Here is a 65046-nt window from a genome sequence, read left to right on the forward strand (position 1 = left end):
TGGGGGGCGGTTTTAGGTTATTATCATACATCTGTATTTGATATAATTTATTTTAAGTTTTACTAATAGCTGTTTCATACTTCATAAAATTCGAAAGCCATAAGCTAGCCTTACATTTCATTCATATAAGACAAAATAAATGTACTTGAAAAGATTGTTTCAGTCGATGACATCCACACTTGTGTTTCTCTGAGATGTGTAGTGTGCTATCGCTCGGTGTTTCATTATTGTTTAGTTTAATAGTTTCATTGTCATGTTCTGATTAGTTTCTAGGTCAAGGTTCTCATTGTCTCCATCTTTTCCTGAGTTATCTGATTCCCAGTCTCGGTGTATTCTCAGTTAACTCAGTTCTGTGTTCCATGTTATAGTTGATGTTAGATGTGAAGTGTGCTATTGCTCTCTGTTTATCAAAATCTCTTAATTTCATCATCATTCTGCATCATGCATCTCTCCTTATTGGATTTACTACACACTACCTGTGACACCCACATGAGCACCATGGCTCAATGCATGACAACATGTGTGATAATAACTAGGCCATGACTTCAGCAAAACCCATTTTAAATGTCTGGTTTAGGATGTTAAATAAATGCAGCTTAAATAAAAAATGTACAGAATACAAAATGCATGCACATACGATACGCACACACAGCGCAATCCTGTCCAAACTCCTGTCCTATTTTTCATTAAAAAAAAAAAATCAGCCAGCTCAACATTTCTCATCTATTTTCACTACAGAATTTAAGCATTTCCATATCCAAGATAAGCCTCTCCAAATATAAATACATCATGTAGATGTTTTAATCTATTCAAGACGTGAAATCCCTTAGAGAATGCTGTTAAGACCTGTAGGAGACCAAAGGCTGTTTTCCATTTGTTTTCAACACGTAGTTCAACACAAGTAATGCCCTGACCTGAAGTGTGTGTGAGCGTGCATGCGTGTTTGAGGTCTTATCACCTGCACACTCCTCTGACTGTGGGCACAAACATGTCTCTCAGGGTTTCTGACATCCACAACACTTTGTTCTGTGAATCAGCACCGACAGTCCTGATAAATCAGTCTCTCCTGAAACAACCTGAGTTCAGTGATAACACGTGGCTCAATCTCCCTGGACACCACCTCACGACCCCCTTATCTCCTGCATTACATGGGGAATGTCTCTTAGGGGGTCAGAACTGCTACAGGTCAAATGTTGTGAGATAGTGTGTGTGTGTGTCTCCGTAGGTCTAATTGACCCTTCTCAGACCTGTGTTTATCTACCTTTACTATCTGCCCTTAAGAGTTTGAGAGCACAGACCTACAACAAGGTCACTTCCTTTCCAAGCAGCCACTGTTGAGACTGTTTCAGACAGTGTTTGTGTGAAATATGTGCGACCGTCTCCACCCCTTTAGTTGACGTTATGTTTATATATTCAATACTAATAGTTTATTATCGTCCAGACATCTTCATTATAGATGCAACACTAATCCTGTGCGATCTATTTCATGACCTAAAAATAAATATAGCATCTTAAAGTTGCAGTTGGTGGTCAGTCTGTGTAAATGTATGTTTTTGACCAACTTTTTTCCACTTTTGATGTTATTTATAGTGAGAAATTTGTATTTTAATAATTAAATATCCACATAGTCATCACCAAAGCTCTATGTAGATCAATAAACCATTATGGTTTTTTAGCAGTCTTTCCGAAATTTCTTGTAGTACAGTACCTTTATGCACAAGCACTGCCTGCATAGCCATAGCCTGAAAGACCAGTGAAGCAACAAGTCAGCAGCCTTAGCTTTGGACACAGCCATAGGCCTACACTATATCAGTAAAATAAACCCAATTAAAATTAGATAGTGTGATTGTGTGTTTTTTAAATAAAGAGTAGTTAGCTTAGCTGCATGCTAATGACAAACTCATGGCAGAATAAACTGGCGAGCCTCTTGTGCACTTCAACAACAGTTGCTACTTGTGTTGAGTTAAGATGCTGCCTTTGTAATGGTGAAATACACATCATTTCAATACCACCCCAGACAGCAAACTGACATTGAATCAACGTGGAAACAACGTCTCTCATGACATTGAAACAACGTTGATTTGCTCATCGAATTAACGTTGAACCAACGTCAGACTCGGCATTCTTCAAAGCTAAATGAAATTGAAAATTGGTTTGCTTTCATAACGTTGAAACAACGCGTTGATTTCAAGTTGATTTTCCGTTAGTTTTGAAAGAATGATGCATCTGACGTTGGTTTCAACGTTAATTCGATGAGCAAAACAATGTCAGATCAACGTTGTTTCGATGTCATATTTCCACGTTGATTCAATGTCAGTTTGCTAACTATTGTTTTGACCTTTTGAAAGCTGCTTGATTTGACTTCTGTGTGAGCTTCAACAATTAATTGCTATAATACTGATCATAGATAGAAAATACTTTTTTTTTTTACAAAGTCACATGCCAGTGTGACTTTACCTTTAGGCCTCTGTGTGTAAGCCGAAGACAACAAGACAGCTCTCTAGATATTAAAAGAGCACTTTTTACACTTTCTACACCTTCTGTTTTTCTTTTTCGTCCTTTTATATTTCTCCAGGGTTTTGGCTGGGGAGCAGCCAGTATTAAATCATCACACTGACTGCAGTTGCAGACGTAAGCCGTAGTCCCTCACGCATTCAAACACTGCCATCCTAATACACACACGCTCATCCATCAGTACGGCAATTCAGCCGCAGGTGTTCTGTCCACACAGTCCCACACATCTTTTGTGTCATAGACTTGGCTGCGGCCTCAGGAACCTCTCAGATGTCAAGCAGGCCAGGGTATTGTACATGCATGGGAATCCTCACATAATGTACCTATACAGGCTTGCTAATATTTACACAGATGTGGTACAACAAATAAGCCTGGTGGCAGCATAGTTTGTGTTCACTAAATAACTCTTTTAACTGGTAGTTTAATAAAAGTTACATTTTTATATTTGCATTTTTAAAAAGAATGAAGGTTGTGCATGGTGTACGTTTTTACCACATTTGTTTAACAAAATGTACCACACTTCTCCCAGTGGTTAGCAATTGAGCCGCTACCCTAGATAGGATTTCTCTTTCTCATGACATGCAAGCAAGCTTTCCCCTCTGGACTTTGAAAGGGTTTGAAGGGTCTGTGTTTGTATAAGCCGAAGGGACACAAGTGGCCTGAAAGCCGGCGCATTTCGCCGTTTGATCATCTTGTTCCGCGTCCTTTCACACACTGGAACCAGTGCAGACTGACCTTTATTTTGGTTCACTGCATGCAGCCAAAAGAAAAAAGGAACTGGTTGGAACAGTCAAAAAACTGCAAACAATTAAAAATTAAATTTGAGAAAAAAACAAAAAACTCTGTGTTTTTTTTTGTTTTGTTTTTTTGTGTGCAATTTTAGGCATTACAGGGCTTTTTCAAGACATTTACATAAGAAAAAACAAAAACAAAGGGAAGAACACATAAATCAAATCTGCAAGCAAAACATGAAACCTCCATCTGAATCCCTTACTTGTTATCCTTGACTTGGAAGTCTATTACAGAATACATCCCAAACGTCAAAGAAGTCTTTAAGGGGTATACTTGTAAAGTCTACAGACACATATACAAATAAATAAATACATTTAGAAAAATAATAATAATAAAAAAATAATAATAAAAATAACAAAATTAATAATAACATCCAACCCAAAATTACCTCTACCCATTCCAAGCTAAATTTTGAATTCCCAAGGATAGCATATGTTCCACCTCTACACCAAGGTATTTTAGAAAAGGGCCCCAGATCTTGTAGAATTTAAAGGGTTTGTCTTTTAATGCAGTAGAAAAGGCTTCATTAGGAATAAAGCCCTTAACAACATTTATCCACTGAGCCACTGATGGGGTTATATCCAGTGAATATCCAGTGTTAAATGAACTCTCCTGGGAGTTTATTTGGCTCCAGACTCAAGAGTGTTAAAATATGAGTGTTAAATTAACACTCAAGAGTGTTACAGTTAATGAGCTAATTAAGTGATTAATTGAATGATGATTGACCATCATTGAAGACACCTGACGTTAACAACAGAATCACTGAAGGAGAAAATCTCATTTTTGAAGTCACCATTATGGTGATCATTGTTTGCTTTAGTTGGCCTCTTGACCCTTAAACTCTTAAAATTAGAAGTAGTTTGGCGGTTGTAACTGAGTTTATGTCTTTTTAATGACATTTAGACATTTAGGACATTTAGATGAGTTTCTTTTTACGGTCATTGTTGACAGAGAAGATCACCAGAGGGTTAATTGTTATTTTATGTGTTTTTCAGTAAAGGGAAAGATGTTGGTTGTTACTGTGTTTAATATTCAGTTGGACATTTAGATGAGTTTCTGTTTTTGAATATTGTGGCTATTGTTGTACTGAAGAGTAGTGATGTTAATTGTGGTTTTCACTTTGATGCAACTTAATGTGTTTATTAACCCCAAATCACAATTTCTCGAATGTGCACATGTGATGAACGTGTCCATCCTGAACTTTATTAGAAATTGTAGGTTGGCTCAATGTTACTCAATTAAATTAAAACATCATTCCCTTGCCTTGTTTTATGTTACATCAAACTGAATTAGATTACAACAACAAAATTAGAATTTGTAGGTAGAATCAGGTAGAAAAACCTCCTTAAAGCAACAACTGCACGTTTACTTTGTTTACAGTGTGTCAGCCTACATTTACATCAAAAAGGACACCTACATTGGCTCCAGGCTATATTAGTGGAGAGCTTAGCAAGATGTCAGTTTAGACAAGTAATCTTTTATACACATTCATTGCTGTAGGCATAAACTGTGACTAGCATTTCTGTTTGTTTACAGTGTAGTCAATTATCACCTGCCACCAATGGTTTACTTAAAGTGGATTTGTGTTATTGAGAAACCGAGAGTGTCCCATATTGCCCTTTGCAGAAATTGGCAACCTTAGCTTAAACAAAGTGCATCAGAATAATTTTGTGACCATTTCAAAGTTGCAAAAAAGAAACAAGTGGAGTCTTTGATGCTAATGCTAACCATGACCTAGTCAATAGACCTCCAACATCTGTAAACACTATTTGATGTTCTGAGCAAAGAGAAACAAAGGGTTATTCCGATGTTTTTGAGACCTTGGTGATGTGTAATTCCTGGTCTTTGTCAGTCAAGGTGGCGCATTCCCCCCTCTCATGAAGCATAAAGACATGTTTAAAGGCCTGCCATAACACAATTCATGTTTCTAGAGTCCCACGGCCCACTAAATGTTAAACAAACCGAGGAATGTGTACACTTGATGGACAAACTGAAGCAAATTTGATGGATGAATGAAAAAGCATGAGGAAAAAGCAAGCAAAGCTACTCTTTTCAGTGGCGTACATCATCACAACGGTCCTCACATGCTTTATCGCTAATGACATGAAAATGCTGATACAATCAGACATCTGCGGCTTACAGAGTCTAAGTGAAATTAAATCATGATTCACTTAGATATAAATCAAATCCAGCTTTGAAAGGGAGGCTTTCATCAGTGATAGAAACACATGGCTGTAGAATGCAGACTGCATTGACAGCTGAACATCTCACTGCCTGTTTTTATAAAGCTGATGTAACCCATCATGTTGCTCTTGCTCCACAATAGTGGCCCCCCAAGTGGCGAGGGCTGTTCAACCAGCCCAGGCCTTTCAGGGATGCAGGTCCCATAGCGGGCGTGAAATTCCCCATTACTGCGCCTCTTTCTCTGGCCGTAGTCAAGCCTGTCTGCTGCATGACTTCCAGCTCGCTCCTGCCGACAAGAGTCAACATTGTGCTCTGTGTGGGACTGTCTTTATGGAGTCTCTCAACTCAGACTCACGTCCAGAGACAGAGATTAAGATTGCCCACATGCAGAGCAAAGGCTGAAGGGAAATCAACATCACATGATTAGCTGACACCAGGCCTGTAGGAACTATCCTACTTGATTCACTGAAAGACAAAGCTTGATAAATGGCTCTAGGATTGATGTTTACTGCTGATACAACTGTTTCAAGTCTTTTTTGTTGTTTTACAGGCCGGTTTCCATCAGTTTTCTTTTTTATTTCTCAAATTTTTACACATTTAATTACTATTATTTGAGCCTACACATAAATGCAACATGTTTTTGTGGGTCTACAGTCCAAGACAAAGAGCGTTGAGCAACCAGCACAAGACTGAGATGTTCACACAAGGCAAATGTCTTATATGGTGTGTCAAATGTAACCTGACTAATTTTGTGGACTGAAATGCAAAATACAAGGATAAGGCCCCCCTGAGAGTCTGTATACAGAGAGTTTCTTCTCAGCGTAATTGGCCATAGGGGTGATGAGAAGCTGGATTAGTTCTAGCGTGGTGCCACCAGAAGAAATGAACATTTCTCTTCCATGACCCGAATGATGAGCTGTGGGAGCAGGGCTACAAGAGGGAACCCATAGAGGCGCAGACAAGGCAATCTCTGGGCCATAGGGAATTATCACGCTTCCGGCTTTCATGGGCGGGATTTGTCAACTTTGTGCATGTCCACTTCTGACGCAGTTCAACAATGCCTGAGACGAATGCTATTTATGTCACTGCTCTGTTCCACTTTGTAAATCTAACCAACAACGCCAACCCTACGTAAGTTTTCATGGATTCCCGACTGAATTGAGTATAAGGAAGAAGTGGATTAAAACTTTAAAATAAAACAAGGTAGCACGTTTGTTTACAGCCGGCACTTTAGTGAAGCAGACTAATTTACCAGGGATGCTGTATAAATAAACTTAGTGTAGTCCTTCATCAGTTTGCCAGCGAGATCGGTGATTCAACGGAAGTGGCAGTGCACAAAGATCACAGAATCCGGAAGTACTACGTATCAGCGTGATAATCCCCTATTGCATCCATCTCCTTCGAGAAGAATGTCTGGCAGTGGGAATTCTCTTTCATCACATAGAGATCCACATCTGCCTGAGTGAAGGTAAGCCATATCGCATCGACCCCCCGGGGGGGGGAAGCCTCCATTCCCTCGGGAGAAGACTGCCATGTGAAAGCATGTCCGCTCCTATGTTCAATGATCCCGACACAAAAACCACACGTGAACCGTGTCCATAAGAGATTCCTGTTCGCCAGTGTGTGTAGAGAGGGCGAGACCTGGTACCTCCTTGGTGGTTTACAAATGCAACTACCGTCCTGTTGTCCGAGCAGACCAGGACATGATGGCCCCTGAGTTCAATCTCCTTGAAGGCCAAAATTACCACCATCATTTCCAGACGGTTGATGTGTCATTTCATCATTGGAGTCTATTCTGCCATTGCAAAGGACACCCCAGCCCATCTCGGAGGTGTCTGTCATGACCACTTTCCTCTTGGAGACAGAACCCAGCATCATCCCATTCTGGTGGAAACAGGAAGATGTCCAAGGGACCTCACCCTGAGAGTGAGTCGGCCCGTGCACCATCCACGAGGTGTGACACGGACTTTTAACCAGAGCTGGCTGCATGTGGAGCAGGCCCAGCGGAACTACCGAGGAGGCCGCTGCAATGAGGCTCAGTAGCTTTTAAAGGCTCTTGAGGGGAAGAAGGGACCCTTCCCTGAATGCTCCTGATTTTCAAGGTGCGCTCTTTAGAGAGCCAAGCCTGCATTGAGTCGAAAACCATCCTCAGGAACGAGATGCATTGGTTGGGGAGCAACTACCTCTTGCCAAAATTGTACCTGAATCCCTAGTTCTATAGATGGCTGAGAAGCAGGGATCTGTGGGCTCATATCTCCTCTCTCAACTGGGCTAAAGGTAGCCAACCGTCGAGGTAGTTGAGGATGTGGATTTCCATCGGTCTCAGAGGGAAAAGAGACGCAAACTTTGTAAAGGTATGCGGTGCTGGAACTCCTTGAATTTAGCCGGGCCAGTTCCAGACTCGTCCATGTCATGGAGATGTTTGGCCTGATATACTTGAGATACCGCTATATTATGTAACACAATGGTGGCTTGACCTTCAGCAGCGAACGCTCTGGAGGCAAGCGCTGATGTTGTCCTGCAAGGCTCGGATGTGTGACTGGCCTTGGCCTTCGAACCGATCATCGTAAGCTGGCAGAAGTGTGCAACGAAAGCTTCCTCCACTGGGGGGAGCTTTGCGTATCCTTTTCCATCGGCAAAGTCAACTTTACAGAGAGAGGCAGAAGAACAAGACTACACATTTTCAGTGTGGTGCGCCCCAGGTCTTGCTGAACTTGCCTGATGTACTTTTGGGAAGAAAATGGCTGGTTGCCGCCAAGTCTCTTCTGGGGCCAACAAGTCTAAGCCAAGCTCTTCTACGGCTTTTAGAAAGGCTGTGCTTCATCAGTCTCTTTAGGCGGCAGAGGGGCGGAGGCATCGCCGGAGCTGGCTTCTGTCTCGCTGCTCATTGCTCATAAAGCTCATTTCCTCTTAAATTGGCTCTTTTAGCAGTCGGAAATCACTGAAACAGCTTGTATGCTGAAGTGTCTTCCTTCTGCTGCAAGGCTTATTACAACGCGGAGAAGAGACCAAAAAACATTGAGCATTGATGATCTTCGCACTGAAGGAGAATGATCTGAAATAGTGGCATTTCTGCGTGACTTTATAGACAGTCAACAGTCTGGCGGACTGAAACGCCATATTTCTGTGCAACTGCACAGATATTAACCAATCAGGCTTGAGAATTTTTAGAAAATACGAGTTTATACACACGCTTATAAATGTTTTTTTTTTAAGCAATTCAAAATTCTTGAATATTTTGTCTAAGCCGTTATGTTTAGATCTAATATTCAGTCATGTTGGAGTATTGGAAGAGTTTCTGCTGGTGTTTTTGTGGTTACCAATGTGTTGAAGATCGGCACTTGTGTTTATGCTGAGGGAGGCAATGACTTTGGGCCAGATTTACTAAACAGGTCATAATTACAGTATATATTGGTTCTCCTCCTGAACATTGTACATAACATACATGTATACAAACTAACATAATTTCTTAGTAAATTTCAGTTGATTACAAAAGAAATGACTAGTAACACATTGAAATAAACATGACCTTTTTAATTGGAAAGACTGAAATAATATTTTCTTGTAAAACTTACTCTAATAATCTATGTCCTATTCACAATTTCGGGGTGAAAAACCCAGTTACATGCACCCTATATGTCTAGAAATGCATGGAAATGAACAAAAAGTAATTTTTATAGTGACTACTGATTTAGAAATCCCAACAATATTTTTGAATTTACTTCTTCTTTTTTTTCACCAAGTACTGATATATGAAATTTAACTGCACTATTAATTTAATTAATCACATAAATTAGTTAGGCTATTAGTGGAGGGGACATGTCCCACGGTTAAAATGCTGCTAGAAATGCACTGCTAAACATGCATTAACAAAATCACAAAAATTCTTCCATGTGAGTAGGAAAGGAGCATATGAATCCTCATAAATCATTATTTTTATTTTTGAATTGAACACGAATATTGTTTTTCCTGAAATACAGCTATTTCCAGCTGGGCCCCTCCACGCAGCTCCACGCAGAGGCCCCTTGTCTGCTCCGCCTCATGGGATCTTGGGATGGCGGAGCTGCATTAGTGAGTCTGAGTCGAAGGATTGTTTCCCATAGCTGAGAGTTTTTAGCGCTATGTGTCCGGCTGCTGTGATTGGGCCCGCGGCATGATGGATGAGGTTCTGAAAGCTCTCGCCCTGCTGCGTGTCGGGACCAGTTAGCCGCACATGCACACGTGCTCTCCTCCGCAGCTGGGCCTGGTTGTATCGCTCACCGATGCCCATTATTCACAGACTTACTGTAAGGGCCTCTGTCAGCACTGCCAGCCTGCTCTCGCTATCCACAGGCTCAATTACAAACATTTGCATCCTACCAGCTACGCCAACTTTTCCACACACACGCGCATGTGTTTGCTGGGATTATGTTGCGTGGAAAGCATACCACATCACTTGTCTTGTTGTCTGGACCAGGGTCATTCCAGAACAAGCAAATGGAAAGGTATCAATTATTGACACAAGGTGCAATCTGGCTGCCTCGCTTCACTGGCCGCCACGCTCTCGCAGGTCATGCCTCTGGTTAGTGTCGATGGTGAAAGCTGCTCTTTTTTTTTTGCTTGAAGAAGTGAAAAACCTCCTCTCACTCATTCTTTCCTCTATTTTGCACTCTCCCTCGCTCTCTCACTCAGGAACAGTCCGAGAAATGCGACTCCGTCCAGTGAAACGAGGTGTTGTTAGCATGCAGTTGCTAGGGAACCAGCTTTCGAGAGAGAATGTTTTGGAGCTCAACCACATGTCTCGGAGGATTACCGAGGATTATCCTCAAACTGTAAACTTTCCTTCCAGGGTTAATCTGGTCTTTTATATATTTTCACACTGAGTGGACCTACAGCGCAGTCTAAGGAAGCTCTGAGATCTGGAAAGTTCAACGCAGCAAGTAACGTGCAGCTTGTGGCAATACTAAGCAAACACCCTGCTTTAACCCTGGGCTTGTAAGGCCCAGATGTGCCTGAGTGACTATGTAATATTGAAGACTGACTAAATATAGTGTGATGAACTGTGCTTTAACTGTGATGTGCTCTCAAATTAGTCGCCTACAAAAATTCCAGAATCGCCAATAAGATTTTCTAGGACATTTTGGTAAAAACAATAATGATGATGATAATACTATAAACCACTGATAAAAAGTTTTGATTAATTAAGATTTTTGAAAAAGTCTCTTCTGCTCTCCAAGAATGCATTTATCTCATTAAAAAGGCAGTAAAACAGCAATATATTTTAAATGTATTTGAATGGGGTTTAATATGTTATGTATTCCGGTGATTTTCAGCATCATTACTGAAATTTACATTGCATCATTACTAGTCTTCAGTCTAATGTCTATCAGTGTTGTGCAAGTTACTTCCAAACTGTAATACATTAGGTATTACTTGTTACTGTTATTAAAAGTAATTCATTACCTTACAATATTACTGTCTCATAATTGTAATCAGTGTTGGGAGTAACGCATTACAAAAGTAATACATTACAGTAACATATTACTTTTTGCTGTAACGCAGTAGTGTAAGGCATTACTTATCAATTTTCAGTAATATTTTACTCGTTACATGTTCAGTGAGGCTTGTATTACAGTTGTATTACAGTGTATTGTCTGCTTTTACTTCTTAAAGGCAACAGACTATGTGAAAGTTTTAAAGCAGTCTTTTAGTGCCAGTTCAGAGCGGTCGCGTCTGTAACATTGTTTTTTCCTTATAAATGCGAACACGAAAACTAAAATAAAATGAACATTTTAAGTTCTATGGAGACTGGAGTGCCAACCCTACCTCATCCGATTTGCGCAGTGTAATTAACAGAATTACAAAAAATATATTTTGCCTCCTATTTTTTGTCACACATGAATGTGTGTCTTTTTCCTAATATTAAAAATAAAACATAGACTGATATTTGTCTACCCAGCTAGGAATTTTTTGTTCTAAAAATGTTCTGAGAACATTATCATGCATTGTTCTATAAATGTTTTCAGCGGGTAGTTTTTTTTTTGTTCTCAGAATGTTTTTTTAAAAGTTAGGATAACATTCTTTAAAAACATTATTAAAATGTTTCGTAGTAACTTTCTTATAACATCATTTGCTAACGTTATTATAATGTTTTCAGCGGGTAGTTTTATTTTTGTCCCGAGAATGTTTTTTAAACGTTAGGATAACATTTTTTAAAAAACGTTAGGATAACATTCTTTAAAAACATTATTAAAATGTTACATAGTACTATTCTTATAGCATTATTCTTTAACGTTATTATAATGTTTTCAGCGGGTAGTTTTATTTTTGTTCCCAGAATGTTTTTTAAACGTTAGGATAACCCTTTTTAAAAACTTTAGGATAACATTATTAAAATGTTTCGTAGTAATTTTCTCATAACATTATTCTCTAATGTTCTTATAATGTTTTCAGCGGGTAGTTTTATTTTTGTTCCCAGAATGTTTGTTTAAACGTTAGGATAACCCTTTTTAAAAACTTTAGGATAACATTATTTAAAAACATTATTAAAATGTTTCGTAGTAACTTTCTCATAACATCATTCTCTAATGTTATTATAATGTTTTCAGCGGGTCGTTTTATTTTTGTTTCCAGAATGTTTTTTTAAACGTTAGAATAACATTATTTAAAAACATTATTAAAATGTTTCATAGTAATTTTCTTATAGCATTATTCTCTAACGTTCTTATAATGTGTTCAGCAGGTCGTTTTATTGTTGTTCCTAGAATGTTCTTTTAAAAGTTAGGATAACATTCTTTAAAAACGTTATTAAAATGTTTAATAATAATGTTGTTAGGACATTATTTCCTAACGTTCTTATACAGGTTGCTGTTATACATTTTATTTTTGTATAATGTTCTTTTGAAAGTTAAACATTCTATAAAAACATTATACATGTTTTGTGAAGATATTCCTTAAATGTTTAGACATAACATTTTTAGAACATTATCCAACATTTTAGTCCCCAGAATGTTCTCCTATAGCTAGGATAACGTTCTCCAACAGATATTCTAAAACTGTTTGGTAATATCCTTGTTAAAATGTTTAGTGATAATATTTTTTAGAACATTGTCTATCTATCACAAGTCATAAAACGTGTCCAGAATGTTCTAAGATACAATAATATAGCCTACTTTAAAAACACATTCTAAACATGTTTTTAGTTTTAACATTGTTGGAACATTATGCCATAACATTGCTATAAAGTTGTTGTTTTTTTCCAGTTTGTTAAATGTTCCCAGACAGTTTTATTTAGAGTCGAAATGTATGCTTTAATAACATGCAAATGTTGTGTAGTAACATTTTTAACTTTTATTAGATTTAACAGAAAGTGTGCACATCATGAAACAGGATTCATTTAATTAATTAAAAAAAAAAAAATATATATATATATATATATATATATATATACTAAAACTGCTCAAGAACTATGAACCTTTTTAAACATTACCATGATAAAAAAATAATAAACTGCTCAAGAAACAAATATAAATAAACAACAATCTTAACATTTTGCATTTGCAAATTTAGTCAGCATATTCTAACATGCCGCTCTCCTCTGCTGCTGCATGTTCCTGACTTTCAGCTGCTGCTGATGCATTCTCCTGTCTATCAGTGGATGGTACTCCACTATCCACCTGTATAGACAATAATATGAAATAAAATCAGAATAATTTATGATTTCTTAAAAAAGTAGATGCTGTTGTCTTTCATGCAGGTAAAAAAAAAAAAGTACAAATAAATAGGGAAATAAATACAAATTAATGCATTACAATTAAGTAAATATACAAATAAAAAACAAAGTAAAACAAAATATAGGTATAAATAAATACAGAAAAAAAAATTTTTTTAAACAAATTATTTATTTATATTCTTATATTTTCCTATTATTAAATGGATTTATATACAGTATATTTTTTGTTTAATCTTGTTTCTTTAACATAAACAACAGGATTCTGTTGATACTAAAAACAGGTAATGGCATTCAAGTAAATGTCAATTATATGCAATGTTGAGTATGAGTATTTTCTTTGGTTTTGTTAAATGAACAAACGTTATTTGAAAATTTGCATTACCATCTCAAACCACCCACTAAAATCAAATTTATATCATGTAAATTTGCAGCTACATGTCAGCTAAACTGTAATGCAGTGGGTCAGTTACTTTTTTCATGAGTTCACCGTACATGGCTTTCTAGCTTAGCCAGAAAATGTTGTTATGCCTATCTTAAAGCTAATACATTTTCATCTTTGATCTAATGAAGTTAGTGTTGTCATGATAGAGCAATTTCAAATTTCTATATAATGCTTATAAAAAATAAATTGACACAACTGACCTAAATTTATGTGGAAAAAAAGCATAATTTGCTGAAAAAAAAAATACATCCTTGTCTTTTGAACAAACGATTAACACTGACCTGAGACACTCTGTGAGGAGCATATCGTAATGTATCAGCTACACAGTTTTCTAGAGTTTTTTGCAGAGTTGTGGGGTGGATCTTGTGGCAGGCCTCTAAATATAAAGAAAGGCAAAGAGGGGAAAAAACAAGAATGAGAAAAGTATTTAAGTACTTTAATGTAGCTGAAGCAGTAATTTACAAAGTAGTTGTAGCCTTGTAGTTTCTGTAGTGTAGAGAGTAAATGTGCACATGGTTGCTACAGTAGATTGCAAAAATTAAGTCAAACACATCAAAAAATGCATAATTGGGTGGATTTAAAGTCTTCACATCTAGCAACCACAAGAATGAACGCTTGTGGCGGATTAAGGAAAAACATTTGCCTCTTTTCTTTTTTCATCAATAATAAAGGGAGATTTTGTAATGTTGTATTTTATTAACCTACAGTTTAGCCTTCTCTTTTTTTGTCAATGATGTTGTGCATATAGTCAGTTATTTAATAACATTGGTGTCGTCTCGTCTGTCATCATTATTCACAACAAAAAGGTCGTCACTAAACATTTTTCATTATCATTTTACTTAGCAAAATTCACACTAATATGAATGGTGAAACACAAACACACTAATCCCTCTCCAATTATATATAGTAGGATTGAGAGTGAAAAGGTCTTGGGTTACAAAATAACTTAATAAAAATAAAAACAACTTACGGATTATGGTGGGATACATTGCCAGGTCCTGAAAATTTCTTTTACCCTTCCGACCCTTCAAACTATAATTGGCCCAAAGAGCATTTGTCCCAATTTTCCTCATTATGCGTCGTACAGACTCACCAGGAGTTTTACCTCCCAGCAGTGACAGGTAATCAATCTGTATAGACAATCAATGCAGACAAATAGTTATCTGATAGGACAAGGCTTGTATTTCCCAGTGATTTCCTTACATTAGGTTTGACACTTAAAAGTAATAAAGTTGTGAAATGCATCTTTAATTTATTCAAACATTTTATCCAAACAAATACAATGAGACAGATAACTGTGATCATGAGTGAGTGTAGATATACACTGTATTCACTACTGGCTGTTTCTCTATCACACACACACACACACACACACACACACACACACACACACACACACACACACACACACACACACACACACACAGAGAAATGTCCTATTTTATCATACCACTTTCTTTCTGTGAGCTGTGTCCTTTAGCTTGTCAGAAGCTTCTTCAAGTTGTGCTGGAGTCTGTAGTGACCCGGTCAGCACTTCTATTTCAGGGTCATCAGAACTTATGTTTTTTGTTAAAATGGACTGAATGGTCTCTAGAGAGAGTTCAATCTTGTCCAGTCTCATAAAGATGGCCCTCACATATGCTGGTGTGCAGGAATCATCTGAAATATAAAAATACATCTGAGCAATTGTCCAAGGGTCCTTATTGACCACAAGAACTTACAAATAGGTTCAGGTATGAGTGTCTTCTATTTTAACTACACTATGAACTAACATGAATGATCATAGTACAATTGTATTGCTAAAATATAAATAAATGCTGTAAAATAATATTACAAAATGCATATAGTCCATGCAAGCTAATACATCCGTGTTAACAAATATGACTTGCAAAGTGTTAAATATGAAATTTACGTACATGTTTGTAGGTTTTGCTGTACTGCAGTGACTTATAGTACTACCAATATGAAAAAAATAATTTGGAAACAAATAATAATGTAAATCGTGATCTTCCTAAAAAAAATTGTGATATGGCAGAATGTCAGGCTGCTACATCAGGAAACCCTGAAAATTGAATCAAGAGCTGAGCCGAGTGGTTACCAGTGATTAACATTACATTTTGCTGACATCTTACATCTACCCATGAAAAATGACATAGGTACACTACCTACTTCATCATTGTTGATTCTTCATTAAATGGTAATGGAAACAAAAATCTGTCCCAGAATTTACTAGGCTTTGACAAGTCCCAGCTTACTGGAAGTACCACAGTACCATTGATAGGTGACAATGGCAATTAGTTTGTGTAAAGTTTTTGATGGTATTGGCAATGATCAAGAATCCAACTTACTCTGAGTGTTTGGAGTTGTATTCAGAGTACTGGTGATAGAGGGACCTACATTTGTGCAAATAACAAGTTAAAATTGTGTACAATTAGATGATGTCACCAAAAGCAAGTTGTTTAGTGATAACAGGCATACCTTGGTCATTGCTCTGTAACACAGTCCTGGTTGAGGTCGCATCCAAATTTGTGAGCAAAGCTGCCAAAATATGAAAAGAAGAAAAGCTGGTTACATCAGGGTAGTGTTGCTTTCGTCAACGAAAATTATGACTAAATATTGTCATCAACGAACCTTTATCACATGACGAAAACGAGACGCAACATAAATGCTGGTCGTGTGACGATGACTATAACGGAATGTATAATGCAATATCGTTGACGAATAAAAACTAGACTAAATGTGGTTTACAAAAATAAAAACTATGCTAAAATGTTTTTTCATTTTCGTTGACCAAAACAAGACGAGACAAAATGTTATTTAAAGTAACTTCGTCTCGTTTAGTCTACTTGGATTATTATTTTGCAGCATTTCTGTTTCCTGTGTCACTTCAGGCCAGGGGCTGCATCAGATCGCACTGTGCAAACTAGTGTTAATTTCGTTAACGAAAACTAAACGAAAATATTTTCGTCAACGCACATTTTTCACCGAACGAAAACTAGACGAGACGAGACTAAAATCCCCACTAATAAACAATAACTGGGACTAAATCAGAAATAATTTTCGTAGACTAATAAAGACGAGACGAAAATGCAGTTCGGTAAATAAAGACTGGGCTAAAATCTATTGACATTTTAGTTCACGAACAAAGACGAGACGAAAATTACATATTATTATATGATATGGTTTTGTCAAATCCTGTCTCCTCCTCCGCCTCCTCCTCGTCAGCTCTTCCGCCACACACACCCACGTTCAAACCTGGAGCGGGTCAGAGTAGCCGACACAACACATGGAGCAGACAGGAGCTGGATTCACGGTGAGGCGGCGGCGACAGGTTAAAAGTAAAACATGCTTTGCACGGGGCTCGGGAGAAAGAAGAGACGTGATATATGGACACATTTTGTTACAATGATAAACTAACTAATGATGGCTAACTTTCATAGCATTTAGTATCCAGGCTGGCTATGTTGCGTTAGCTTCTTAGCACGTAGCGACCGTAGCCACTTGTTGATAGAATTGTATGTGAAGTTAAATTTATGCTAACTTAGATATGTTATACTGGCCGGGCAACTATAGTTTCAGTTACATTTGATTAAAGCAGACAGACGCTTTAAAAAGATTAGTTAAAAAGATTTCATACGTTCTAGCAATCTATGCCTTGTTTCACCTTAAATACTGTACCTTTATATACCATGTGAACTAGCTGGCAGGAAAGCACTTTTGTTGTATCAGTTGGAGTTTTTTTTTTCCACAACATTGACCTCAAATCTATTTATTTTATTATTCTATGTGAACTAGCTTTAAACAGCCAGCACTTGTGTTAAGTTCATAATACACTTTATTTTATTTATTTTTTTCCTTTGTCAGGTGTATTTTATTTGTTTTAATGCAAGCATTTGTGTTTGTGTCTTTGAACCTTAAAAATGTTCAAAATAAATATGCAAATATTGTCAGAACATCTTCCATGTCTGCATGTGTTCCTTAAAATTGTGTTTTTTTATCAAAAAGATGAGAGAAAATGTTGAAATGTGAAATAATTTTAGGAAATGTTAAATATTATCTGCTGACAAAAAAGTAAAAGGTTAAAATGATGTCCTGGCTAAAACTAGACTAAAATGTTGACAGTTTTTTTTTTTTGACTAAAACTAAACGAATAAAATTATGTTTTCTTGGACTAAAATAAAGACTAAAATGCTCGACTTATAGTCGACTAAAACTAGACTAAATAAAAATGGGATGATGTCGACTAAATGTGATAAAAACTAACAAGCGATGCTGAAACTGGACTAAAACTGAAACTAAATTTAAAAATGGCTGGTGTTTTCCTTGATAAAGGGATACAATGGGAAATTTATGTGCAAAATCATTTAATTCAGTAAAAAAACAAATCAGACAATGTTTTTATCTATTTCTGCTATATATTAGCAATAACACTTGTATCCGTGCGATAAGTCTGTATATCAGCATGGCTGTGATTCGGCTGTAGGCCGTAGGTAATCACAGCTTGCTGATATACAGCCATATCGCACGGCTACAAGTGTGATATTCATTTATAACAGTTCGACGGCATAAGTTAGTTAATAAGAAACAATGATGGAGTTTCTTTCCTATTGTGTGCAGAACTACTTCCTTCCGCCATGGATTCAAATCTAAAGTTGGGAACATTGCAATAGACTTACAGTTTATCAGTCAATGTGATGAATTCTATATTTTCTGTTTTGCACTCAGTCTGAGAGCCTTTTCAGCCGCAACACCGGTTACATCACTTACCCACCGCCCCCACTGTCGTTTTGATTTCTTAAATACAATTAAAAAATGATCGCGTCTAAACAAGTAACAGCACAAATCAGCAGCAGGAGTGATTTCACCACACTGCGCCACAAAGACGACGGCGGAAGATTGTGAAAGCGCCTATCTAAGCTTGTTTGTCGTTATACTGTTTTGTTGTGTTTTCCAGTTAAGAATAATAATGAACCCACCACCATTGAAGGAACTGCCGCCCCCAAAATTTGACGCTAAGCCTACAAAAGTAAAATGCATAAGGCAATTATATGGTGCGAGTGTCACTCTCAACTTCCATAGGAATTAAACGAAAACATTGCTCTCCTCTGCACCATTATTAATGCCTGTGAGGCGTACATGGATCCGCTACGTCTTTTCTATATTTCTTACACTATACAACACAATTCTAAGTTAATTTGAATGAATTTCAAACAACTAAATTTGTGAGAAAATTCCTAAATGTACAGCCAGGCAGGGGTAAAAACAATGTTGATAAAGTGTTAAAATGGAGACTTACTTGGGCTGTCCTCGTTGTGTCTGGCTGAAAAGAAATCCATTGATGGGGTGACTAAAAACACAAGGTCATTGCAAGTTAGAAAGTCAGTGCAGTTCACTGAAACTATATATATATACACGAATTTCTGAGGAAAACAAGACCCAAAAATTATGAATAAAATACACAGACATCAAACACATTGTAGTTACTCAGTACCATTTACTTACAGGAAGGCATGTTTGGCATCTGTGGAGTCTGGGGAGTCATTGTGGCAGATCTGTCAGTCTTTTTCTTCACTCTCTTGGCAGAAGGCTCATCTATATCTGTATCTAATGGATATATATATATATATATATATATATATAGAGTACACAAAGTATTGTGCAAAAGTCTTAGGCATGTTAATATATACACAGTATATATGCACAGTATAAATTATATATATATATTTAGGGATGTAACGATTTACTCAACTCACGATGCAATACGATTAACAATAACGATATGATTTTCTGACGATTTTTTAACAAATGAGATTTAAAGGAACACTCCTAATTTTTGGGACTTTAGCCCTTTCACCTTACCCCCCAGAGTTAGATAAGTCCATACATACCTTTTTCATCTCCGTGCGTGCTATAAGTCTGTTTGACGCACCCACCGCTAGCCTAGCTCAGCACAAAGACTGGATGTGAATGGTTGCAGCTTTCATACTAATCCAAATGAGTGGCAAAATAACGCAAACGTTTTCCTATTTACATGTTGTGGTTTGTATAGTCACAGAATGTACAAATAACACAGTCAAATGAGACACAGACATCTTTTAACCGTATAAAACCTGGGAACTATTCTCTGAAGGCGAAGCACTGCTACTTTGGCGGAGTGATAACCGCATCACCGGAGACACGCTGTGGTGAGGAGCGGAGAGTTCGCTCGGTGTTTGGGTAATAGAGTCAGCAATTTATAAATAGTAAAAGCGTAGTTTACAGTCATGGGTTTTCGCTCTATTGTAAATAGCTGCAACAGTAAACAGGGGAGGTAATACCATGTTTCACAGAATTCCAACTAAAAACGCTGACTTACTCTGGATATTGATCCAAACACACCTAAATAGATTATCAAGGGACATTGTGTTGTCCCGACTATTTTGAAAAAATGGAATTTGCCACACGGACCATAATGTGCTGAAGGATACGGCCATCCCATCTATAGCACAGACAGGACAAGTGGATCACCTGCGGCTGAGGTAAGTGTTATGTTTTTAGATGACTACTGTAACAGTGCCATTAGCCAGATCTAATGTAACGTTAGTGACACTATTATATGATTAGGGTATGAATATGTTTTTATCTTGATGCGGCGCGGAGGCGCTTGGAAAAAAACGAGCGCGTTGAACTTGCACCCTGCGCGCGGCGCGCCTAGTAGGCTAGCCTAAATTTGAAATAACCATGGAAATAACGAACTTGAGCGTGCAAAAGGGTACGATAGGCTCGTCACGGTGCGTGTCAGGTGATGGTTATCACTCTGCCCAAGTAGCAGTGCTTCGCCTTCAGAAAATATAGTATTTATACGGTTAAAAGATGTCTGTGTCTCATATGGCCTTGATATTTGCACACTCTGTGACTATACAAACCACAACATGTAAATAGGAAAATGTTTAGGTTTTTTTTGTCACTCATTTGGATTAGTATGAAAGCTGCAACCATTCACATCCAGTCTTTGTGCTGAGCTAGGCTAGCGGTGGGTGCGTCAAACAGACTTATAGCACGCACGGAGATGAAAAAGGTATGTATGGACTTATCTAACTCTGGGGGATATGGTGAATAGGCTAAAGTCCCAAAAATTCGGAGTGTTCCTTTAAGAAAAATTATAAATGAAAAAGTGTCCCTTTTATTATTTTTCAGACAAAATGCTGCACATTTCTTTTTAATTTTTAAATATATTTTGTCAAATTATTACTGTAAGTCTGGAAAAACTGGTTGACCAGTGACTGATAGATCTGACCACTGGTCTATGAGATAAAGGACCTTGCTGCCAAATAACATTTGAACTCTCACACACACACTTCTTCCCCGCATCCCCAACTCTTGCAGAGATCACCCAAACTATGGGCCCTATTTTAACGATCTGAAATGCAAGTGTCAAAGCGCAAAGCGCAAGTAAACAATGTGTGGAGTAAGTAATGTTGTGGGCGGAGTGATTATTATTAGTCTATGAAAGTCAAAATGCAGCAACATCTCCGATTTGAATGATTCAACGTCAACATATATGCTTGCTGTCACCGTGTCTACTGTTTGATGGTGCGTGCACTATCAAATATGCACAAATATGCAATATGCACACCATCAATCAATATGGTGCACACTGGCGAGAGGAGCAAGTGTTTGAGCTCACAAAAGTTCCATAGGAATTAACTGAAAACACTTGTTAGCTTCATGCCAGTGTGTGCTCGCTTGAATCGTGACACATTTTTATTGATTTTCAACCAGTTGCTAGTGAATTGTTAGCCTGACTTCGTCATACTCATATTCAAGAAAGAATATGAGTCTGAAACTGCTCTATTAGGCTTTGATTATGAGGCGTGTTGTAAACGAACCAGGAAAAAAAAAGACTCTGCACTCAATTGGATAGTCGGTAGACCTACCAACCAATCAGAGCAACGCATAAGTCAACTCCTTTGCATAGCGCAGTTTTCAAATACAGAACGTAGCCTAACTTTATTTATTTTAGAAGTTAAATAACGATTGTTGCTTCTTTTACTTACTTCTCCATGAGTGCGACCAAAGGAGAAACCACAACGACCACAGGCTTTTCATTACGTCCCATCTTCTTAACAACCGTCAGAGCCAGCTGATAAGTTACACTTTTCCCGAATCATGTAGGAAGGATGCCAGTTCTCTGTTTGTCTATTAAAATGAATGCGCTGTCGATTTATTTTACAACAGACGCGACAGCGGAATCTGTACATCTCAATTCTCCAGCTGCAGTCACCTCTGACAAGCACTCTGTGATAACGTGATGATTACGTCCCTGCAGATCATCTGTCCATCATCGTATAAAGCCCGCCCAGGCAATTTGATTGGCCCGATGATTTCTGAACCGATCATAATTACTCCTCAATGGATCGAGTCCAGACCAAACTTCCCGTCCAAAAAATGTTGTGGGCGGAGTTCGGGCTGGCATCCAGGCTAGTGAATTGCTACATCCCTAATACATATATATATATATATATATATATATATATACACACAGCGTAACATTAAATATTCTTTTGAGAAATGCAAAGAAATAAAACTACAAAAAAACAAACAGCCACCAAACTGTCTTTTACCTGAGTCGAGGTACCGAGCAGGAGTGACAATCTTCCTGCCTGTTTCTTCTTCCTGGTCACTGTCCAAATTTGAGGTCATTGTTGCTTGGTTGACCTTGTCTCTGGCCTTGTTGTAGCTCTCTACAAAATATCAGAACGGATCAGAGCAGAGATATTCAATATGTGTGTGTGTGTGTGTCAGTCTCTATAAAGCTCTGGAAAAAATGAAGAGACCACTTCAAGTTCAGAATTCAATGTTAAGTGGTCTTAAGACCATTCGCTAAGACTCACCCTCCCTAGTTACTATTGCTACGCCTGTCAAGCTTTCACGCCTGGCACGTCTATTACAGTGTGTACGCACCGGTGTCAGACATTCCCATTGAGATAAATAGTCATTTTTGGCGAACATGTAAAATATCTGAGAGAGCAAGACAAAAGGGACTGCTGTATTCCATTTGAGGGATATATTCACGACATAAAATGCAACCGATTAGAGAATAATTTTTATAAAAATTGAAGCTTAAGCCTAATAGTCCCAGCGCAAGCAGCAGCGCATCATATGCTGACCATTCAAATGGGAAAGACACAAATTGAGGAACAGAAATGTTTGTGCACACCAGGGTAAGTGAAATGTGAAAATAATCTGATAATTAGAAATCAAACAGCTTATCCATAAATATTGTGGAATAACGCTAACACCGGGAGAGCCGCGATCAGATTACTTATTCAGGGGTAGGCCATCGATTAACAAAATGCTAAAAAATATTTTAAAGTGAGCTTCCGTCTTGTCTTTAATCGTCTTATTTTAGATAATATGTTAAAATAAATGTATTATGAACAAAGAACCTTCATTATTTCCATGCAATAGGTGTTTAGTTGTGAACGGGGTCTCACACACTGCTTGATCACACACATCATTTCTCCCCTTGGCTTTTAGATTTTCAGGATGGGAAAAAAAATGCTTCCCCGTCCAAACTTTTAGGATACCGGGTATCAGATTTGCACAATTACACACAATGCTTCGGCTTGTTTCCCTCGCTCGAAAGCTTGCCAGACCTTCCGCGCCTAGTTACGGTTGCTAAGACACGATTGGCCAGTGGCGATTTTCGGGCGTGGCTTAGCGAAGGGTCAATTGATTTTCATAGCTGTAAATCATCCCTTTAACTGTGTGACAATGATGTAATAATTTGAAATGTCTTTATTTATTAGATGACTGTGGGCTTAGTTCTCAAGTGTGAAACAATACAATACCTGTGTATGTTAAAACTGAGACTTTACATTTGGCCCAACGTGTTTTGTCTGGTATCTCTCTCCTTTTGACTTTGGCAGTAACATTCTTCTGTGGCCAGTAGCAAAACACGGTCTACAAAAAAATATAAAATAAAAATGCATATCTTTGTATAATAAACAATAGATCAGAGATATTAGACCAAGTCCACTTTACAAGAGTTCAAAGGGAGTTTTACACAAGTGTCAAGTCAAATACAAAATAAAAATGGCAAATGCCAACTTAAATCAGTTTTGTCAATCAGCAGGTGCTGCAGTATTTAATCATCAGTATAATGCTGCTGCAAAGAGGCTAACTGACAACCTACCAGCATTTTTGAAGAATGTTTAGTTATACTTGCTATTCCCCGGAATGGCAGCATTTGATAGTTCATCTGTGCCAGTTGAAATATTTCCCTAGCTTACACCGTGTCCGAACTACACGCGACGCCGCAACACGCGATAAAAGGTATCTTTTCCATGTTAATCAGAGTTTTTGTCCTAACCAGACGCGACGGCGACACGCGAAGTTTCTAATTTAGAAACGGTTCCTATTTCTGCGACGTCGCGGCTGACAGAATAAAGAAATTACACTGGTTATGAGTACACATTATTTATTTTTAGTTAAAAATAGGTCACTGTGCCACAAGCGATAACGGATAATTTACCTCAGATTTTGAAAGCATGTAATATAGCGTTCAAAATGAATTCTATGCAAACATACAACTGTACTTCATAACAAAATTAGTCAATGAGTAAATGTTTTGATTTTTAATAATGTTATTTCATGATTTGATTATGTCCTTACCCATTTCCAATGCAAGTGCGGGCCAACAGTGCGCTTTCACAGAGAGCCTCTGCTCACACGCTGTTCTAAATGTGTGGCATTTCATAGTCGCGTCCCGTCTAGTGTGGACAGACACACTTGCTGTCGCTGGAATTTTAGCGCATCGCGTGTAGTTAGGACACGGTGTTAGAATAACTTTCTTGAAGAGAGTACAAGCTAAGCTTACATTGTTATATATTACATGAAATTATCTATTAGGAAATACCTTCTCAGATGTCTCTAACCAGTTAGTTGGAACAGCATCCACTGTGTTGGATTTCACAAATTTCACGACAGCAAACAGTTTGACCGTGTTCTGGGGGAAAAAATGAAAATGTTGTCAAATTGTGATCTTCCCCCCGAGCAAAAGTATATTCATATTATTATTATTTTGTTATTATATACACTTAAAACTACAAGTACGTACCAATTGGATGTATTGTGTTGATGTTGGATGTATTGAATGTGTTGTATTTCCACTCAATGGAAATATATTAAAATAAAATCTGGGGTGGTTTGCAACACAAAAAAAATGGCAACTGGCAGTTGTAGGCCACACAGACAAAAGTGTCCTCTGTGGGCAATATTAATTAGAAAACTATTGCTCGAAAATATGTATATATAAATAGTATAATGTTTGCTACATAATACATGACCAAGTATGTTACTGCATATTAAATGATTAGTTCACTTCAGAATTAAAACTTCCTGATAATTTACTCACCCCCGTGGTCCAAAATGTCCATGTCCAGTCAAAAAGAAATTAAAGGGTTAGTTCACCCAAAAATGAAAATTAAGTCATTAATTACTCACCCCCATGCTGTACCAACCCCGTAAGACCTTCGTTCATCTTCAGAACACAAATGAAGATATTTTTGATTAAATTTGAGAGCTGTATAACTACCACATTGGCTCCTAAGGGAATGACACTTGACGGCCCAGAAAGTCAATGAAGAAAATGTTTAAATATCCCAAGTGACTACCGTGGCTCAACTATAAGTTTATCAAGCGACGAGAATACTTTGTGTGCAAAAAAACAAACAAAAATAACGACTTTATTCGACTATTCCTTTTCTTCCTTGTTGGCCTGAAACGAGACTTCCTTAGATTTCCACGACGCATGCGCGAGAATTGCGATCTGCTTCAACTACTTCAGTTCAGTTCTCGCGCATGCATCGTGGAAATCTAAGGAAGTCTCGTTTCAGGCCAACAAGGAAGAAAAGGAATAGTCGAATAAAGTCGTTATTTTTGTTTGTTTTTTCGCACAAAAAGTATTCTCGTCGCTTGATAAACTTATAGTTGAGCCACTGTTGTCACTTGGGATATTTAAACATTTTCTCCATTGACTTTCTGGGCCGTCAAGTGTCATTCCCTTAGGAGTCTATGTGGTAGTGATTCGGCTCTCAAATTTAATAAAAAATATCTTTATTTGTGTTCTGAAGATGAACGAAGGTCTTACAGGGTTGGTACAGCATGGGGGTGAGTAATTAATGACTTCATTTTCATTTTTGGGTGAACTAACCCTTTAAGGATTTTGAGGAACACATTCCAGGATTTGTCTCTATATAATGGAATTGCAAACAGCGGGTTGAAGGTTACATTACATGATCGCAAAAGGGTCTCATCTAGTGTAACGATCGGCCATTTTGTAAATATTTGTATTTATTTATTTACTTTTTAACCACAAATGCTTGTCTCGCTCTAGCTCTGCAATGCGCCACGCATTACGATATCACGTTGGAAAGGTCACGGGTGACGTGAAGTTTGCCTGTGTACTCTGGTTCAAAAAGGTACGGTAAGGTGAAATACTCTCTCATCTTCTCCTCCAACTTCAAAATCGTCTGACATTGCCCTTTACAAAAAAAAAATGTGTTTGTTTTGTAAACACGGAGTCGGTACTTGCGTCTCTGTCATGCGTAACCTTTCCAACGTAATGACGTAATGCATGACGAGCATTTTAGGTTAAAAATAAAGGTATACGTTCAGATTTTTTTTTTTTTTGTGAAAATGACAGTTGTTTCGCTGGATGAGACTCTTATTCCTTGGCTAGGATTGTGTATAGCCCTTTGAAGCTGCTTTAAAACTGCGATTTGGACCTTCAACCAGTTCGACCCCGGTGTAATCCACTATGGAGAAAAATTTTGGAATGTTTTCCTGAAAAAAAAATAATTGTTTTTTAACTGAAGAAAGCAAGACATAAACATTTTGGGTGAGTAAATAATCAGGACATTTTTATTCTAAAGTGATTTAATCCTTTAAGTCTGTGAACTCATCAGAATGAATGGAGCAAGGTAAGTACAATCCTCAAACCACTGCCTGCCTCAGTCATAAATGCCTGCCTGCCCAAATGCCTCTCAGATAAAGTTTTCATTCGAGTGTGACTGTCTCTGGCTGTGTAGACTCCAATCAACCTTGAGTCACAGGGCTGCATGAAGAATGGCTCAAGTCGATCATAGATACGACAGAGCAACATCTTTTCCCCATGCTCTGTCTCACCTGACACTGCAACAACTTCACAGCACTCTAGATCACTAAGAGTGAAGACATTGTTGGGTTTTTTTATTTGTACAGTCTTTGTTGGTTCACAAGGTATCTTCCTCAGTTTGTCTGCTTCCCTAAGCCGCCTCACAATCTGTGAGAGAGGATTTCGCCCAGAACGAACCAATCTTTTCAGCTGATGCAAGTAATTCTCAAAAGAGAAAGCACTGCACTCATCTAGACTGCCATAAAGGTTTGCATCCGATGCCAGGTGTACCAAACTGTGGACATTGTAGACAAGAAACTCATCCCCATACAAATGTCTTCCCTGTGAAATGAAGTACACCAACAACTCCTCTGCATAGTGATTGTACTGTTTTGACAGTCTTGGGCAAACAAGGATGGATAAGGCCACACTAAAAACCAGGAAGTGCTCATAGAGCTGTTCTGCAATTATACCTTTAAGCACAATTTTCCCTGTATAGAGGGCAAACTGTCTCAACTCTGTGGCCTTCCATCTATCAATCTCTTCCAAGCCTCTTGGTTTCCTTGCAAACACATTTGGGATGCAGGGTTTAAGCTTCAAAAGCTGTGAACTGACCTGATTAACATGGCCAGAAGACAATCTGATTCCCAGTGGTCCCCTCAGCCACATGAGTATCATTTTGCGCATAACCCCAAGGCAACACTGGTGCATATAATCTGCAGGGAACTGTTCAATCATGTTTATTGGGAGCTGGCAAAATGGCGACGAAACTGAAGAAAGGTGGTGCTCCTCCTGAGACTGATCTCGAAATGCTTGATCAGTTCTCAAAGTTAGATTGTTTATTTCAGGATAGATCACCCGATGGCCATCCCACACTCCTTTTTGTGTACATTTGTCACACCCATAATAGCCTGAACACAGTTTTATGGACTTCACAAGAGCCTTGGCTGGGGCATCACATGTAACACAACGCAGCCTCATCCTAATCAAACCACTGTCTGTCTCGAGTCCATTTTCTATAATGCTGCGAAGGTCACCAACAACATCATCAAGAAAGTCAAGATTTTTGGGTTTTGACAAACCAAAACACAATGCCAACGGAAATACTGAGGGAGGAGATAAATTCAATTTGCACAACACTGGCCACAATGTATTTTTGCTACTTTTGAAAAGCGGCAAGCCATCAATATTGAGCGAAAAGTCAATGAAATCTAATTCAGAAATATCCTGTAAGGGATACATTTTCAAATGATTCAGGAGCTGGTCTTTGCAGCCAAGGTAGATATACTGCATTCCTGATTTAATCTCAAACTCAACGTTTTCATTGGTGGCAAGCAGAGTTCTTGCTGTCCTTGGCAGGTCTGGGTGTCCATTTTCAATCAAAATTTTTAACAAAGAATCCACTGCATTGTGTTTTACATGAAATTCATTTGTCCACTGTGCAATGCAATGTCTAAGTGGTAGGATAGTTTCCCTATAGCTGCTCTGGGACCGGACATCATCCAAATCTCCCTCATCTGCACTATTCTGTTTGACAGAACTCTCCTCTTGTGTAAGTTCTTGGGAAAGCAGTGAAGAGCACTGAGGAGAGACAATTGTTGGCAAAAACTCTGATGCAGCTGTTTGGGCACTTGCATATTTTTGTTCTAATCTTTTTGCCCTTTTCCAAATGGATGAGTACTTTCTATCTGACATCGCTACTAAATGTATACTGATGAAAGTTAAAGAGGAAAACAGAAAAATGTTGATTAAAAAAACCATACCGAGCACAATATTGCATCCATGATGCTTTCACTGTAAAGAAAGAAGAACACAGAGAAATTGAAGCATGAGTAAACATTTGTGAAGTGAATCAGATTAAGTTGATCATAATAGGCTGAACTATAACACAACACCCCTGGAAAAGTGTCACAAGAAGAAGACCAAACATAATTTCCCCAGCCTGGTCTCATCATTAATACGTGACATTAACAGGTACAAAATGTACAAAAACCTACAGTATGGACGTATTTGCAATATTTAAATGTAAACATTATTATGTTTTTAAAACCATATAAATATAAAATATTTAATCTTTTGTGTCATAAAGTTTGCCATTATATATATACATATATATATACACACACACACACACACACACGCATCCATTTTAGATTCTGTAACCCGGCCCAAAACATAACAATTTTATAGATAATATAAAAAATAATATATAAAACGACAAAAATATATAAAAATTGACCAAAAAAAAGGAGTAGAAAAAATACAATTGTTATAACAATATTGAATTAATAAGGTATTTTGGCATCCTAATCCCACTTCTACATCTAACCTACCCATAACCATTTCAAAATATAGCTAGCCAATGTAACGTTACTTTTATAGAGTTAAATACATAACAGGCAGACACGTGTAATCAAAATTTCGAAATTCAAATGAAGATGCTGTTGCAGTTCTGTGTTATTATATTATTAATCTAAAGAGCAGATTTAACTTTTTTTGTTATATGACATGTGTTGTAATAACTGATCTATATAGAGATCAGGTCTTAACGCTTCTTTAGGCGCCATTTTGTGTATTTCAAAATTATGCAAATTTATGTTTGAATTTAAGCGCGATTTGACGTTAACGGTTAATTTACAGTGGTTTGAAATTATATTGCGTTTACAGCAAACGCAGTATCCCGGCTAACAAAATAAATAACTTACTAGGCAACGTCGCATAGGTTAGTTGAGCGATTAAAGAAATCAATGTTATTCATTAAAAGCGTAACGTTAGTCTTGTTTAGTTAATAATCATCCGAAACGAGGACCACAATGTAACGTTTAACGTTATCCTACTTAGGCCTATGCACAAGAGATTTCGTTCAGTTAGCATTAACAAAACACATTCCCCAAAACTAATACTTTTAGTCAGGATCTCATAAAAAATGAAAACCCACCCAGTCACCCACTGTAACGTTAAGTCAAGATGTCTGCTAAAATGATGCAGGCTAACTTTCCGTCCACATCAGGTTGCACATAATTTGAACAAAAAAGGAAGATGGGCGGGCAACTAATTAATGAAAACAATAACTTATCTATAATAATATGCATTAGCCTACTTTGAGTTATCCTTACCTTTTTGCAGCACGAAACCAGGTAGATTACGGCTTTCAGGCTCGCTTGGTCTCCGAAGGATGATGACTGACGAGTGGAACTATTGACAGATTTTGATTGGTTGGAAGGTGTCCAGTCAGTTTAATCACGGTTCTAGATTAATGCGCTGCCTTCATTGAACGCGAGATAGAGCACACACACAAATGCCGCTTCGCGTAGTTCGCGTAGCGTGGTTACCGGTATCTCCAATGTTTTCAAAATGTAAAACTACAACAACAATGATAATAATTATAACGATAAAATTAATAAATTTAATTAACAGTATTATTGATAATATTATTGTTCATAAACTATATTGTAGTTGTCTAAATGTTTAAGTTGTCATTTTTATTAGGCTATTTAACTTTATTTTACTAATGATTTTATGTTGTTATTATTATTATTATTATTATTTTAAAGCAGATATTGAGTGTGAATAGTTTTAATGCAAGTCGATTTGACCGTATTCCACATCCTGAGACTGTAAAATCATTTTGGTTAAATAGTTAAAGTAAAGTAAAAAGAAGCTTAAAAAAAAACATAAAATATTTTTTTTTAAATATATTTTTAGACATAATTAATAGGCTACCCTAAAGAAAACGTATATGATCGATGTGTTTCCATTACTTTTACTAATCAAAATGTTTCAAACAATTTCATCAACTTTTTTTAAGTCTAATATAATTTAAATCAAAATGACTTGTACAGGCATGCAATTTGATACTTTGAAAACATGTTAAGGCAACAGCTGGACCAAAGTCCAAGCTTTACTTTGCTTGGACTTTTTCAGTTTGTGTTTTTTTTTTTTTTTTTTTTTTTTTTACAGGCAAATGGGCCAAAAAAAGAGAGATTTAACTGACATTGAAAGGTCAAAAATTGTGCAAATTAAAAAGTAATCAAGCAATTTATTAAATGGCTTAATTTTGCAGGGTTACAAAAACATACTGAGAAGGACAGATGCACATACTGCAAAATACTTTGAGAATTAAGGAGAATAATTAAGTGTAAAAACACCCTTTAAACTCCAGTGCCACCAAATTCCAGAATTGCAGAATCTCCAAAACTAGCCTAAAGCTAGGTTCTCAGAGACTGCTAAAGTAAGTCTGAAACATGACCAACATTTAGAATCACAAGCTGTCTAAAGTTTAATGAAATATGAAGAGTGATATTTAAAGGTCTTATGGAGTGAATCTTGAGGGACCAGCCAGCACTAGTTCAAGTCAGACAACAGAAGGGTGGAGAGGGAGTCGTGGTGTGAGCTGATACTAACAATGAGCTAAATGGAAATTCCGGAAGATGAACTCCCAAAACTCCTGCCAGGTTCTGAGATATCTTCAAACAGTTATACAAGATGAGTTCCCTCAAGAGTTAACCTGATGCAGGCACTTCCGATACAGTTCCACTCATCAGTTATTGAATCGGTCAGGGCCTTCCCGGTGACATCATTGAAAGTTGATGATGATTAGTGGTCCCCGTTTTTCGGGGCCCATCATAATTAACCTACATTCTTTGTCATCTCATCTCTCGATGATATCCTCAAAACATTTCCCTAATGTGACACAGAGAACGTTCTTCTATTGTTATTATAAAACATTGGGACGATGTTATTTTGAGATCATTGTATAAACTTTAACTTTAAACAACATTCATAAAACATGCTCATAATGTTGCAAGTAAAATGTTATAATTGTGTTAACTTGTCACATTAGAGGAACGTTTTATGAAGAACATTCAACATCTCATCTCTCGATGATATCCTCAAAACATTTCCCTAATGTGACACAGAGAACGTTCTTCTATTGTTATTTTAAAACATTGGGACGATGTTATTTTGAGATCATTGTATAAACTTTAACTTTAAACAACATTCTTAAAACATGCTCATAATGTTGCAAGTAAAATGTTATAATTGTGTTAACTTGTCACATTAGAGGAACGTTTTATGAAGAACATTCAACATCTCATCTCTCGGTGATATCCTCAAAACATTTACCTAATTTGACACAGAGAACGTTCTTCTATTGTTATTTTAAAACATTGGGACGATGTTATTTTGAGATCATTGTATAAACTTTAACTTTAACAACATTCTTAAAACATGCTCATAATGTTGCAAGTAAAATGTTATAACTGTGTTAACTTGTCACATTAGAGGAACGTTTTATGAAGAACATTCAACATCTCATCTCTCGATGATATCCTCAAAACATTTCCCTAATGTGACACAGAGAACGTTCTTCTATTGTTATTTTGAAACATTGGGACGATGTTATTTTGAGATCATTGTATAAACTTTAACTTTAAACAACATTCTTAAAACATGCTCATAATGTTGCAAGTAAAATGTTATAATTGTGTTAACTTGTCACATTAGAGGAACGTTTTATGAAGAACATTCAACATCTCATCTCTCGGTGATATCCTCAAAACATTTACCTAATGTGACACAGAGAACGTTCTTCTATTGTTATTTTAAAACATTGGGACGATGTTATTTTGAGATCATTGTATAAACTTTAACTTTAACAACATTCTTAAAACATGCTCATAATGTTGCACGTAAAATGTTATAATTGTGTTAACTTGTCACATTAGAGGAACGTTTTATGAAGAACATTCAACATCTCATCTCTCGGTGATATCCTCAAAACATTTCCCTAATGTGACACAGAGAACGTTCTTCTATTGTTATTTTAAAACATTGGGACGATGTTATTTTGAGATCATTGTATAAACTTTAACTTTAAACAACATTCTTAAAACATGCTCATAATGTTGCAAGTAAAATGTTATAATTGTGTTAACTTGTCACATTAGAGGAACGTTTTATGAAGAACATTCAACATCTCATCTCTCGATGATATCCTCAAAACATTTCCCTAATGTGACACAGAGAACGTTCTTCTATTGTTATTTTAAAACATTGGGACGATGTTATTTTGAGATCATTGTATAAACTTTAACTTTAAACAACATTCTTAAAACATGCTCATAATGTTGCAAGTAAAATGTTATAATTGTGTTAACTTGTCACATTAGAGGAACGTTTTATGAAGAACATTCAACATCTCATCTCTCGATGATATCCTCAAAACATTTCCCTAATGTGACACAGAGAACGTTCTTCTATTGTTATTTTAAAACATTGGGACGATGTTATTTTGAGATCATTGTATAAACTTTAACTTTAAACAACATTCTTAAAACATGCTCATAATGTTGCAAGTAAAATGTTATAACTGTGTTAACTTGTCACATTAGAGGAACGTTTTATGAAGAACATTCAACATCTCATCTCTCGATGATATCCTCAAAACATTTCCCTAATGTGACACAGAGAACGTTCTTCTATTGTTATTTTGAAACATTGGGACGATGTTATTTTGAGATCATTGTATAAACTTTAACTTTAAACAACATTCTTAAAACATGCTCATAATGTTGCAAGTAAAATGTTATAATTGTGTTAACTTGTCACATTAGAGGAACGTTTTATGAAGAACATTCAACATCTCATCTCTCGGTGATATCCTCAAAACATTTCCCTAATGTGACACAGAGAACGTTCTTCTATTGTTATTTTAAAACATTGGGACGATGTTATTTTGAGATCATTGTATAAACTTTAACTTTAACAACATTCTTAAAACATGCTCATAATGTTGCAAGTAAAATGTTATAATTGTGTTAACTTGTCACATTAGAGGAACGTTTTATGAAGAACATTCAACATCTCATCTCTCGGTGATATCCTCAAAACATTTACCTAATGTGACACAGAGAACGTTCTTCTCTTGTTATTATGAAACATTGGGACGATGTTATTTTGAGATCATTGTACAACTCGGTACCTCTGAAACATTCCTAAAACGTCTTTTGAATGTTGCAGTTAAAATGTTATATCTTAGTTTGCATGTAACATTATATGAACATTTTTAGACATGTAAAAACATCCTTAAAACATTAGTTAGATATTATATTCAAATGTTTTCTTTAGAACATTAACCAAACTTGTAGGGAATGTTAGCCAAAGTTCTGAGAACGTTTCCTGCTAGCTGGGTAATGTCTGGAGTCCTTTAAGGAAGTAGCCTATATACGTTTCAATACATGAATTTTCTGAGAATTTTTATTTCAAGTTTTGACTGCAAATGTCATTGACTTCCCCAATTTTAAATAATTTATCCTCAACTAGTTTTGTGGTGTAGGTCTACGTATTTTATAATGTTCAAATCCCGGAGATAGCGTCACTGCAATGCTTAGACTGTCTGACTCATAATCAAATAAACTGAAAATAGCCTATGTTTACTCATTTCTTTACAAACATATATGGATTTTTATGTACATCTACAGTGAATATTTGATTCCAATGCCTCAAAAAAGACAATTGCAGGACAGATAACAGCTTGACTTCACAGTCATGTAATGCGCTGTATTTATCCAATACTGAAGGAAATGAGTCGCACAAAAGAGAAAGAGGGGATGGTGGAGGAAGCGAGCATAAATCAGAGAGGGAGGAGGACGTCGACAGACGTGTTAGCAGGACGGATGACTCTCATTATGCCGAGCTGAGAAGCTTCACGAATGATGAATGCTCTTTTCATCAGTCAGATGACGGAGAAACCCAGGCCTTTAGCACTCGCAAACCCATGCTGAGGAGTGGATGGAGATTCCGATGAGGAGCAAAGGCCTGCAGGTTCAAGCCTCATGAGGAATGATCTATGAATTATTATTACTGTGTGCTTGGGTAAGACATGAAGACCCGGTGTGTGTCGCTGTAATGTGTGTTTAACAAGAAGCTTCAGATAAAAGTGTCACCGAATTGACAAATGAGTTCGTCATTAGCCATCAGTTCCGTCATCATTAATTCCCCTTTTTTTACAAGCAAAAATTCAAAAGGAGTAGTATGTTCTGAAATCAATCAGTACTCAAATTGCTAAAAAAAGACAAAAAATATATATTTTATTGAGAATGAGGAGTCACGTGCCGATTTGGGCGGGGTCTGAGCCTGTCAGCCATGATGGTTATCGGTTACCAGCGGCAACGCCTTTAGAACCCCACAGAGACGCGACTAAACATTCCAGAGCTCTTTAATTTTCGCGCATTTATTATTTTCGCGCATTTATTATTTTGGCAGGACAAAGACGGATCTAAGAATACGAGAAAAAAGGAAGAAAGTAAAGCAATGCAGAAAGATAAGGCGAAAGAAAAGGGACCTCACAGGAACAAACTCACAAAGCGCAAAACAGCTGTATTTGGAGAAGCAGCGTCAAGATATTTGTTCTTTTGCACTAATAACAGTATTATTATTATTTTATTATTATTACTTATGTAGTCCATGAAACTTATATTGTCCAAATATACATATATTTCAGTTCTCAATAAATATTGTTAAGCAACATCAAATTGTTTCAAACATTTATTTCAAAGAAATAAAAAAGTAATGAACTGGGCACTCAAACAACACTTTTGCGTATGTTCGTTAAGGCACAGCAAACAGTGAAAATCGTATATACTAAAGGCATCAGCAAACCTAGCAATCCGGCGTCTCCTCGTCTGTCAGGTCAGAGACTCCCTGATGCTCTGTCCATTTCGGTAACCTAAAAAACTGTATTCCATTGTTCCTATATTTTCCATATGTCTCGTGTGAGTTACTGGAGGAGTTTTTAACGCAGCAGTGACTTCCAGGCATGGTAAAACAGTGCGGTATTGCGAGAAACTCCTCTACTACCGAGCTAAAAACACACGTAAACAATCCACAAGTTTCCGAGGGGCGCTCCTGTAAAAAATAAAGTGAGTGAATCTTCCGGTGACGTAAGTAGCATTCCAATGGTATTTTGTGTGTTAGTTAGTGAAGAGGCTAGCTGTTTTTCGGAGAATTATTTTACTATTTAAAGACGCAAATCTTTATGAGAGATGTCGTTACGGAGCTCAGGGACAACATGTGCTGTTCACGGTTGTATGTATAACCGGACTAAACTAATTCAGTGGCTTAAACGTGATTGTTTTGAACATAAGCTGAAAACGAAATCAGAGTGATCCTGCCAGAGCCCGTCTCTGATCCTGCCAACGACTGTAGTTTCCATCACCTCCCAAAAGACGACGAATCTTCCTTTGTACGTTTGTTTAAATTCTTAATATTCTATAAACTTTATCAGCATGTGATTGGCTGTTCGCTACTGATGTTACAGCTAAACTCAGGAGTTGACAGAATAATGTGCCAGTTAATGTATTGAAGTAGCACATTCATTTATAATTTTGAATAAACTCCAAAGCACAATGACTAAGTGTGTATTTTTTATTTTAATTGTTTGTCAGCTCGCACAACTGTCTGTCGCCATGCCTTGATGAGTATTGATTATTAATAATGTTATTATAATACTCCTAATCAACTACTGTGGAGGGTAAAGGTACTGTTATTTCACCCTTTTGAATTTCGTTGAGGTTGTGTTCCCACATCGTTAGCTAGTTTGGATCGCTATAACTTGAATGACTGTCAACTGTTGAATGAACGAGTGTCAAGCATGTCAAATCGCGCTTCGTTTACTTCCAACCAGAAGTCGCGCCCACTTTTGACGCAAGGCATCATGGGGCGTAGGAAACTTGTGGATACTGTTTTGCCGTGGGAATCCAACCAACATGGTGGAGAGGGCGGCTCTGTACAATGACGTCAACTCCTCATTCTCAATATGTCTTTGAAAGAAGCATCTTATGCTCCAAAAGGCTGCATTTATTAAAAAACAAAAAACAGTACAAATATACTGTAAAAAAAATATTAATATTGTAAAAATATTACTACAAATTTAAATAACTGTTTTCTATTTGAATATGTTCAAGGTCGGATGCTCCGATTATCGTCACGTTTGATCTCGAGGGATTTTCCGTCTGACTTGGGAATAGAGAGCCTAAATCCCGCCCCTCCGCTTCCGCCTCAGGGGACCTTATTTCGGAAAAAATATGAATGGTAGTCAATGTCGAGAGACAACTTATCTTTTTATTCCGTCTGAACTGTGCCCTCAATTACACATTTGATGTTTGTCAATTTAAAAGATAATTCTGAAAGTCAAAAACGTCGCAGTTTGTCATAAAACAGAAGAGTAACATTTAGTTTTATGTGAAAATCGCTCTGTGAACTACATCTCCCGGGAAGCGAAACAACGAGCGAGATCCGCTGCATGTGTGTGTGCAGTCTGGTACAAAACACTCAGGCATGACGGCGTAACGTTACGATTATAACGTAAGACTATAGAAACAATGACAGACGATAGCCTCAGTAAAGTTAGCTTCATTCATTGAGAGAAATTGTGCACCTTTGGGGTTTGTAGTTTTTGTAATTAAGTATTTTCACAGTCTTATACCTCAACGGTTTTACATCAAACTGCGACTTTCTTTACTTTAAAATGTATTTTTTAAATTGGCAAACATCATATGTGTAATTCAGGGCACAATTCAAACGAGATCAAAATATTTGTTTACTCTCGCCATTGACTACCAAATCGGCCGACAATAGACCCTTTTACAGTTGGTAAACATGGTGACGTTTTTTTGTGGGCGGAGCTTAGGTGGAGGCAGAAAGATCCATCTGGCCGCATTCACTAACGCTAGTTAGCAAGGATTGTTAGCTTGTTTTTTAACAATGACTGGAGAAAATCCGATATTATCTTAATGAGTAAGGTCACTCAGTGTCCAGGACCGCGATTGTTATTTTCAAAAGTTATTTTTAACGGACGGAACCAGATTGGTCGACCCGTAGCCGCCTACACGCTCACTCAATGCATGGACGATCTGACAGGATTAACGTACGTTACCTCGGTTGAGTGGCCTGACTTCTACACTTACAGAGAAACCGATCGTAAAGAGAAACTGAGGGCATATAAATCTTTAGATGCCTATATGGTCCTGTACAAGACTTGTGCGTACTGCCGAGCCAGCGCCGAGACCACGACAATGTAAAAAGTGACATTACAGTGCGATTTTAATGATGTGAATATTTTCTAGAAATAAAAGTTCCAGACACAGCATATTCATATTTCATCAATTCTTGCACCAAACAATACAACAAAATGACATTTAATAATAATAACAATTATTAAAGCTCCTTATTATGTAGCCGAATCTGTGCTGTTTTGCATTGGCCGTCTGCAGTTTTCACTTTGTTTTGCCTCCAGCTAGCGCCGTGACGTAACTGTGACGTCGGCGCAAAAGGGGTCTATAGTAAAATCGTCCCGTGTGAACCAGCCTCAAGGAACAAATGAAAATTTCAGAAAAAAAAAAAAATCAGAAACGTGAATGTGTCTAATCCTGCCATTTGCTGAGATTTCAACTGTCATCGTGACAAGTACAGCTTAATCCATACAAGCTAAAAGAAGACACAGGAAATGAGGTCATCTGTGCACAGCCAGATCTGACCCTGGGTAATAATGAGGCGGTCTGGACTATCTCTCTCTCTCCACCAGTTCACTGAAACATCTGTCTGCAGCTGCAGGTGAGACGGGTGCATGAGCTGGATGCAGACAACACTGAGCAGTCCAGGATTTGCTTATTAATTAAAACTTTTAAATACGTCATTTTTGTTATCAGTTTTAGGGGAGAAAATGATTGATAGAAGCCATGATTTCTTACATGGTCAATTAGGATAACTCTGATTTCATTTGAAATGTGTTTGCACCATCTATCTCTCCTTTTCGAGGTCCTCGTGTCTTCTTACAAATTCCACCAATGCCCTCCACTCATCTCTTCCTCTTTTCTGACATCTTCATCTCTCTACCTGTTCCACTGCTCTCATTACACCCCTTCCTCCACCCACTCCATCACCTTGTACACTTACCTCTATCTCTTCCCCTTCTCTTGCATATTCTTATTCTATTTTAATAGCAAACATTAGCAAACATTACATAATAAAGCTCAACAGTTGACTATAGCTACATTGTTTTATACGTGTTAGTTTGCACAAGTCAATGTTCTGCAACCTGAGCCACATCTTAAGCATTTCAATGGGCCGTGAAAACGGTGTAAGCCATGCAAAATTGACAAATAAACAAACACGAGCTGACTGGCCTTGACTTGAATATGCCATCCTCCCTTCTCAGACTCGCACGTGTTTCATTTCATTTGACTTTATGTCCTGTTAAGCACTCTGGGTATGCGAGAGAACCTGACACCCGCGTGATGACACGGGCTCTGAACCGCAGTTGGCCAGGCATCGGGCCAGAGACCCTCCACCCCTGGCCCTGGAGCGTCGAGTCCAGCTGGCGCGGCCCATTAGCAGACGGCGCGGGACGGGCTGGGTTCAGGCCAGGCGCTCACAATCACAGGCTAAATGGAGACTTGTGCTGGCATTTGCACTCGTACTGTAACACATGGCATACAAGCAAAGACACGGCTCTCCTCAAATTTAATTTAATCAAGACCTAAGATAATATTAAAATAAAAAGGCAAACCTGTGATTGCATTTATTACGTTAAATTGCACCATGTGCACCATTCAGAATCGAATTGAAAATGCTAATTCTATTCCAGCTCAATTCCTGGATTTGAAATGAGGTCGAAACAGAAAATTTGAGGAAATTCATGTAATTGCTGTGTAAAATTAAAAAAAATAATAATAAAAAAAAAAATTAATTTAAAAAAAGATTATTTAATTTTTTTTTAAATGTATATAGGGCTGGGCAATGATTAATCCAAAATAAAAGTTTGTGTTTACGTAATATATGTGTGTGTAGTGTGTATAATTATTTTGTATAAATGCACATACATGCATGTAGATATTTAAGAAATATTTGCTTGTGTATACTTTATATATATTTATACATATTATGTGTATAAATAAATATTTGATATATTAAAAACACATTTTTCTTAAATATATACATGCATGTGTGTGTGTAATTATGCTTATTATTAAATACTTTACTTATTTACTTATTAATAAAAACTTATTTATAATTATACGCACTACGCACACATATATTATGTAAACACAAACTTTTATTTGGATGCGATTAATCGTGATTAATCGTTGCCCAGGCCTAGTAAAAACGTAATTTATCATGCACACAAAAACATTTGTATTTCATTTGTAATAATAAATATCGAATTGAATTTAAACGATGGACACCAATGTCACCAAGTAATGCACAGACATCAGACAATCGAGGTAGAGGACCTAACTTTTTGTAAAATATTCTTTTATATTGTGCAATCAATAGATTAAAATTGCAATGCCATTTTTTTTACCCCATATAATCAGATAACAGTGTGGAGGATATTTTGCAATGATGTGGCAAAATTCTAATAAAAAAAATGTTATTAAAAGTCATGGCTTTCAAATTATAAATAATTTTGACACTTAATATACAAAAATATTATTGATCTGCCTGTATTGACACCATTATATGAGATCTGAACTGAGCTGGATGATGACATCACATATCTCCAGAGTGGAGATTAAACTAAATTGACTAAATTACTAACTTTTTACAACAAAAATGAACCACCACAGAACATTCTTAACCTGGACTATGGCGATATTTTCTTATGGTCTTATTTTCCTTGTTATCAATATAAAGCTGCTTGGAAACAATCTGTATTGTAAAAAGTGCTATATAAATATGTTTTATTGGAAATGGAAAAACAGAGCAGTGTTAATAAAATTCCTCATTGTGTTGGGTGTCTTTGAATTTTTCTTCCGATCATTCCAGTTCAACATCCTGTAGAAAATACTGTTCAAAGTCTCACATGAACACAGAGCAAGCAAATTCTTAAATCTGATATTTGGCTGGAGCAACTTGATTAATTGAGTATTATACAATCTACATTGTTTGCTTCCAAGAGTGTATGAGAGAAAACAGACGGTAATGTTAGGATGGTGAGATTTTATTGGAGTTAAGTTAAAGTTAAAGTGGAATACGGGAGACTTGGCCAAGCCAGCGAGGATTGATTTATAGCAGTGAAGCCGACAGCATGGCCGGTTTCTTCTCCAGCAGGACGGGAACGGCGATCTGCAACAAGCCTGCATAAATCACACCCCAAACAGGGAGCAGCTGTCTTCAAGAGCGCACACACCCCAGGGTCACTGACCCACATCACACCCAGTTCAGCCTTCACGCTAACACTTATTGACAGGAAGAAAATTTCACAATGTTTCATAAGATAATAATAATGTAATTAAACATCCGAATGTTTACACTATATTCGCCACACTATACTATATTTACCACACCATTATCACGTGACATACGTCATAATTTACGTCACTTCACTGACATCACAAATCCTCTCCCGTGGCCTCATGGGATAGTAAAGTGATGCACTGTCATGATTCTGCCTTCTTGTCCTTGAATTCCTCTAGTCGTGAGGCAGGATCATGACAGAATCATGTTTTGTGTGCAAGCGCATGGCCTGTTTGGGCCATGTGCTTGTGTTGTCTTGTTAAGTTACCCCGCCCCCTTGTTATCCTCGTCTTGTGCTTCATTGTCTAGTCAGTTTCACCTGTCCTTGTCATCAGTGTTCCCTATTTAATCCCCTTGTGTTTGTTGTCCTGTGTCGGTTCATTGTTTGACATGGTCATACTTTGCATCTATCTGTGAGTAGCCTGTTGAAAAGTCTTGTCTACAAGAAGTTCGTTCCTGTCTAAGTTGTTAGTTTATAGTCTTAGTGTGTTCCCTTTCTTGTTTTGCCCCATCGTGGGTTTTGTTTTCTGTTTGGTCCTTTTATAAACCCCTTTGAGAATCAGTTGCTATCTGCTATTGGGTTCATCAGCCATCCACATAACATGCACACTTCAGAATCTCGCCGGTAAGGTCATCCAAGTATTTTTTTTTTCTTTTCGGATTTGTTTATGAGTACTGTAAATTCTGACATACTCATTTTGTCATGTGTTTTTCGCCTACTACATAGTAGCGAAGTATGCGATTACGGGTCTTCTTATTGGGAGATAGCAGGATCCATGGCTCTACCACTGGAGAAAGCGTAACATCCAACTTGGATCATGTTTTGATAACCATTCACATTACAGCCTTGACGTTGTTGAATTTCTTTTAAAATTGTCAGTGACTTCCCTAATAAAACATAATTTTTTCCAGCTGTAAACTCTAAACAATCCAACAGGAATTTAGTGCTGATTCATTAAATGTTAAAAGGCACCTCTTATGGAAAATTCACTTTTACATGGTGTTTGAACATAAATGTGTGTTGGCAGTGTGTGAGCAAAACCACCCTTGAATGATAAAAATACACTCAGTGTTTTTTTTTACAATCTCAATATATCAAATGTACTGTCTGAGAACGAGCTGTTCTAAGATTCAGCGCTTTGTGACGTAGAATTGAGCAAGGGGTTTGATTGACAGTGTGGTTGTGGCATAGACCCCGCCCTCGGTGATCTGTAAACCATCCTCCATTGTTTCAACGACAGCCGGGAATGTCTCCTAGAATCATAAGTGTTCAGTTGTGGGATGGGATTTAATAATGATATACATAGTAGTTTTCACTTATTTCCAACATCAGAGCCACTGAAAACACAGTGGATGTATTGTATTTTCGAAGTTTAAGTGGCGCCTTTCCATCGTAAATTAGTTTATGTTTGAGCGAATCATTTTCTGACTGACTGTCTTGTGAACGAGGGTCAATTCAAAGCAGGTCTTGCTTCAAAGTTAATCCTCAACTGTGGATCGTCGTCTACTGTTTGCGATCCAACGACACCTCCAGTAACAGTAAGTGTATTTTATGATTTTCGAGCAAATAGTCATTGCAGTCGATGTCAGCCTAAAGTTGTTGTCGTCGTCGTAGGATGTCTGTGTATATAATTTAAACCTTGTTTGTATAGTGTGTAACCATACGTTTATAAATATATTTAAAGATATTGTATTAAAAACTGCATATGTTGTTGTTCTGTAAGTTAGCCATCTTCTCACATTTGCCACAGAAGCACCTGTATGACAAGTAAACATGACGCAACAGGTCCCTCGCATAACTGTAATTTCGCTTGTACGTAGCAAACTTTATCACATAATGTGTATGTAGTTTCCAAAAATTGCGCCAACGTTAGTGTTTGTGTGAGTCTGTGTGTGTGCGTTGTACACCCATAATTGCAAAGGGGACGCGATTACAACTCTATAAGTACATAAATGTATCAAATAAGCATACCGAGACATTCTGGTCCATTCTCATTTGTGTTTATTCTGCTGGAGTCTCTTCGTCATCTGGGTCTGATCAGAGACTATTTATATATTCCGATTCAAACGTACGCTGAATGACATTCAAAACAGCGAGTCTCTCTCTCTGTCAGCCCTTCTGCTTAGACTGACTGCCATAGGTATCAAGTTACGCCCTCATCCAAAGGCAGGGCGGGGATATGCAGCTCATTTGGATTTAAGGTGGTATACACCAAAACAGCTAATTTTTAAACAGGCCCCAAAAATGACTTTTTCAAATGGTTATAATAAATTAACTGTGGGGTATTTTGAGCTCAAACTTCACAAATAGATTCTGGGGACACCCGAGACCAATATTACATCTTGTAAAAAGGGGCATAATAGGTGCCCTTTAAGCCCCTTCTCCATTGACATCCGTTACAAAAAAACGGCCTCATGTCTTCTTCACTGTGTAACCGCAGCATTTTTGATTTTTTTTTTTGCTAACTTTGGCTGGCTCAATGCGGGTTTGGACATGGCGACAACACACTACTAACTAACTCAACTAGGTCGCATCACCTTGTTTTGTATGCTTTGGGTGGGAATTATTCAAGTGAGGAATATTGTAACGTGTTTGTTCTCAAGACTAAGAAAACTCAAGACTACAATGGAGCCGTTTTCAGTGACTCTGATATAGAGAATCACTCGTTGGAGGGACTTCATAACTTTGCAGAACTTTTTTCAAATAGCAATATTGCACACTAAAGAAAGCTGAACATGTAAAAAGTCAACCTCTTATATATCCTCTTTAAAGAAAAGATTTTTTTTTTTTTCATAATGAAGATGTCTTTTGGACATCTAAAAGAGAGTGCATGCAAACAAAGACATAGTTGGACACGGACACGTTTAAAAGCTTCTGAAGAAAACCAAGAATGTCTCTGGATCATAAATGTCTATTTAAAAAATGACTGAGGGAAGATCAGCAGCTCCAGAGATGATGATTTAATAAGTTGTAGTGTTGTCTCTCTTGGACAGAGTGGGATGTCTTGGGTTTTACAAGCCCTGCTCTGTTCAAATGCAAACCCTTTACAGGCCTGTGGTACGCGTCGAAATCAAAACCAGGAGTGACAGTATTCCTTCTCTCTCATATAAAACAGGATTTATATGGGCTGGAATTCTTCTTTCTGCAGTATTTTACTCAAGTAATTGCATGCTCTGCTGAACTCTGCGGAGCTGTGTCAGGCTCCATATGCATTATGCATCTTAGACCAGCTTTCATCATGTCCATGTAACTTACATTATTGAGATATGAAAAATAACCACTGATCCTCGATCAGCACTTGATTAAAGACGTACTAAGAGTGGTGTAGATGGATGTTTCTGTCTTGAAAAACATAAATTAAACAGTAAAAGAAAAGAAAAAGCACACAGATGGTGATCAAACACACATTTTAGTGAATGGATGGCCACATGCCAGTCGTGGTTTAATGGCTCAAGCCAAACCTTCACCCTTAAAAAAACTTTTTCAGATAATTTACTCACCCTCATGTCATCCAAGATGTCCATCAAAATGAACGAATCTTTCTTCGAGTCATTTGGTTAATTCAAGGAAAGAAATCGACTCGAAAAAAGTTTTGTTCATTCTGATGAATGAGTTTGAACATGAGAGTCACGAACGTTCAACACAGAACAGAGCAAGGTGAGCATTTGTGCTTATAAAACTTAAACTTTGTTATTTATTTTTGAAATAACTGATGGTTTCACTAGATAAGACCCTTATTCATCGTCTGGTGTCGTTTAAAGCCCTTTGAAGCTGCACTGAAACTCTCATTTGGACCTTGAACCGTTTGGTTCCCAATGAAGTCCATTATATGGAGAAAAATCCTGGAATGTTTTCATCAAAAACCTTAATTTCTTTTCGACTGAAGAAAGAAAGACATGGACATCTTGGATGACATGGGGGTGAGTAAATTATCAGCAAAAGTTTTTAAAAGTGAACTACTCCTTTAAAGGGATAGTTGACCCAAGTGAAAATGAAAATTCTGTCATCATTTACTAAAAACCTTAAGACTTATATAAAAAAGCTAATAAAATATGGTAAACGGAAGCTCAAATGTGCTTGCTTGATGCGCGAGAACCAATGAGAACCAATATGTTCTCATGTGTCATGTGATTTAAAGGATTAGTTCACTTTTGAAAACTTTTGCTGATAATTTACTCACCCCCATGTCATCCAAGATGTCCATGTCTTTCTTTCCTCAGTCGAAAAGAAATTAAGGTTTTTGATGAAAACATTCCAGGATTTTTCTCCATATAATGGACTTACATAGGAACCAGACGGTCCAAGGTCCAAACGACAGTTAATTACAGTTTCAGATGCAGCTTCAAATGTCTTTAAACGACACCAGACGATGAATAAGGGTCTTATCATGTGAAACGATCGGTTATTTCAAAGCTTATTCCAAAAATTAAACTTTTCTAAGGACAAATGCTAGCCTTGCTCTATTCTGTGAGGCGCGTTTGTAACGTCACGTAAAACGTAATTACGTTCAAAAGGTCACGGGCGACGTAGCCAGAAGTACAGTCAGTGTTTACAAGTTGAACGCATAGGTTGAAAGTGCAAACTAACTCAAACGCCGTTTACAAAAAAGGAATTAAAAGGTAAAACAACGATGTCGGATGATTTAGATTCTGTACCCGTGACCTTTTGAACGTAATTACGTATTACGTGACGTTGCAAACGCGCCTCACAGAATAGAGCGAGGCTAGCATTTGTCCTTAGAAAAGTTACATTTTTGGAATAAGCTTTGAAATAACCGATCGTTTCACTTGATAAGACCCTTATTCATCGTCTGGTGTCGTTTAAAGACATTTGAAGCTGCACTGAAACTGTTATTAACTGTCGTTTGGACCTTGGACCGTCTGGTTCCCATTGAAGTCCATTATATGGAGAAAAATCCTGGAATGTTTTCATCAAAAACCTTCATTTCTTTTCGACTGAGGAAAGAAAGACATGGACATCTTGGATGACATGGGGGTGAGTAAATTATCAGCAAACGTTTTTTCAAAAGTGAACTAATCCTTTAAGCTCTCATTTGAAGAACAGAAATAAATAGAAGAGAAACGAATCACAATTTTCATTTTGGGTGAATTAACCTTTAAAGTTATTTTTGACCTGCTTAATTGTCCAACAGGTCAATACTGTAAGTCAATTTGAGGAATCATTCAGGGTTAGGAGTTCATAAAAACCTGAGACCAAAGTATGAGCAATTGTAATAGTGATGATGATGCCTGCATTCGCAAACACGTTAATGAATAGTCTGACTGGCAACCACAACCAGGAGATGAGATGTGGCATGCTGAAGTGGGCTGAAACTACCTTGGTAAGATCAGTTTATAAGCATACGGATTCCATCAACTGTATGACGATCCTGCCCACATCTCTCAGCGGCTTTAGATGCAGTTAAACCACAGGTCAGTGGGTTCACGCCTCTGTCCAGCCGTGCACAACTGGATTGCAGGTTCCAGTCCATTGGCAGAGCAGACTTCCTTCCTCCAGGCCTTATAACTACGCGAGCTGTATCCTGACAGATGGACTGAGCAATACACACCATACACACGGTTAATGGGCACACAGGAAACGCCCACACGACTGCTTGCAAGAAACCAGAACCAAAAGCAAACGTGTGTGCTATATTTCACATATATATCAATGGAGGGTGAATGTGATTTCATCATGTACAACATGCTCCTGGATCATCATCTTTTTTTGATCCTGGAACAACATTCGAATCAACCAATCAGTTTTGACGGACAAGTTTACAGTTTTTGAGTTTACAGTTTTTGTCAAATTTAGGCTTACAATCAGGGTAAGGTGCTTCTACATCGGTGTTATTCACCTGTCATTTCTCTGATTTTAGGGATAACTTTATATTATATATATTATATTATGTACTATTTGTGTCTTTTTGGCGTTTTTGGGTGGGTTTTGCACGTTTAGTTCCGTTTCCAGTGGTTTCAGTTTGTTTCTATGGTTTTCATTGTTTGATTAATTTGCACACCTGTGGATTGTTTTTATTGATTGGTTTGTTTGGTCTATTTAAGGCCCTGTTTACACGAGAACGCTCGTGGGTGAAAACGTAAAAATATTTTATCGGATGTGCCTTTCGTTTACACGGCGACGGCATTTTGGGGCTTAAAAACGCAATAAAGTAAAACCACCCACCAGAGCGGAAATCTTAAAAACGCTCCACCGCCGCGTTCCCGTGTAAAGGGTAAAAACGCAAAATTCTGCTTGACAGTGAAGGTTGTACGCAGGTGTACGGACTTGGTGTTGTTGTGTGGCAGTGCTTCACATCGCCACCTAGCCGCCTGGAGTGCATACTACATTGAATTTCACACACTTTTGCGTCACCATATGCACGCGGATGTCCCACACAAAACGCTCGTTTAAACACAGAATGAAAAGTGATAACGCAACGCCACTTTTGCGTTTTCTCTCCAGAATCGTTTCCGTGTAAACATAGCCTTAAGCCTTGAGGCCGTTTACATTAACCGTTTTCAACTAAAAATGGAAAACGTATACATTTTGGACACTCATTAACTTCACATGACGACAACGTTCTGGATTTCAAAGTGCTAGTGTTTGAAAATGATACCATTATAGTCTCTGTGTAAACAACAAAAACATGAATTTGTGAAAACGAAGATTGCCATGAAGAAGCGTATTACATGTTCAGTCTATAGGCGCACGTTGTTTCTTTTCAAAGTAACATCGCCAACTACTGGCCTGGCATTAATAATGCAGTGTTTTTAATCGTCTAAACTAATCCATGTGAACGGGGATGATTTTGACAATGTTGTTGTCTTTACAAAAAAAAAAAACTGAGGAGAAACGTTTCCTTTTTTAGCACGTTGTTGTGGTGTAAACGTACCCTGTCTGTTTCTTGCAGTTCTCGTTGTGTTATGCCTGGTTCAGATTACACGATTTTTTTGTCTGTTACGATTGTCACAGTGTCAGATTACATGATTTTGACTCCTAAAATCTTGTCGTGTCGTGGACAAGACACATGTCAGACTACACGTTGCTTCCTGACCAGTCATCGCATGCCGTTTTTAACGGCGCGCGTGATGTCATCGAGAAGGCGAGACTAGTGGCGAGTGACTTCCGGAAACGAACGTAAAAAAACAATGGATGAAGAGGTGAGTGTTGTATTGGCTGTCCTGTGTTCAGAAAAAACTAAAAAAAGAAATAAAACCCGACAATGGACACGTTTCTGCATTGCTCGAAGAGGACAGTATGGGCTGTCAACCAAGAGAACTTGAGGTAAAATATTGTTTTCTTATATATTTTTACTTTTAGTTTTAACGTTAGCGCCATCATCTCTCTTTCGGAAGTGTACGGAAAAGCTTGTGCTCCTATTGGTCAATCTCATACATGTGACGGAACCGTCGTGGATGACCGTTAACAAAAATTAAACATGCTAGTCTTTTTGTCGTGATGTCGTGAAGCATCGCAGACGCAACGTAGGTTGTCGCCCACTATGACGCACTATCAGTGTTGTGCAAGTTACTTCCAAACTGTAATACATTAGGTATTACTTGTTACTGTTATTTAAAAGTAATTCATTACCTTACAATATTACTGTCTCAGATTTGTAATGCGTTACATTACTCATGTATTACTTTTGAGTTACTTTCACCAAAATAACTAAGTAGAACTTAAATTTTGGGCTGTAACGATATGCAATATGAAACCGAAATCGCCATTCGCCACACGACTCAGATCCACGAACCTACAGAATCGCGACACACCTCTTCCAACTCCAGCGTTATTCTCCTTACCGTCCAGATCCAATGCTGCCTTATCTTTAAATTAGGCTATTAGTATTATTTGAATTTAACATTTGAAGTTAACCACAAAACTAGTTGAGGATAAATTATTGAAAATTGGGGAAGTCCAGCATTATGGACATGACATTTGCAGTCAAAATTTGAAATAAAAATTCTCCGAAAATACATGTATTGAAACGTATATAGGCTACTTCCTTAAAGGACTCCAGACATTAGACAAATATCAGTCTATGTTTTATTTTTAATATTAGGGAAAAGACACACATTCATGCGTGACAAAAAAATAGGAGGCAAATATATATTTTTTGTAATTCTGTTAATTACACTGCGCAAATCGGATGAGGAAGGGTTGGCTCTGCAGTCTCCATAGAACTTAAAATATTCATTTTATTTTAGTTTTCGTGTTCGCATTTATGAGGAAAAAACAATGATACAGACGCGACCGCTCTGAACTGGCACTAAAAGACTGCTTTAAAACTTTCACACAGTCTGTTGCCTTTAAGAAGTAAAAGCAGACAATACACTGTAATACAACTGTAATACAAGCCTCACTGAACATGTAACGAGTAAAATATTACTGAAAATTGATTAGTAATGCCTTACACTACTGCGTTACAGCAAAAACTAATATGTTACAGTAATGTATTACTTTTGTAATGCGTTACTCCCAACACTGCGCACTATACGAGATGATACGATCGAATCTTGCGTCCCAACACCCGTTGTCATTTACGAATCCCCATGACAACCCTAGGTCAAACAGATAGTGCCAAAATCGGGCTAAAATCGTGTAATCTGAACCAGGCATTACTAGTTCTTTTCTGAATAAAATCCTTACTGCTATGTGTAACTGTTATTCTTACTTGAATAAGAATAACAGTTGTTACTTGTATTTAGAACAATTTTGGGTTCCAAACAGATGGTTCCCCTAAAAAAGTAAGTATGCATGCAAATAAGATGGAAAACAGTATATTTATGAAGGGCATTGAGGTCACATAATGGAGCATCAGTGTCTGGTGTTCCTCACATTTGTAGAGTCATTAAGTTATCTGGCTGTCAGCCCTTTTTGAGAGATGAGAGATATTATCACACACACCTGGGGCAGGACAGTGGTCTCACAGGGGTTTTGCTCCATAGTTCAGGGCTCTGTTCGCTGTAAGGGTAAACAGCACTGACGTCCCATCAGGCTTTGCTCTGGTTACAAAGGGAGTGAGGGGCAAAGAGAGTAGGTGTGTTTTTTTCAGCACGTAGGGTCTGTATAGTGTCCGGTCAGCACATGGAGCTCAGAGACCGAGAGTTAGCACACCTGCAGCACTGAGGAGCTCATGGCTTCCCAAACAAGGCTAATCAGGATTTAAAGAAGAAATTAGCAGACATTTTATCTTTTGTGTGTGTGTGTGTTAGTATGTAGCATCACTAAACTAGTCTAAAAGTCATGTAATTATCATATTTACAAGATGCTCATCATTTTAACGTCAACACAAGTTTGTATTTACCAAAAAATCCAAAATAAAATACAAAAATTGTGATTTTTGATCATTTGTAACCAGACAGCAACATAATCTCGGCCCAGATTTGGTCCACATCTGGTACAAGTGGATTCCACACGGCCCAGATGTCTTTTTATCCAGATGTTGCTGTCTTTTTATGAAGAATAGTGATAAAGCATGCCCAAAACACTAGTCAATCACTGGTTTATGAGGGGTAAAATTAGTTACAAAATAAGGATCTAAATTGGTAAAAATTGGTAAAACTTTTAGTTTGACATTATTACATAGTATAGTACGTAAGTGTGTTAATTGTGTGTTAACAACAGTGAAGTTAATTTCACCAAGTACAACATTCCAATCAACCAATCAAATCTGAGGTTTAGACATCGGTGTTATTCACCTCATTTCTCTCTGATTTTAAGGATGTTATGGGTTAGGGGTTGGGATAAGGTTTGAACTAAATATTCGGACATGAATGTTCAACACTATCTCACGACCAATTCGTACGAATTCGACGCATGATTAAAAAGTGTACTAATTTCTACGACCTCACTCGTACTAATTCGTACGATTTGTCTAAACCCACGTGATGGTTAGGTTTAGGGGCGGGGTAAGGGGTAGGTCATTCGTACGAATTCATACGAATTGGCCAATTCGTAAAATATGTACGATTTAGCAAAATCGTATTAATTTGTACGAGTGAGGTCGTATGAATTGTTACGAATTAGGCACTTTTTAATCATTCGTCGAATTCGTACGACTTGGTCGTGAGATCGGGTTGGAATGTTGTACCAGGATCAAGAAAATATTACATATCTTACTTGGCAAAATCACAGTTAAACAACATAGTATGACTACTCTCTTTAATGACATTTAATTTGACTTTTATTACAGAAATATTATATTACAGTACTACTTACAGTTTTTTTAATATACTGTATTTTTAAGATTTAGAGTAGCCTACACTACAAGTGCACATTCATTTAAGTTAAAGGAGTAGTTCACAAAAAACTTTTGTCATTCAAGATGTCCACGTCTTTCTTTATTCAGCCGAAAAGAAATTAAGGTTTTTGATGAAAACATTCCAGGATTTTCTCCTTATAATGGACTTCATTGGGAACCAAACGGATTGGGAACCAAACGGTTTAAGGTCCAAATGAGAGTTTCAGTACAGCTTCAAAGGGTTTTAAATGATTCCAGACCATGAATAGGGGTCTTATCTAGGACCCTTCGAGTCATGACTCGAAAAAAGATTTGTTCATTTTTGAGTTCGAACAGGATCACGAACGCGTATCACAAAACAGAGCAAGGTGAGCATTTGTGCTAATAAAACGTAATTTTTTTTATTTTATTTATTAAATGAGCGATCGTTTCACTTGATAAGACCCTTATTCATCGTCTGGAATCGTTTAAAGCCCTTTGAAGCTGCACTGAAACTCTCATTTGGACCTTGAACCGTTTGGTTCCCAATGAAGTTCATTATATGGAGAAAAATCCTGGAATTTTTTCAGCAAAAACCTGAAGAAAGAAAGACTTGGATGACATGGGGGTGAGTAAATTATCAGCAAAAGTTTTTTTAAAAGTGAACTACTCCTTTAAGCATACTTCTTTTTCACAAGGGTGGACCACTTGCTTTTCCAATTTCTGGGTGGACTCTCCAACACTGCACATGCACCTGATTATGCCCTTCACTCTCCAGAACTGGCACTAAAACACTAAATCAGTTTATGTAAGATGAAATATTAGTTCCTATGTGCTGAATGTGCAATTAATGAGTCATTTAAACTATGCCTTCAATAAGGAAAGAGAGCTAAGAAGCTCGTCTTGTTCTGATGCCGAGGTGTGCAGACTGCAAGACTGTGAATAGGGTACATTTCCATGCTCTCGCACTCCTTCATCAGTTTGTTTATTTGCACCGAGCCCCAGGACAGTCCGGCACTGTTGCCCCTCTGACAGCTGGAGGAAGAACAGACACGCGCCACGGGACGCTGCCCTGCCCGACTCGAAACACTGACACACTGGAGCCTGGAGGGAGAGAGCCACACCGCTGAGAGAGTAATGAGTGTTTCTTCAAATATGGGCACTTTTTACCGTGTGGACTTTTAAAAAATAAACTCCCTGAAAACACACTTTTCACACTCATTATTTAATGAGGTTTATTTCATTTGTGTAAAGTGCACATGAATCAAAGGAGAACACTGTGGGTTTTTTTTTTCAGGATCCATTCATTTTGGGTGTATGAATAAACAAAAAATAAAATTCTGTATCAAAATTTATAGACAAGACAAGTCGTTTGTGGGGAATTACAAACCTGCACACATGTATTGATGCACATGTGGATGCCAACAGCGTTAATCATGGGTCTGTTTAGAGAGAACGGTGTCATCTTAGCGGACCCTAATTTAATAACAAATGAACATTTCACCAGAAAGTGAATCAATGAAAACTAACTTTACCTGGAAAACAACATTATTCAAGAACCGCTATAAAAGCAAACCAAACTCTGTTACTGACTGTCACCGTCCCACAGGTGGGACGCTTGCCATTATATTTTTTAAACTATAATATCTTAGAAAAGATCTTAAGTATATAGACAAACTATATATCATTTGAAAGCTTACAATCTCTAGTTTCCATATTTGGTGACTGATTTTCAAAATAAATTACAGATGAGCCGTAATTTATCAATTTGCAACAAGAATATTTTCATACTCCCTAGGCGTGTTCAGACCTTTATTTTGAAATAGTGATGAACATGAAAAATCATGAAAAAAGGTTTATTTTCTTGCCAAGAGTTCAAAAGATTGCATCCATTCAATTATTTTAGAAAAAAAAAAGGTCTGAAAATGTTTTAAATAAAAAGAAAAATTAATAAATTCACCATTTATGATGTGACAGGACAACCCGGTCTCATCCCAAATCGTCATATAACTGACGTTTTGGGACGTCTTTTGACCATACGTCAATATTCGCCTTTTTAGGGCCCCCTTAAACGTCGGTAGATGAGGTTATGGGATTCTAACTCTACCCCATACCTAAACTTAACCCTAAACCTAACCCGTCACCTAACTGACGTTAAAGGTAAAGCGTCAGTTGTATGACGGCCCGGGATCGCCATCTACCGACGTTTAAGGGGGCCCTAAAAAGGCGGATATTGACGTATGGTCAAAATACGTCCCAAAACGTCAGTTATATGACGATTTGGGATGAGACTGTGTTAGACAGGAAGCTATAACGCACGTGCGTGTTCTTTGTAGGCCTATTTGCGTTTCTTAGAGGTTGAATTCATATCAAAATCTGCCAAACTTCCCATACTTCTGAATAGGATGTCTACTTCATAAATTGTATGAAAATTGTGGAAATAATGGTTCATATCACTCAAAACAAATATGGAAATAGATGCGTCCTTATATGGGCAGTAATGGAGTCTGGTTGTGCCCTAGTGAAAAAGTTTGATACTGCGCCCAAACAAAATCTCACTGAAAGCTAATTTTTTGAGATATCAACCTAAAATTTTACACATTGTTTTGTTTTGGACGTGGCTGTGGTTACAAGAGGTAAAACGATATAAATACTGTTCGTTTTCTCACACAAACCGCTCATTTCGCGTCTTAGGCCATCAATGTGTACTTACATTTAGGAGTCATTAAACCATGTTTAATCTGGACTTCTCTGTGCATGCTCTTTGAGGTGGTGACCATAGACCTGCATTATATGACTGACAGACAAGAACGGTTTGACCTAAAAAAAAGTCTAGTATTTATCATGTTTAGTATTTTGTCTTTTAAATTCTGTTTTTGCAGCAGCTCTGTGTGTTTCTATGGCATCACTGTTGAAGAGTATTTAACTGGTAAAGTGGATTTACTAATTGTAGAGTTAACGAAAGTAATCACGAGTGATGTAATATTTAAAGATGATGGCATAAGATCTTACTTTCATGCTGTGGGAATACAAACCGGAAGACTGAGCACAGCGAGCCCATTGCTGAAAAGGAGTGGAGCTACATAAGGTCAATATAGACAACATATACAGTGCTGGTCATAGTTATTTGCCCCCTTGGTAAATATGATCAAAGATGGCTGTAAAAAATAAATTTGCATTGTGAATCCTTTTGATATTTTATAAAAAAAAAATATATAAAACAATCTAACCTTTGTCCAAGATAACAGCTCTGAGTGAGTTTGGAGAACACCTGACCAGAGATCAGAGACCATTCCTCCATACAGACTCTCTCCAGATCCGTTTTGTTCTCAGTGACCCATTTTTGTTTTGATTTTGATGTTTAGTTTTGGATCACTGTCCTGTTGGAAGATCCAACCACGGCCCGTTATAAGATTTCTAGCAGAAGGCGTCAGGTTTTGATTTTTTATCTGTTGGTTTTTGATTGAATCCACAATGCCATGTATCTAAACAAGATATGCAGGACCTCTGGTAGAAAATTTGGCCTACAGCATTAAAGATACAGCAGAGTATTTCTTCTACACATGGGGTACTTTTTTATCCCTGTGAGCACCAAACCCATCTTAAGTGTTTACTGACAAAAAAAAGCCTTTTTTTTTTTTCATCTGACCACATTATTTTCATTATTTTCAAATGTGATGAGCATTAAACTTCTAGTTCCACTATTCGGACATCTACGCAATATACAACAACCAATGCAATAAATGGTTACCACATTCACATTCATCTGTTTCTGATAAAACTAAACACACACAATCGCCACTCACTGGACATTTCACTTTGAATGTGTCACGAAAAGTGCAAGAAACAATGTGATATCATTTTGTAAAAGTCACCACAGGCGTGTTTTACCAATGATGAATAGATTCTAGACTTTTGTGATATCTTCAGGAAGTAGGCCTACTGTACAAATACTGTATTTAGGGGGATAGTACCCTTTCAAAATGAGGGCATTTGTACCTTATTTACCCATAAAGTGTACATATTAGTCCCACAATGTATAATGTATCAGTGACTTTTGAAAGGTCAGCTTTTGTGCCATTTTCTCTTGAGAGAGTACGATGTGAATCAATGGTTACCAAAACTGTTTTGTTGCAATATTCTTCAAAATAAAATGCGTAGGTTTGAAATGACGTGAAGGTGAGTGAATTGATGACAGAAGCTGATGAAAAAAGAAACCTCTGAGCAATGATATATAATCAGAATAGCAGTGATTGCTGTGGGGGAAAAAAGCTAAGAATTAAATTTTTACTTACAATAGGTCTGGCAAAATATCCTAAAAATTATATGGACAAAATAGGATAAAGATCGAGAGTGAGAGAAAACTAGAAAAATAACGAAAAAGACAACAGAACTCTATAATTAGCTGAGAGATGAAGCAGGTCCTCTGACCCAGACAAGGGCAGACAGTGGGATGTGGTCACTTCGCCAACAGCCAAACGCTTCAAAGAACCAGACAACTTGAGACGGTGGCGATGTCCCTCTCAGCTACTGCGAGCACATCATCCAACACTCACTGCGGCTCTGCTTAGAAACAGGCTTTAAAGATCAGACGGCCCGCAAAGACCTAGACCATGTGCAACCATGGAAACGGAGTGTGTGCTCAGAATGAGAAGAGAAACCGCAGCACATGAATCTGATGTTAAACAAACATGAGGCAGTTTAATATGAATCAAAAATCCAAACAAAATGAATCATTATATTGGATATGTGCATTCATGCCTATGTAGCAAGTTGGGAAGATAAATATTAATTTTATTTTTATATGATGAACTTCCCAAAACAACAAAACAATTCTTCCATGAAGAGATTTTCGGGTTCATATTATATATATATATATATATATATATATATATATATATATATATATATATGAAGAGTTCAGATGCAAAAGCCTCTAAATGCCATTTGAAATTTTCTTCTAAAAGGACCATTTTTATCAAGCTTGTATATTTAAGTTCAGTAATTTCACTTAAATGACATTAATAGGTAATCTTCATTGGCATTGCCATTTAAGAAAAATGATCATTTTAGAAGAAAATTTCAAATGGCACTTAGAGGCTTTTGCATCTGAACTCTTCATATATATATATATATATATATATATATATATATAAATTTATACAATATATATATTTTATAGTAAATATATACAATATAAATATATCATATTTGTATATATATATATATGTAAATACTTGTTCGAGTTAGTCATTGAGGTTAGGAACTATCAATTAAGGTGTTTTGTTTGTTTGTGTGTGTGTTAGTATGTAGCATCACTAAACTAGTCTAAAAGTCATGTAATTATCATATTTACAAGATGCTCATCATTTTAACGTCAACACAAGTTTGTATTTACCAAAAAATCCAAAATAAAATACAAAAATTGTGATTTTTGATCATTTGTAACCAGACAGCAACATAATCTCGGCCCAGATTTGGTCCACATCTGGTACAAGTGGATTCCACACGGCCCAGATGTCTTTTTATCCAGATGTTGCTGTCTTTTTATGAAGAATAGTGATAAAGCATGCCCAAAACACTAGTCAATCACTGGTTTATGAGGGGTAAAATTAGTTACAAAATAAGGATCTAAATTGGTAAAAATTGGTAAAACTTTTAGTTTGACATTATTACATAGTATAGTACGTAAGTGTGTTAATTGTGTGTTAACAACAGTGAAGTTAATTTCACCAAGTACAACATTCCAATCAACCAATCAAATCTGAGGTTTAGACATCGGTGTTATTCACCTCATTTCTCTCTGATTTTAAGGATGTTATGGGTTAGGGGTTGGGATAAGGTTTGAACTAAATATTCGGACATGAATGTTCAACACTATCTCACGACCAATTCGTACGAATTCGACGCATGATTAAAAAGTGTACTAATTTCTACGACCTCACTCGTACTAATTCGTACGATTTGTCTAAACCCACGTGATGGTTAGGTTTAGGGGCGGGGTAAGGGGTAGGTCATTCGTACGAATTCATACGAATTGGCCAATTCGTAAAATATGTACGATTTAGCAAAATCGTATTAATTTGTACGAGTGAGGTCGTATGAATTGTTACGAATTAGGCACTTTTTAATCATTCGTCGAATTCGTACGACTTGGTCGTGAGATCGGGTTGGAATGTTGTACCAGGATCAAGAAAATATTACATATCTTACTTGGCAAAATCACAGTTAAACAACATAGTATGACTACTCTCTTTAATGACATTTAATTTGACTTTTATTACAGAAATATTATATTACAGTACTACTTACAGTTTTTTTAATATACTGTATTTTTAAGATTTAGAGTAGCCTACACTACAAGTGCACATTCATTTAAGTTAAAGGAGTAGTTCACAAAAAACTTTTGTCATTCAAGATGTCCACGTCTTTCTTTATTCAGCCGAAAAGAAATTAAGGTTTTTGATGAAAACATTCCAGGATTTTCTCCTTATAATGGACTTCATTGGGAACCAAACGGATTGGGAACCAAACGGTTTAAGGTCCAAATGAGAGTTTCAGTACAGCTTCAAAGGGTTTTAAATGATTCCAGACCATGAATAGGGGTCTTATCTAGGACCCTTCGAGTCATGACTCGAAAAAAGATTTGTTCATTTTTGAGTTCGAACAGGATCACGAACGCGTATCACAAAACAGAGCAAGGTGAGCATTTGTGCTAATAAAACGTAATTTTTTTTATTTTATTTATTAAATGAGCGATCGTTTCACTTGATAAGACCCTTATTCATCGTCTGGAATCGTTTAAAGCCCTTTGAAGCTGCACTGAAACTCTCATTTGGACCTTGAACCGTTTGGTTCCCAATGAAGTTCATTATATGGAGAAAAATCCTGGAATTTTTTCAGCAAAAACCTGAAGAAAGAAAGACTTGGATGACATGGGGGTGAGTAAATTATCAGCAAAAGTTTTTTTAAAAGTGAACTACTCCTTTAAGCATACTTCTTTTTCACAAGGGTGGACCACTTGCTTTTCCAATTTCTGGGTGGACTCTCCAACACTGCACATGCACCTGATTATGCCCTTCACTCTCCAGAACTGGCACTAAAACACTAAATCAGTTTATGTAAGATGAAATATTAGTTCCTATGTGCTGAATGTGCAATTAATGAGTCATTTAAACTATGCCTTCAATAAGGAAAGAGAGCTAAGAAGCTCGTCTTGTTCTGATGCCGAGGTGTGCAGACTGCAAGACTGTGAATAGGGTACATTTCCATGCTCTCGCACTCCTTCATCAGTTTGTTTATTTGCACCGAGCCCCAGGACAGTCCGGCACTGTTGCCCCTCTGACAGCTGGAGGAAGAACAGACACGCGCCACGGGACGCTGCCCTGCCCGACTCGAAACACTGACACACTGGAGCCTGGAGGGAGAGAGCCACACCGCTGAGAGAGTAATGAGTGTTTCTTCAAATATGGGCACTTTTTACCGTGTGGACTTTTAAAAAATAAACTCCCTGAAAACACACTTTTCACACTCATTATTTAATGAGGTTTATTTCATTTGTGTAAAGTGCACATGAATCAAAGGAGAACACTGTGGGTTTTTTTTTTCAGGATCCATTCATTTTGGGTGTATGAATAAACAAAAAATAAAATTCTGTATCAAAATTTATAGACAAGACAAGTCGTTTGTGGGGAATTACAAACCTGCACACATGTATTGATGCACATGTGGATGCCAACAGCGTTAATCATGGGTCTGTTTAGAGAGAACGGTGTCATCTTAGCGGACCCTAATTTAATAACAAATGAACATTTCACCAGAAAGTGAATCAATGAAAACTAACTTTACCTGGAAAACAACATTATTCAAGAACCGCTATAAAAGCAAACCAAACTCTGTTACTGACTGTCACCGTCCCACAGGTGGGACGCTTGCCATTATATTTTTTAAACTATAATATCTTAGAAAAGATCTTAAGTATATAGACAAACTATATATCATTTGAAAGCTTACAATCTCTAGTTTCCATATTTGGTGACTGATTTTCAAAATAAATTACAGATGAGCCGTAATTTATCAATTTGCAACAAGAATATTTTCATACTCCCTAGGCGTGTTCAGACCTTTATTTTGAAATAGTGATGAACATGAAAAATCATGAAAAAAGGTTTATTTTCTTGCCAAGAGTTCAAAAGATTGCATCCATTCAATTATTTTAGAAAAAAAAAAGGTCTGAAAATGTTTTAAATAAAAAGAAAAATTAATAAATTCACCATTTATGATGTGACAGGACAACCCGGTCTCATCCCAAATCGTCATATAACTGACGTTTTGGGACGTCTTTTGACCATACGTCAATATTCGCCTTTTTAGGGCCCCCTTAAACGTCGGTAGATGAGGTTATGGGATTCTAACTCTACCCCATACCTAAACTTAACCCTAAACCTAACCCGTCACCTAACTGACGTTAAAGGTAAAGCGTCAGTTGTATGACGGCCCGGGATCGCCATCTACCGACGTTTAAGGGGGCCCTAAAAAGGCGGATATTGACGTATGGTCAAAATACGTCCCAAAACGTCAGTTATATGACGATTTGGGATGAGACTGTGTTAGACAGGAAGCTATAACGCACGTGCGTGTTCTTTGTAGGCCTATTTGCGTTTCTTAGAGGTTGAATTCATATCAAAATCTGCCAAACTTCCCATACTTCTGAATAGGATGTCTACTTCATAAATTGTATGAAAATTGTGGAAATAATGGTTCATATCACTCAAAACAAATATGGAAATAGATGCGTCCTTATATGGGCAGTAATGGAGTCTGGTTGTGCCCTAGTGAAAAAGTTTGATACTGCGCCCAAACAAAATCTCACTGAAAGCTAATTTTTTGAGATATCAACCTAAAATTTTACACATTGTTTTGTTTTGGACGTGGCTGTGGTTACAAGAGGTAAAACGATATAAATACTGTTCGTTTTCTCACACAAACCGCTCATTTCGCGTCTTAGGCCATCAATGTGTACTTACATTTAGGAGTCATTAAACCATGTTTAATCTGGACTTCTCTGTGCATGCTCTTTGAGGTGGTGACCATAGACCTGCATTATATGACTGACAGACAAGAACGGTTTGACCTAAAAAAAAGTCTAGTATTTATCATGTTTAGTATTTTGTCTTTTAAATTCTGTTTTTGCAGCAGCTCTGTGTGTTTCTATGGCATCACTGTTGAAGAGTATTTAACTGGTAAAGTGGATTTACTAATTGTAGAGTTAACGAAAGTAATCACGAGTGATGTAATATTTAAAGATGATGGCATAAGATCTTACTTTCATGCTGTGGGAATACAAACCGGAAGACTGAGCACAGCGAGCCCATTGCTGAAAAGGAGTGGAGCTACATAAGGTCAATATAGACAACATATACAGTGCTGGTCATAGTTATTTGCCCCCTTGGTAAATATGATCAAAGATGGCTGTAAAAAATAAATTTGCATTGTGAATCCTTTTGATATTTTATAAAAAAAAAATATATAAAACAATCTAACCTTTGTCCAAGATAACAGCTCTGAGTGAGTTTGGAGAACACCTGACCAGAGATCAGAGACCATTCCTCCATACAGACTCTCTCCAGATCCGTTTTGTTCTCAGTGACCCATTTTTGTTTTGATTTTGATGTTTAGTTTTGGATCACTGTCCTGTTGGAAGATCCAACCACGGCCCGTTATAAGATTTCTAGCAGAAGGCGTCAGGTTTTGATTTTTTATCTGTTGGTTTTTGATTGAATCCACAATGCCATGTATCTAAACAAGATATGCAGGACCTCTGGTAGAAAATTTGGCCTACAGCATTAAAGATACAGCAGAGTATTTCTTCTACACATGGGGTACTTTTTTATCCCTGTGAGCACCAAACCCATCTTAAGTGTTTACTGACAAAAAAAAGCCTTTTTTTTTTTTCATCTGACCACATTATTTTCATTATTTTCAAATGTGATGAGCATTAAACTTCTAGTTCCACTATTCGGACATCTACGCAATATACAACAACCAATGCAATAAATGGTTACCACATTCACATTCATCTGTTTCTGATAAAACTAAACACACACAATCGCCACTCACTGGACATTTCACTTTGAATGTGTCACGAAAAGTGCAAGAAACAATGTGATATCATTTTGTAAAAGTCACCACAGGCGTGTTTTACCAATGATGAATAGATTCTAGACTTTTGTGATATCTTCAGGAAGTAGGCCTACTGTACAAATACTGTATTTAGGGGGATAGTACCCTTTCAAAATGAGGGCATTTGTACCTTATTTACCCATAAAGTGTACATATTAGTCCCACAATGTATAATGTATCAGTGACTTTTGAAAGGTCAGCTTTTGTGCCATTTTCTCTTGAGAGAGTACGATGTGAATCAATGGTTACCAAAACTGTTTTGTTGCAATATTCTTCAAAATAAAATGCGTAGGTTTGAAATGACGTGAAGGTGAGTGAATTGATGACAGAAGCTGATGAAAAAAGAAACCTCTGAGCAATGATATATAATCAGAATAGCAGTGATTGCTGTGGGGGAAAAAAGCTAAGAATTAAATTTTTACTTACAATAGGTCTGGCAAAATATCCTAAAAATTATATGGACAAAATAGGATAAAGATCGAGAGTGAGAGAAAACTAGAAAAATAACGAAAAAGACAACAGAACTCTATAATTAGCTGAGAGATGAAGCAGGTCCTCTGACCCAGACAAGGGCAGACAGTGGGATGTGGTCACTTCGCCAACAGCCAAACGCTTCAAAGAACCAGACAACTTGAGACGGTGGCGATGTCCCTCTCAGCTACTGCGAGCACATCATCCAACACTCACTGCGGCTCTGCTTAGAAACAGGCTTTAAAGATCAGACGGCCCGCAAAGACCTAGACCATGTGCAACCATGGAAACGGAGTGTGTGCTCAGAATGAGAAGAGAAACCGCAGCACATGAATCTGATGTTAAACAAACATGAGGCAGTTTAATATGAATCAAAAATCCAAACAAAATGAATCATTATATTGGATATGTGCATTCATGCCTATGTAGCAAGTTGGGAAGATAAATATTAATTTTATTTTTATATGATGAACTTCCCAAAACAACAAAACAATTCTTCCATGAAGAGATTTTCGGGTTCATATTATATATATATATATATATATATATATATATATATATATATATATATGAAGAGTTCAGATGCAAAAGCCTCTAAATGCCATTTGAAATTTTCTTCTAAAAGGACCATTTTTATCAAGCTTGTATATTTAAGTTCAGTAATTTCACTTAAATGACATTAATAGGTAATCTTCATTGGCATTGCCATTTAAGAAAAATGATCATTTTAGAAGAAAATTTCAAATGGCACTTAGAGGCTTTTGCATCTGAACTCTTCATATATATATATATATATATATATATATATATATAAATTTATACAATATATATATTTTATAGTAAATATATACAATATAAATATATCATATTTGTATATATATATATATGTAAATACTTGTTCGAGTTAGTCATTGAGGTTAGGAACTATCAATTAAGGTGTTTTGTTTAGTGGGACGCTTATCAGTGTTGCGCGCGCTTTCACAGAGTGCGTCAGATTGCAAATGGATGCTGGCGAGGTGAGACGCACATATTCTCTTCCACTTAAATACCGGTATGTCTAAAGTGATAATTCTGTTAAAGTTCATGAAATATTAAGTACAATTTGTGTTACTGAATCGATTATACACATGGATGTTTTGTATTGTGAGTTTTATGTGACTTTTATCTGAAGCACGTGGAGTCAAGTAACTAGTCGTTTGTGCACAGTGTTTAACGTGGAGAGAGGTTGCCGCAACAGATAATTTACGGATCAAATTGTCTGTGTGTGTTTTCAAGTATGTTCAGTTCTTCAATTTAACCAGTATAGCGTGATTGAATTCATGTAATTTGGGTCTATAATGCATGCATATGTGGATTGTGCTTTTGGAAAGATGTATTTTATTTTTATTTCTTAGATTCTGTAATACATTATATCACGTTACATCCAACAATTACACTGCTTTTGCAGTTCTATTGAGTATAATGTGGATGTGCCTGATGTTTTGAGGGTATATTTGAAGAGCTCTTTTCCAAAACGCTATAAATCCATTTCAATAGTTTTCAGGAAAACTACATTTTTTACCTAGACCCACACATTTTGTGAATATTCAAATTATCCTGTTTAAATGTTTTATTGGTTCAGTCTGAACATTTTGAACAATAATTATTAAATCAAACAACAATATTGTTAATGATAATTTAAAAGTTAATTTTATTTTTTTCCAAAACGCTATAAATCGAAATAAACCTCAAACAAATAGTACCAATTTCAACATATGCATGAAAAAAACAAATTATTAATACCAATTTCAACATATGCATGAAAAAAAACGAATTATTAAAAATGATCAATATATGATAACGATATTCAAAAAAGGGGTGGGCACCCCTCCAGCACATGCACACACACACACAGGCTACATAACATGTGAGCAAAGCGGAGCAGCATGACGCTTAAATATAAGTTAAAAAAAAAAAATAACAAAATAAACATTTCACATTTGTTTTTAATAATATTACATTACTTATTTTTATTATTTCATCTATGTTGAGTAGGCTATGAAAAGGGAACCGCATGAGATGAGTAAGATAGGATCAAAATTCAAAAGCTGCCCAATATCGGAAAATATTTGGAGTGCGTCAGACATGATTTTGACCACTTATTAAGTTTTGTTTTGTAGAAAGCTTGTAAATTTCGTTTCATATAAATTGTATCTTCATTTTAATAAATGTTTCATCGACAAATTGACTGGATTAATACATTAGAAGTAAATATCAGACAATATAATCAGGACACAGAGGCGCGCAGGTGAACCGGAGCGCGTCTCATAATATGAACCGAAACACCGCGATGCTTGCCTCACACAGGCCTGAGAACTAAGCTACAGAAAGCTTTAAATATCTACTTTTAAACAAAACAATTAAAAACTAAAATAAATTGGCAACTCTCTGCGTATGTCGGCTAATTCGAAGTATGCGTTTCTCTATGCGCGTTCACTGCGAAGATGGCGAACTTTATCTTTGTTGCTGACACTGACAGAAAACACTAGTTTATTAATAAACAATTCAAATGTTTCATGCATAATCATTACTTTTGCCGGTTCTTTGTGGCAAGCTTTATGCATACGTTGAGATGCGGAATATGCAATTAAAAACGCTCATATGGTTTCTCTCCCATTTAATTAAATCAATATATGTGATTACTGATAATACAAATGGCTTAAATGATCTACTACTAGTCGACTAGAAAACTAGGACTCATTTTGAGGAATGAATGAACATAATAAACCTCTGTTCAGAGTGCCGCCGTGCTGGATTGTGTAGAGCGCTCATTGAATTTGAGGATTTATCGTGTTTAGGCTAAAAACAGGGCTGGCGCTTATCGTGGTTTGGAAAGAAACTGTATCTTGCAGTACATTTTAAACAAGGAAATATAGCGATTCGGCATGAAACGTTGATAGAGCAGTGAAAGGGTTATTTATGTGAAAGGGTCCATTATGTTATTACGGACATGTTTGAAGAATACACATCCAGCCATTTTATTACTTTCTTTATTTTTCCTTTAACAATCGTTATGTATTATTTGCTTTAATGTGTAGTACTAACACAT

General features: G+C 37.0%; 1 protein-coding gene and 1 long non-coding RNA gene across 2 annotated transcripts; both read right to left on the reverse strand.

Annotated features, from left to right (window-relative positions):
- Window positions 1-12965: 12965 nt before the first annotated feature.
- Window positions 12966-16176, reverse strand: LOC148977235 (uncharacterized). Its single transcript, XR_016145656.1, has 3 exons — window positions 15992-16176; window positions 13925-14019; window positions 12966-13145 (listed from the first exon to the last, which is right to left on the reverse strand). It is a non-coding gene; the product is annotated as an uncharacterized LOC148977235 (long non-coding RNA).
- A 627-nt stretch (window positions 16177-16803) lies between these two features.
- On the reverse strand, window positions 16804-27762 carry LOC148977236 (uncharacterized). The gene is made up of 4 exons (XM_089116675.1): window positions 26814-27762; window positions 22247-22366; window positions 18940-18990; window positions 16804-16898 (listed from the first exon to the last, which is right to left on the reverse strand). The coding sequence occupies exons 1-4, from the start codon at window positions 27760-27762 to the stop codon at window positions 16804-16806; spliced, it is 1215 nt and encodes a 404-aa protein (XP_088972801.1).
- Between the last annotated feature and the right edge of the window lie 37284 nt (window positions 27763-65046).

The sequence above is a fragment of the Pimephales promelas genome, chromosome 11 (assembly GCF_988280905.1).
Source record: "Pimephales promelas chromosome 11, fPimPro1.hap1.1, whole genome shotgun sequence".
Lineage (NCBI taxonomy): Eukaryota > Metazoa > Chordata > Actinopteri > Cypriniformes > Leuciscidae > Pimephales > Pimephales promelas.

What these genes read in the sequence shown, in the direction of transcription:
- LOC148977236 (XM_089116675.1), bottom strand. Translation starts at nt 27,762, where the DNA reads ATGAGGCTGCGTTGTGTTACATGTGATGCCCCAGCCAAGGCTCTTGTG. An exon ending in TGAAGTTGTTGCAGTGTCAG is followed by an intron (nt 22,367 to 26,813) that starts GTGAGACAGAGC and finishes GATATTTTGTAG; the next exon opens with AGAGCTACAACAAGGCCAGA. An exon ending in TGCTCGGTACCTCGACTCAG is followed by an intron (nt 18,991 to 22,246) that starts GTAAAAGACAGT and finishes TTGTGTTTTTAG; the next exon opens with TCACCCCATCAATGGATTTC.